We start from the raw sequence: 71,574 nt of genomic DNA, 5'->3' as shown, positions 1-71,574 counted from the left end.
GAGCACCTTAGCTCTCTGTGCCTATAAATTGGGTTAAAATTCAGGTTATTAGAAACTGTGTTACTGAGAACATACCATGCTCTCTCTGTGTTGGTTTAGTGAATAAAACAGAACTATTTCTATAAGACTCGTTGAATCTGTTACAGATCCTGCAGTGAATCCATTGTTATATTTTTCTTAACTGTATCTTTATTTATGAGTACCTGTGTAGTTTGGGAAGATACCCATAGGACTCTTCTTTTTATTTTCCCAGATCTCTGGTTCTCTTAGCCATTAAAGCTACCCAGTGCCCCTTTCTTGTCTAGATATTTTAATCATTGTCTTTTTGTAGTATTTAGTAGAGGTTAGCTTTTCAGCCTAGCTTGCCCCCTCTACAAAATCACATTTTATAGTCATTCACATCTAACTGGCCTAAGTGGTTGACAATTGAGAATTTCAGCTTTGCTTCATTCGTGCTCACTGAAGAAACAGTATCTGTCCCAATGATGGAGTAAAAATTAGCTGTTTTGAACTTATTGAGAGGTGGTATGGTATATACAAAATCATGTTCATTTACTTAGGGTCATTTAAAGGATTTGCAAAGCTAATTTTGATTACACAGAAATTTTTAAGGGTTGACTTGAGAAACTCACCTCCATTAAAGATGCCAGGCCCTGTAAAAGTAAAAGGAGTTATGAAATGATAGTGTCAGATCACAAAAGTTAAGCAAAGTATTTCTTTCTCTAATAAAGAGAGAGTTTTAGTATCTGTATTGAAAGATTTTTTTTATTTCTTCAATCTTGAATGGAAATTTTCTCCTGAAGTCACATAAACATACTTTTTCTTTATGCGTTTATACTAATTATTTGTCCTTAACTTTAATCAATTCCCTTATCCACACGGGCTTGTGTCTCAGGACTTCCTGTGAAATTTTTTTCTCAGAACAGCAAGAGCCTCTAAAGTGAAAAGAGGAGTTACACTTGCTGAAGGCATATCTTCTACAATTCTTCTCCCTCCCCTTCTGGCCACCCTTTGAAAGGTTGTGGTTGATAATGGTCTCACCTAGGCTATGTCATTCAGCTTCATGTGTCTGAGTAATGGCATAAAACTAAAGCTGGGTGGCAAACTGGCAGCCTATGGGCTTTATATAGCCTATAGACTTGTTTTGTTTGGCCTACAAAGTGTTTTGTTTCTTAAATTTGTGCCAACACTTAAAGATCGGGAAATTTCACTTTGACATCCAGATTTCTAACTTCTTTTGAAGATCTGGCAATAGAGATCCTCAACTCCTACATGGCATAAAATCTCCTGTCACTGATGGTGATTTCCACTTTTAAACAGAGTATCCCATTCACACACCCTATGCCTACCCACCCTTAGCCATCCCACTTCTCTCATTCAGGTTATCAGCTTAGGCCAGTAGGCAATTGTGTTTATGAACCCTGAAATCAAGCTGTTAGATGGTCAGTTGAATTTTAGACTGAACTGTCTGAATGACTTTTCATTGTGTAGTTGTAGCTTTAGAAACACTTTACATTCCTCTCACTATAAAAAGTGAAGTAGCAAAATTTTGGAAAGTTCCCAAGGACAGACTACAAAGTAGGGTAGAATTAAGCAAAACACTGTCTAGACTTCCCTGTCGTCTTGTATGATAAAATAATAGCTAAACATGCGTTGAACATTTACTATGCGACAGGTATTGGTAGTATTTTTATGTGTTGTTTAATAAGTGTTGAATACGCACGACAAACTCCTGAAGTAAATAGGATTTATTTACATGATACTCTGCTGCTTATAATTTTATACTAATTGGGCCCTTAAAGAGACCTTTAAGTTTGAGGATTGATAAAATACATTGTCTCCTGTCTGCATATAAACTTTTTAATTTAAAAAAGAAAATATATCTCTAGGAAGAAACAACTAGTTTTACCGAATATTCTGGATCAATTAAAATGAAAATAATAAGTGAGTGTAAAGAACAGTGTAGCATCACAGGATCAAAGCTCTGAACTCTTTCCACAATAATATCAATTCATCTTTATCTTTAAGTGAACCCTCAAGCTTTTTAGATTCTCTAGGAGGCCTGTTGCCTGCAGTTAGGGTGGTAATTAAGAGCATGCGTTTTGAGTCAGACCGAGGTCTAAATCAAGTTATTTTACTTCTCTAAGTGTTCTCATCTCTAAAAGTGATATTAATAATAACACTTCATTGGGCTGTACAGAGTAAGTGAGATCATAAAAGTAAAACACTTAGCACAGCTCCTGGCACATAGTGAACACTCAGTAAATATTGCTCATCATATCATCATTATTACTTTTATCATAACTTTTTTGCTTCTAACTTTCCATGGAAGTGGCATATCAAGAAGGTTTAAAGCAAAACACAAAAGAGATGAGCAGTGTTTTTCAACCTTTGTTGGCTATCACCCATGATAGGAAATATATTTTACACATAACCCAGCTTAAAACACACACATGTATAAAACTGAAATAAAAGTTTTATAAGACAGTATCTTTATGCAATGTACTCTATGATATTTTCTATTGTAGTTATTCTGTTTTTTTAAAATACTAGACATTAATGGGTCACAATCTGCAATTCGAAAAAACAATTTTAGAGAATACATTTCTGACTACATTTCAAAGCTAATTATATTGTTTTATTTAATAAATGCCTTTTATTCCTTATAATTGAAAGTTGGCAGCGTTTTATGTATCAATCAAACAGCATATGCTAGAAAAACTGCCAATATCTGCCAGTCTTCTTAGTGGTTCTTAATCTTATAGACCCCATTGACAATCTGTTGAAAGCTATTCACTTACTAGAAAAGTGCATAGACACATAACGTTCTTTACATAGTTTCAAGGGATTTATTGATTTCTTGAAGCCAGGCCAAGAACCTCTGCCACAATCTCATAATTAAACAGGCAGTATACTAAGAAAGACAAAGAACACTCAACAAAGATAACTGTCATCCCTGCTGTTATAGAAAGTATGGAGCCATACCGAAGTGAAGTTTACAGCATGGTTCTAGAAATTCACCAGGAGATGTTAATAGCCTGAGCCAGGGTTGGGCTGTGAGGCCTGCAGGAAGTAGACAGAGTTGAGAGGATTTAGGAGTGTCACAGGTAGGACTTGATGGCTTGGATGTGGATGTTGAGGGAGAATGAGTCAAGGATGATGGATAGGTTTTTAGTTTGGGCGTTTCTTTCCGTTCTTTTATATCTTATATGTGATCCCCTGTTGACTACCAAATGTAATTTTGCTTTTTGCAGTAACCTTTCTATTTTTCATCCCCCCCCCCCCTTTATTTAATTTGGTCGGTATGCCTGAGGCTATTTTGTTTTGTTTTGTCTCTTTGGAAGGCTGCCCTCAAGCTACCAGAACCCACTTTGCCTGTAAAGTGCCTGGAAATACACATCTTCCGTAGGGACCTTAAGCAATGAATTAAGGGCACAAGAATATTAAAGCCCAGCTCCTTTGCCTTGTGCTGGGACAACACAAATTGTTGGGACTGTGAAGCCTACCTTATATTTCAGAGTTCCCCTGAAGATTGGGCTAATGCTAGATACTGTTATAATTTGTCAAATTTATAATTGTATAATTTATCAAAATAATGCATATTTTTTTAAGTGAAAAAATGCCAGAAAAGAGGATATCAACAAAAAATAAAGTCCTATATCCCCCCCACCATCCTGCTCTGCAGAAATTACCTTTTTAGCTCTTTTACTATTTCTTCTGATATTGACCTCAATTTCTAAGCAATACTATACTGTTACCTCTTGAATCATGTGTTAAGTTTAGTTCTGTTATTCTCCTCCTACCCCTCCCATCACTCTCCCAATGTAATTATATCAAAATATTTTATTAAATTAATATGCAATGTTTCATTATTATGATTATATAAATATGGTGAGCCAAGTAGTTAAATTTTTGTGAAATTTTTCTTTCTGAAATTAATAATGACCTCATATTTCATTTCTTTAATTTTCTTTGAGCTAAAGGCTAAGGCTTCTCACACTCTTAACAGCTCTGTAAAATTTCTCTCAACGCAGTTTTCCGAACAGTTGAACTTGCCATAAAATGCCGTCAGTTGTACTTTTTCCTACGTATTTTCTTCATGGAGACCTTCGTTACCTGATGTAATATGAACTAGTAACTGCCCAGCAATTGTTATGGAACTTTCCTTTACTGTCATCCTGGGGATTCCTCTTGCTTCTTACTTGTATTAGATTAACTGTTTACTGGACACTACATTTTCCTTTTTCTTGGTTTACTCTCTTGTTTTGGTGGAGCTCAAATTCTAATACCCTCTTTGGAAAAAAAGGTGCACATAAAGTACATTTTTTTCTTTAGTCCACATGTCTAAAGATAACTTTATTCAAACATCATCATCATTATCATGATATCAGTTATGTTTGGTCATTTGGTTAGATATAGAATTCTAGACTGAAAAAGATTTTCACTCACAATTTGAAGGCATTCCTCTATTGTCTTCTAGTTTCCAGTACTGCTGTTCACAAGCCATTTTAAGATCTTTTTGCTCCTAGTAACCTGAAGCTTCTACAATATCATGCCTTTGGTAGGTTTTTCCCTTCATTCATTATACTGAACAATTCATGGGGTTTTTTACTCTGAAAACTTAGTTCTGAGAAGTTTTAATTATTATAACATGTTTAATGATTCCCCCCCCACCCCCCAAAAAAAACACACACACAGTTCTCTGTTCTCTTTTTGGAACTATCAATCTGCTACAGGGTCACTAGATTGATTCTCTAATTTTTTTTCCTTTTTTCTCTCATATTGTCTATTTTTTTCTTCTTTCTAGAAGAGAAACTCAGCTTTGTCTCTAAACCTTTTTGCTGAATTTTTTTTTATTTTGGCACATTTTTAATATTTAAGAGGACTTTCTTGTTTTCTGTTTCATTTAATAATATCCTTTTCTTATATATATTTGAAGATCTTAACAAATTATCATCTTCATCTTTCTTTGTCTCTGTTTCCTCTGAGTTTGTTTTTTCTGCTCGATACAGGTTTTCTCTTTAATGTGAGAAGTTTCCCCACATCTGGCAATCTCTAGCTGTCTGTCCAACATAAGAGTAAGCTATTAAGCTGATTGAAAGCTCTGTGATCATGAGTGAGACTTACTGACTTGTGGCCTTCACTGTACAGCAATTAGGTACAGTCGCTTTTTGGGGTTGTGGAGCTAGCAAATGTCAGTATCTTTGTGTCTTTTTGCTGCAACTGTTCATTTTCTCCAGAAAAGTCTCTCCTGACTCCTGACTGAAGGGCATGGGTATAAAAATCATCTATCAGCATTTTGGAGCTAGATGAGGGGAGAGATTTCATTATACAGAATAATTTCCCTATTTTTATTTCCATACCTCGCTCTGCCTTTCTTTATGCCCAGTGTCCCTAAATCTAGAATTTCTCTGGTTTAAATTGTCCAGTCTCTTGTTGAGTTGGGGAAGGGGTAGTTGCCTGATTGTATTGAGGGGCTATCATTCAGTAACCATTTTCTGTCCCCACCTCATCCCTGCTTCTCTGTTATATCCTATTAGTCTTTCAGGGTCCCACAGAAATCTGCTTGTTTCTAGTCTCTGAAGGCTTTTAGGTTTGGCATTCTTTCCCTCTGTGAAACCTTGCTTCCATCTGCTTTCTGTATTCACATATTGTGATGTCTCTCCATTTCAGTGAAGATGGCGTTTTTGTATCTGTTTCTTATTGGATTGGAGTGGTTTTGAGATAAATAGGGACAAGATATCTTTCCACTGTCATCTTAAAATCAAGTCTAGTAGTAGCTCTTGATGAGCCTATATCCTGGGTGAATCTGAAAAAACAATTCTCTTCAAAAAAAACTTTTATCAGGTAGGGTTTCCCGGGCATTGAATACATATATATGTATATATATTTGAGTAGACATGGGCCTAAAGGTTGCCTTCTTGTGCTCATAGCTATCTTAGAGGTCAGTTCTGAGTATAGGCTAACCTCAAGCCACCAGACATTCCCTAGTCTTGGAGTTTGAGGGAGCTAATGACACTCCTCTTTTCCCTGCCCGAGTTTGAAACCAATTAAAAGGAATCAGACAGATAGAGATAACAATGTCAGCTTTATTCCTAAGAAACGCTAAGTAGGTGGATGTGGCTTGGGTGTGTAGCAGTGGGCTTCTTAATGCAAAACTACATTCTTCCATCACAAGACCACTATCCCAGTTCTAACCACAGCTCCTTTGGTATCCTCCTGGGACTGCTACTGGACAGTTTAAAATTTGCCCTCCTCCAAAGGCTCTGAAATGAGTCAGAACAGCACATTAATTAAATCAACTTCTGGACAACACTGAGCTGAGCACAAGGCTGAAAATTAATTCCCTATTCTATTTCCCATCCCAAAGTATTTCCAGCCATCCCAGCCAATACACATAATGCATTCTGTAATCAGATTAAATAACAATATTAACATGCTTTCAATAACGTCAACTTCAGAGATTTACTTCAAAAATTGAGTATACTTGGGCCGGTCCAGTGGCGCAGCGGTTAAGTGTGCACGTTCTGCTTCGGTGGCCTGGGGTTTGTCGGTTTGCATCCTGGGTGCAGACATGGCACCGCCCTGGCACGTCATGCTGTGGTAGGCGTCCCACATATAAAGTAGAGGAAGATGGGCACGGATGTTAGCTTAGGGCCAGTTTTCCTCAGCAAAAAGAGGAGGATTGGCAGTAGTTAGCTCAGGGCTAATCTTCCTCAAAAAAAAAACAACAAAACAAAAATTGACTATACTCTCCCCATTTTAACGGTCCTGTGAAAAAATTAAAGTCTTAACAGTAAATCCTTTTGTAAGTTAAACTCCAAAGAAAGTTTATTACTTACTCTTAAGTAATAAACTCCTCCCCATTTTTTTTTGTCTGGTTCATCTCAGCCAGTCTTCCATGCCTGGCTGGAATCAGGATTCCCCCAGCAGCTTCAGCCTAAGCAGGCTGTCCTTGGAATGCGTGTGGTTTTTTTCAGTGCCTCAGAAGTTAGATTAGTTCTATGCCAAGTCCCTCATGAGCTTCACTGTTTAAAAAAAGAATCCAAAGAGTTAATGTAACATGCAAGATTATCACAGCACTGGCCCCACACCCAGTATAAAAAAAAAAGGTACCTAGAAAGCTTATTCCAGGCAAAATTATGTTCCCAGAATTTGTTATTTATTGATGCCAAGGACCATAGCAGATAATATGTGGCATCAGAGTGAAGGAAGGTGAATAGAGAAAACCTTCATTTCTGGTTCAACAAGATAGTTATTTATTGTCAAATTATAATCAGACATTTGCTTGGTAAGCCTAGAGTCAGACCAAAGGGAATTCATTTTAGATAAACATGTTCCAGTCATCAAGCTGCAAACATATCTACCAAAAGCTATGTCTACTAGGTCAGATACTTGAGTCAGTTTGACAAGGTCCGTTCTTCTGGGAGCATCTGTTTTATTTGACTGGAATTGGTAGATGTTTGGGAGGATCCTTTCTCACCTTGAGATTCTGTGAATCTGATGGGGTTTTTATCAACATTACTGGGTTCTTTGTCTCTTCTATGAAATTTCACAGTTCTTTCTGCAATGGAAGAAGGAAGGGAATTGCCACCACTACATCCACTAGTGCATATGTGCTCTTTCAGAGCCTGGAGCCCTCGGGGACTTGATGAAGCACAGCTGCTAAGCATGTCACAGCAGCAGTTTTGCCATCTGGCTTCTCTGATATCAGGCAACGCCCTGGTTCGGGGAAGCTAGTCAATCTTTGGGTAGGTGTAACTTCATAGTTCTGGTGTCATGGACTGCTGCCTAGAAATTCATTTCCTTGTATATGATAGAAAGAGAACTGCATATGAACAACATGAGAAAAGGGTATGTCTTGCTTAAGCAGTTTGGTTTTGGTCTTTCTTCAGGGAAAGTAATAATAAAAGTCAAGTTGGAGGGCTATACGAATGAGTACCAAGCACTGACCTGTCATGGACTTTCTTCCTGCAGGATTCCCAACAAGTAACAGAAATATCTTTGACAACTGTTGTGACCTTTGTGGACATTACCCAGAAGCCAGAGCCTCCAAGGGGCCAACCCAGAATGGACTGGAAATTGCCATTCGACTTCTTCCTTCCCTTCAAAGTGGCATTCAGCAGAGGAGTCGACTCTCAAAAAGGCTCAGTCTCTCCCATCCTTCTCCTGTGTCTCTTCCTACTTGGAGTTCTCAACCTAGAGACTAAGTGAAAAAAGGAGAAGAATCAGACTTCACTTTTCCCTATGGGAAGTTCTGAGGCAGCCTACTTACCTTGGCTAAATAGGTCCTTACCTGCTCATGACCGAAGAAGAGCACTTAAGATAACAGAGGACCTAACTAAAGGAATCTTTGTATATGAAAGAAGGAATCTTAGAAAGCAGTAAAAATATCTTATTCAAAATAGCTCTCTGCTTAGGACTCTGCAGACCACCAGGTACACATTAGGTTCTCTACTTCTCAAGCAAGGAAGAACATAAAGAGCCCTTCCTCCAGCCCTTCAGGTTGTGTTATGCCTGACTAAAGGATGGCAAGATCTTCATCCACCTGCTCACAGGCACACTTGGGCTCAACATCAAAAGGAACATGCTCCTGCTGTCCCCCCAGTGAACTCGGGAATAGCTGCCCTCTGGACTTGAGAGGAGCTGACTGTTCAGAAGAGAAAACTGCTGGCTATATATTTTGTCTGGCTCCTCCCCACTCCCTTGGGCCACACTCTGCCCAGGCATGTTGGAGAAAGCTATTCTTCCTACTCAGTTTCCAAAATGAATGTGGAATCCCAGCCCCCTTTTCTACTAGCATATGACCCTACCACCCATTTCTGTTCTTTCCTTCTCTCCATTGTGGTGAGGAGAAATAAAATTGATTGAGAGCTTTGCTGTTCGAATTCCAGCAGCACAAAGAAGTTAACTGACATGTGATCTGCCTGATGACTATTTTTCTATGTGTGTGAGGTTAAAAACAAAAAAAAAAACCTTTGATACATAGCACAGTAGCATTCAAATTAAGATAGTGGAGTTCTCTTCCTGGGAGATAAGACTCTCTGAAGACCCCAATTGTCTGGCACTGACATTAGTAATGAGTTCAGCATGAAATCTGTTTTTTAGCATAAGGCAATGTCAGCTTACAAAGGGCTGTGTATGTGGGCATGGTTGGTCTCTACATGCATGACCAACTCAGAGATTCTGGCTTGCAGAGAAAACTCCTTAAAAAGGTAATTTCTTATTATCATTCTTGGGTGGAGAGGAATTGCTTGGGAATTATGATAGAAAACTTGGAAAGCAGGAAGTATAAAAAGGTTTAGGCCTACAGCAGAATTATGCTATCCTTATAATTACGGCAAAATTTTGATGGAAGATTCATTGTATCTAATTGTCTTAAACTTTTAAATCCCTTTTATAAAAAATAGGATGTAATAATTAATTCCATTGAAAATAGTATTGAGCACCTACTCTGAAACACAGAATTGTAAGATAACACCCCCTCAGTGAGCTGACAGTTTAGTGGAGGAAGATTGACATGTGACATAGACAGATTTGTGCAGAGAAACAATCAGTGTGGCCTAGACTAGTGAGGGACAAGCTTTGAGGAGGTGGTGGGATTGGATGGGTAGGATTGGGAGAGTGAGTGAGATAGAGAAAGTGATCCCAGGAGCCAAGAACAACCTGAGCGTAGGCCCAGAGGCTCCTGTGGACCAGAGAGTTGGGAGACTAAAGTGACTGTAGCAGAAACACTGAATGAGCAAAATAGGTGCTAAGATGGGCGCTCAATATATGGACACTTGAAAGCCAGGCAGAGAGAATTGGAAGATAGTCTATTTTTTTCCACATTAATGATCTGAATCTAAAATTGCCATTTAATAAAGCTTATACTTAGTTATAATAAACCCTGCTTCATGAGCAGAAAATGCCAATTGTAAATACCGTATCTGACAGGTTTATCATTTTGCCCCATTCCAAAGTACCTCGAAAGTAACCTACTTCCCTGGGAGAAAGTGGCAAAGTTCTTGTGGCAGTTATTACTAAACAAGGAGGAAGTGCTTCTGTGCACAAGGGAGGTTTCTGCACAAGGGGAGTCGGGAGCTGAGACACTGCTGGCATGGTTCCCACCAGAGTCTGTAATTCAGCAACCCTGCTTCCAGGGAGATCTATACTAAAACAGACCACAAAGCTGTTAGAGTAGTCAGGTTCTCCAGTTTGGGCTTCTTAAAGGGAAATAAACTTACATGACAACTCATCCTAAATTATGGGGTAGGAGACATCTAATCCATTCCCAACAGCCTATGAGTCCTTTTCAAAATGTAGTCCTTCTACTCCTTTATTCAAATGCTTATCCCTACGCCCAAGTGCTATGAAACCATTTTATGCGTTTAAACAGAAATTGTATCTGAAATGTAATTCATGTACCATAAAATTCACCCTTTTAAAGTATACAATTCAGTGGTTTTTAGTATATTCAGTTATCATCACCACTAATTCCAAGACATTTTCATCACCCTAAAAAGAAACTGTGTACTGATTAGCAGTCACTTCCATTTCCCCACTCCCCCTAGTTCCTAGCAGTCACTAATCCACTTTGTGTCTCTATAGATTTTCCTATTCTGGACATCTCATGTCAATGGAATCATTGTATGTGGCCTTTTGTGTCTGGCTTCTTAGCATAATGTTTTCAAGGTTCATCCATGCTATAGCATGTATCAGTACTTCATTCCTTTTTATGGCTGAATAATATTCCATTGTGTGAGTATGCCACATCTCATTTATCTGTTCATCAGTTGACGGATGTTTGAGTTCCTACTTCTTTGGCTATTATGAATAATGCTGCTATAAACATTAATGTACAAGTTTTTGTGTGGACTTTTCTTATTTATCTTGAATATGTACCTAAGAGTGGAATTGCTGGGTAATATGTAAGTCTAACTTATTGAGAAACTGCCGGACTATTCTCCAAAGCAGCTACACCATTTTACAATCCCACCAGCAGTGTATAAGGGTTCCAGTTTCTCCACGTTCTTACCAACATTTGTTACTGTCTGTTTTATTTTAGCCATCCTAGTAGGTATGAAATAGTATCTAATTGTGACCTATTGTGCCTTTTTAGACTGTAGCATATTGAGATCTTACACCAGAAATCAGCACACCTGCTCTTCCAAGGCAGGAATACCTCGTGTTCTTTTCCCCTCTACCCTCTGCTAATTTGATTAGCTTATAAACCTTAGTTTCCAATTACAAGGCTGCTTAACATACCTTAGATAAGATTTTATGGTCATCTTATCTCCAGCCACTCTCCCTGTAACAGACGTTCAAAAACATTTTTTAAACTATCCATAGAACAATGCAGTCTTCTTAGTTCCTCCCCCCATACATGTAAATTATCAGCCGTTTGACTTACTGCATGGAAGTTCTCTACTGTAATCATGTATTCAATTTAAGGAGCAAGTTTTACTGTAAAGGAATATGTACAGTTTGGGTAGAATCAAATTGAAATCGCAGCCAGCTTGTTATAGGTGTGGAGAAACAGGTACTCTCAAATATTATTAATGGGAATATAACTTGGTAGAAGGGCAGATAGCTCTTTAATAATATGTATCAAAAGCCTTAAAAATGTTCGTAAACTTTGACCCAACAATTCCACTTATTAGACATTATCCAGAGTGAAACATGTCCAACAACGGGATAATTATATATCCCGAGATTGGAATGTTGTACAACCACTGAAAATTGAGTAGACCTGCTTTTATTGCCCCAGGAAGACATTCATGATCTATTTTTAAGTGAACAAAACAGGGCATATATTCTGTGGTCCTATTTTTGTAAAAACAAAAAATATTTATATATGTCTACTCAGGCAAACAGTCTGGAAAGCTGACTTATCAAAAATGGAGATTTTTTGAAAAAGCATTTCTGATTTTTGTAATAAGAGAAAAAACCCCTATATTTTGAAGAAAATATTTGCTCTCCAAAAAGAACCTCCCTGTTTATTGGATGTAGGAATGTTCTACATTTATGAGTAACTTCCTTTTTCTACTGATTTGTTTATTTAGCATTCTGGGCCTGTCTTAAAGCAAGAGTTCTGAAATGCCAGTCACATCGTGGCACTTTATAAAAATGCTGATTCCTGGGTCTTACCCCTGGAGATTCTGATTCACTGGTGGGAAGTGGGAGCTCTAAGAATCTGTATTTTTTAAAAGCTCTCCTGGTGCTTCTGATGTGCAGCCTGGTTTGGGAAACTACAAAGTGATGTTGCATAGTGTGGCTGAAACTGGTTTCATTTAAGTGTCTGTTCTGTCACCGGCAACTTGTTTGTAATCTGTATACCAGCCTAGCCTTCTCCCTTTTCTCTGAGAATTCCTGTCACTCACGGCTCTGCTGAAGGGGTGGGCCCAGCCTCCATGTTCACATTACCTGCATGACCCCGCCTCTCCCTGCCACAGCTGACTAGACCAGAAGTGGAGTCCTGAACCAAGTTAGGCCGGGATGATTTTCCCCCCTAGGAATTTGGAACTGGGACCAAGACTAGAAGTCAGTCGGGAGTAGGCACCAACTAAGGATATTTTAGGCCTGAGGAAGCCATTTTCCACCAAATGTTCACTAATGAAGAGTCTAACTTAAGGGGGAGGGGGGTGTAAAAAGAAGCAGATGTGCAGACAGAAGTGTAAATAAGAGACCCAGAGGTGGAAGAGAGTCTTGGTTCCTAACTTCCAGTTCCTTGTACCCACCTCTTATGAGATCCGATCTTACCTCCTGCTCTTGGAGACTATAAGTTACTCCCAGTAAATTGCTTTGTTTGGATGAGTTTCTGTTATGCACAATTATAGAACCTGAGACTAAGAGAACTTAACCCTAGTACCCTATAGCATATAAAGAAACAGTCCTCAAACCTGCATTCTTATAGTCCAATTCTAAATAGTCCACGTCCCACGTGACTTTCTGGTCACACCCAGGCCTGTTTCTATTTCCTGAGACAAAAGTTAAATCCCTCCAATCAAAAAAGAATCACAATTTTTTTTTTAATCATGCAGGAAAGATACCATGACTGAATTATTTCCTTGATTTCTGTGGTAGGGCAAACTAGCTTATATTTCTGGTATTTGCTTTTTCCCAATCCATAGTCACAAATCCCACTCCTTTCTCCTTATTGGTGGAATAGAATATTAAAAGTAAAATAGTAATAAAAATAACAGTAATAAAATAGAAAATGTACAATGTTAAAGGATTTTCATTTTGATCTTCTTAACCCTATGAATACACAAGGATGGTGTTATCAGCCCATTCCTTGTTTGAGAAAACTAAGCCCAAAGAAATTAAATTCATTTATCAAATATTTATTGAGTGTCTGTTATGTGCAAGGAATATACTTCCCTGCTCTCAGGAGCTTATGTTCTAGCAGGGAAGGCAGACGAGCAGTCACCATAAGGTGATGTGCGGGTCGAGACCACATTAAGAACAGAAGAAGACTTGAGTAGAGAAGACCTCTATCCCTTGTGGCTTTAGCTATACCCACAGTTACCTAATTTGTCCTAAGTTCATGGTGAGAATCTTAAAAGAAAAGCTGAGGTACCAGGTGAAACTCCTGGAGGGCAGTCTTATTTCTTTTGTACCCCCACCCTACTTCAAACCCAAAGGGCTCAAAACTTAACACATTCTCAATGTTCTCATCCTTCACCCAAAAGAACTGCTCCTCTCATCTATTTTCTAACTCACTGTATTGTAGCACCACCAGATTTGCAAGTACCCCTCCTCTTCTCTCACCCTCCCACTTTCAAGTACTAAGTGCTGTCAGCTCTCCCTCCTTTATGCTCCCCATGCCCCCTGCTGGTGCCTGTTTTCCAGCCATCATTTCTTACTTGGGCCTTGGTGATAGGCTAACCAACCTCCCAGCTTCTACTCATCTTTACTGATTTCTAACACACAAATCTGATCATGCCATTCCAGCACTTTAAAAGTCATGATTCTCTATCTTTGAGGATGGTAAATTTCAAAATCTTTAGCATGGCACAGAAACCCTTCTGCAAGGTGGTCGCCCAACCAAACACCTCTTCTGTCTTGTCCCACATGCAGCCTTTTCTCATAGGGTGTCTCATGTCTCTGCATTTTCCATTCCCTCTTCCTCATATGATCCTGCTCCCCTCTTCTAGGTGAACTACTTACTCTCTGTCCTTCAAAGCACAATTCAAATGTCTACTCTCTTTTCAAAGCCTTGCCTGGGACTTACGAATTAAGATGGCGGCATAAGCAGACTCTGAACTCATCTCCTCCCACGAACACAACCAGGTTACAACTATTTTTGGAAAAATTACCCTGGAGAGAAAACTGAAAACTGGATAAAAAGAACCCCCACAACAAGGGACAGTCCTGACTAAGGTGGAAGAGGCAGAAATTCCTACTGGAGAGGATAAAAGCCATCTTTGGGAGCAGCGGAGCTTCTCAGCTGGCCAGGCAGGAGCCACCCTAAGGTATGCAGCCCTCCCTGGAGGAGTGAGGTCCTGAGCAGGGTCCAATACTGCTATAAGCATCCTTCAGACTCAGCCCAACTGAAATAGGGGGTCTTACTGTCTGGCTTTCCTGGCTATTAACTGCAGCAAGGATACCCCCAGAAAAGCTATCGGCCAAAAGCCCAAAAGACCCAGGTCTTAAAGGGCCCACATACAAACTCACTCATCGCAGCAAACTAAAATCACCAGAGGGAAGGCTGACTGTCCTTTGGTGAAACGAGACTCACCTGGTGGGCTCTGGGGGCGTCTTGGTGAGAGGAAGGACCTCTCCTGAGACTGAGACATTGGTGGGGCCATTGTTCTGAACTGGTCCAGGCGTGCTGACACAGACCCCGGTGGGTGCCATTGAGGTTTATCCCTGGGCCTGTTAGCCCAGGGGTCTGCCACGCCCACTAGAGCACAGATTTAATCCAGTTCAGCCAGGGCAGGCAACCCAGCCTAGGGACTGGCCCCACCTAACAGCAAGCCCTCAGGCTACTTTTCAGCCTGCATTGACTTGGTGCCTTGGTCCTCTATAGGCAAGCAAGGGTGTCTGCCTCTGTGGGGCAGGGCCTGTGTGAGGACCAGGTGAACTGTGGGGGACATTGGTGGAGAGGTGGGGGCCTCTGCAGTGTGGCGTCGGGGTATGCTTCAGGGGGTTGAGAAGTTTGCATGGAACAGGACTGTGTTGACAGTGTGTGTGATCCTGTTGGGGGTGAGGCTTATCAGTGGCAGAAGACCTGTGCTTCACAAATAGCCATAAAAAGGATCAGCCCCACGTTCCAAAACCTGAAACAATTGAGTGTTCCTGTGCCTAGGGCCAGCCCCACTCAGCTGCACTCCTAAGAGAACTGACAACAGCCTTGTAGGCCTGAGGCCTATAGCAACTGTAAACCCCTGAGCCTAGCAACCAGCAACACTGGGTACCCACCCAATTAAGAGGAAAACTGCAATAGGAGTGTGCTGATAGACATTGTAGCCAACAGTGCTGAGGCTCCCCAAACCGGATTTAAAAACAGCTGGCCAGGGAAGGAAAGACCAGACTCCCTGGGTACCTGCAGTGGGAGCAACCCTGCCACAGCGGAAGGACACAAGTAGCCCACAAAGGGGTCACTGCTGGATCTCCTGGACTGGTGACAAGAGGGAAGCACACTGCTGGGCCTCATAAGGCATCTCATACATAAGGCCACTTCTCCAAGATCAGGAGACAGAGCCAACTCACCTAATACATAGAAATAAGCACAAGGAAAGCAGCATAATGAGGAGACAAAGGAATACTTTCCAAGCAAGGGAACAGGACAAAACCGCAGAAAAAGGACTAAATGAAACAGAAATAAGTCACCTACTCAACAGAGTTCAAACAAAATATCATGAGGACACTCACAGATATGGGGAGAAGACTGGATGAATACAGTGAACACATCAGTAAAGAACTGGAAGGTATAAAAAAATCAGGAATGAAGAATACAATACGGGAAATGAGAAATTCACTAGAGGGACTCAATACCAGAGTAGATGATGCAGAAGAACGGATCAGCAAGCTAGACGAAAGACTAGAGGAAATCACCCAAGCAGAACAGAAAAAAGAATTAGACAGAATGGGAACAGTCTAAGGGAACTCTGGGACAATATCAAGCATGCTAACATTTGGATTCTAGGTGTCCCAGAAGGAGAAGAGAGAGACAAAAGCACAGAAAATTTATTTGATGAAATAATAGATGAAAATTTTCCTAATCTGAGGAAGGAAACAGACATCCAACTTCAGGAAGCACAGAGAGCTCCAAACAAGATAAGCCCAAAGAGGCCCACACCAAAACATATTGTGATTAAAATGTCCAAAATTAAGGATAAAGAAAGAATCCTAAAAGCAGCAAGAGAAAGGCCACAAGTGACAAATAAAGGGAAGCCCATCAGGCTATCAGAGGACTTCTCAGCCGAGACCCTACAGGCGAGAACAGAATGGCACAATGTATTTAAAGTGCTAAAAGGAAAAAACCTACAGCCAAGAAGATTCTATCCATCAAGGCTGTCATTCAGATCGGAAGGAGAGATAAAGAGCTTCCCAGACAAGCAAAAATTAAAGGAGTTTATTACCAAGAAACCAGCTCTATAAGAAATGCTGAAGGGACTTATTTAAGTGGAAAAGCAATGACCACAAATAGAGATTTTAAAAAATTATCAAAAAAACAAAACAACAACAACAACAAAAAACAGGCAATAAAATCACTTGGAAAGGTAAAAATATAGTAAAGCTAGCAGATTAACTACCTGTGAAGATGATATGAAGATTAAAAGACAAATGTAGTAAAATCACCTCTTTCAATGATAAGAGAGTAACGGATGGACACACACTAAACAAGAGACAATATATGATTTGAAAAACATAAAATGTGGGAGGAGGGGAGTGAAAAAGTAGAGCTTTTAGAAAGAGCTCAAGCTAAAGAGTCTATCAACTCAATATAGACTGTGATATACATAGAGTATTAAATAGGATCCTCATGGTAATCACAAATCAGAAATATATAATAAGCAAAGAAAAAAGTAAGACAAAAGAAATCAAGTGTATTACTAAAGATAGCTATCAAATCACAAGGAAAGAGAGCAAGAGAAAAAGACAGGAACAGAGAAGAACTACTAAAACACCCAGAAAAAAAAAAAGTAACAAAATGGCAATAAACACATATTTATCAATAGCTACTTTAAACGTCAATGGACTAAATGCTCCAATCAAATGCCATAGGGTGGCCAATTGGATAAAAAAAACAAGACTCATGTATATGCTGCATACAAGAGACACACTTCAGAGCTAAAGACACAAACTCAAAGTGAAAGGATGGAAAAAGATATTCCATGCAAATGGCAGAGAAAAGAAAGCAGGAGTAGCAATACTTATATCAGACAAAATAGACTTTAAAACAAAAACTGTAACAAGAGACAAAGATGGGCACTACATAATGATAAAGGGAACAATCCAACAAGAAAATATAACACTTGTAAATATCTATGCACCCAACATATGAGCACCTAAATATATAAAGCAATTATTAACAGACATAAAAGGAGAAATAGTCAGTAACACAATAATAGTAGGGGACTTGAACACTCCACTTACACCAATGGATAGACCATCCAAACAGAAGATCAATGAGGAAACACTGGCCTTAAAGGACACATTAGACCAGAAGGACTTAGTAGATATATACAGAACATTCCATCCAAAAACCATAGAATACACATTCTTTTCAAATGCACATGGAACATTCTCCAGGATCACATATTAGGACACAAAACAAGTCTCAACAAATTTAAGAAGATCGAAGTAATACGATGCATCTTTTCTGACCACAAAGGTATTAAAATAGAAATCAACTACAGGAAGAAAACCAGAAAAGCCACAAAAATGTGGAGATTAAACAAAATGCTACTGAACAACGATTGGGTCAATGAAGAAATCAAAGGAGAAATAAAAAAATTCCTGGAGACAAATGAAAATACAACATGCCAAAATCTGTGGGATACAGCAAAAGCGGTTCTAAGAGGGAAGTTTATAGCAGTTCAGGCCTACCTCAACAAAGAAGAAAAATCCCAAATAGAGAATCTAAAAGCACATCTAAAGGTACTGGAGAAAGAACAATAAACAAAGCCCAAAATCAGCAGAAGGAAGGAAATAATAAAAATCAGAGCAGAAATAAATGAAATGGAGAGTAAAAAAAAATAGAAAAAATTAATGAAACCAAGAGCTGGTTCTTTGAAAAGATAAACAAAATTGACAAATCCTTAGCTAGACTCACCAAGAAAAAAAGAATGCTCAAATAAATAAAATCAGAAATGAAAGAGGAGAGATTACAACGGACACTTCAGAAATACAAACGATAATAAGAGAATACTATGAAAAGCTATATGCCAAAAACTGGATAATCTAGAAGAAATGGATAAATTCTTAGAAACATACAACCTTCCAAAATTGGACCAAGAAGATGTAGAAAATTTGAATAGACTGATCACCAGTAAGGAGATTGAAACAGCAATCAAAACCTCCCAAAAAATAAAAGTCCAGGACCAGATGGCTTCCCTGGTGAATTCTACCAAACATTCAAAGAAGACTTAATACCTATCCTTCTCAAACTCTTCCAAAAAATCAAAGAGGAGGGGAGGCTTCCTAACTCATTCTACGAAGCCAACATTATCCTGATACCAAAACCAGACAAGGACAACACAAAAAAAGAAAATTACAGGCCAATATCACTGATGAACATCAATGCAAAAATCCTCAACAAAATACTAGCAAATTGAATACAACAATACGTTAAAAAGATCATACATCATGATCAAGTGGGTTTCATTCCAGGGATGCAGGGATGGTTCAACATCTGCAAATCTATCAATGTGATACACCATGTTAACAAAATGAAGAATAAAAATCACATGATCATCTCAATAGATGCAGAGAAAGCATTTGACAAGATACAGCATCCATTTATGATAAAAACTCTGAATAAAATGGGTAGAGAAGGAAAATACCTCAACATAATAAAGACCATATATGACAAACCCACAGCAAATATCATTTTCAATGGAGAAAAACTGAAAGCTATCCCTCTAAGAACAGGAACCAGACAAGGATGCCCACTGTCACCACTCTTATTTAACATAGTATTGGAAGTCCTAGGCAGAGCTATCAGGCAAGAAAAAGAAATAAAAGGGATCCACATTGGAAAAGAAGAAGTGAAACTGTCACTCTTTGCAGATCACATGATTTTATATGTAGAAAACCCTAAAGAATCCACTGAAAAACTTTTAGAAACAATAAAGGAATACAGTCAAGTTGCGGGATACAAAATCAACATACAAAAATCGATTGCATTTCTATACACTAACACCGATGTAGCAGAAAGAGAAACTACAAATACAATCCAATTTACAATTGCAACAAAAAGAATAAAATACCTAGGAATAAACTTAACCAAAGAGGTGAAAGATCTGTACACCGAAAACTATAAAACATTGTTGAAAGAAATCAAAGAAGATGCAAAGAAATGTGAAGATATTCCGTGCTGTTGGATTGGAAGAATTAACATTATTAAAATGTCCATACTTCCTAAAGCAATCTATAGATTCAATACAATCCCTATCAAAGTTCCAACAAGATTTTTCACAGAAATAGAACAAAGAATCCTCAAATTTATATGGAACAACAAAAGACCCCAAATAGCCAAAGGATTCCTGAGAAAAAAGAACAAAGCTGGAGGTATCACACTCCCTGATTTCAAAATATACTACAAAGCCATAGTAACTAAAACAGCATGGTACTGGCACAAAAGCAGACACAGAGATCAATGGAGCAGAATCGAGAGCCCAGAAATAAACCCAGATTTATGGACAGGTAATAGTTGGCAAGGGAGTCAAGAGCATAGGATGGAGAAAGGAGAGTCTCTTCAATAAATGGTGCTGGGAAAACTGGACAGCCACATGCAAAAGAATGAAAGTAGACCATTCCCTTACACCATGCACAAAAATCAACTCAAAATGGATTAAAGACTTGAATGTAAGACCCGAAACCATGAAACTTCTAGAAGAAAACATAGGTAGTATGCTCTTTGACATTGGTCTTAGCAGCATATTTTCAAGTCCCACGTCTGACCGGGCAAAGGAAACAAAAGAAAAAATGAACAAATGGGACTACATCAAACTAAAAACCTTCTGCACAGCAAAGGAAACCATCAACAAAACAAAAAGACAACCTAACAATTGGGAGAAGATATTTGCAAACCATATATCAGATAAGGGGTTAATATCCAAAATATACAAAGAACTCATACAGCTCAACAACCAAAAAACCAACAACCCAATTAAAAAATGAGCAAAAGATCTGAACAGAGATCTCTCCAAAGAAGATATACGGATGGCCAACAGGCATATGAAAAGATGCTCAACATCATTAGCTATCAGGGAAATGCAAATCAAAACTACAATGAGGTATCACCTCACTCCGGTCAGAATGGCTATAATTAACAAGACAGGAAACAACAAATGTTGGAGAGGATTGGAGAGAAGGGAACCCTTGTTCACCGCTGGTGGCAGTGCAAACTGGTGCAGCCTTATGGAAAGCAGTATGGAGTTTCCTCAGAAAATTAAGACTAGCTCTACCATATGATCCAGCTATCCCACTGCTGGGTATTTATCCAAAGAACTTGATAACACAAAGGCATAAAGATACCTGCACCCCTGTGTTCATTGCAGCATTATATACCATAGCCAAGACTTGGAAGAAACCTAGGTACCCATCAAGGGACGAATGGATAAAGAAGTTGTGGTATTTATACATGATGGAATACTACTCAGCCATAAGAAATGACAAAATCCGGCCATTTGTGACAACATGGATGGACCTTGAGGGTATTATGCTGAGTGAAATAAGTCAGAGGGAGAAAGTCAAATACTGTATGATCTCACTCATAAGTAGAAGATAAAAACAACGACAAACAAACACATAGGAATGGAGAATGGATTGGTGGTTACCATGGGGGAAGTAGGGGTAAGCACAAAAGGGTGATGAGGCTCATATGAGAGGGGATGGACTATAATTAGTTTCTCGGTGGTGAACATGATGTAATCTACACAGAATTCGGAATATATTATGGTGTGCATTTTAAATATAAACAATTTTTATTTGTCAATTATATCTCAATAAAGCTGGGGGAAAAAAGAAAAAAAAAACTGAAGAGTTTCATTTATGGGATTTTATAGACTTTGCGTAAAGAAATATTAGTTGATGGAGAAGCTAGACAGAACAGCAATCTTGGCACAGAAACTTAGTATGAAATAGAATATGGACTCTTTGAAATGGGCAAAATTTTTCAAAGTTCAAAGAAAAGTCCAATTCCAGAAACTTGGCAGCTGGAAAACAGCTTATTGAACTCTGAATGAAGACATTATTATAAATCTCATTACATGATTTGATAATTTTGACATTTGTGAAAGCCCACTGACATAAGTCTTGAATTGCACAAAGTCAAAATTCTCCACACAAAATAAGCTGGATGGAAAATTTTATCCTAATTTTGCTCTGATTGCCATTCTTTAGTTTTAAGTGACAGCAGTTGTTTTAAAAGTATAAGTGGAACACTGAAAATGCATTTAAAATTTTCCTTTATGATTAAGAATTAAAGTCTGTGTCACATAGCTTTACACACACACAAAATAAAAATAAAGCCTTGCCTGAATCCCCAGGCACCCCGTCCTCTAGCATTATTCACATTATGTTGTAATCATTTGCTCACATATCTGTCTAGGAGAGGACAATTTCTTCCTCCACACCTAGAGAATGCCTGGCACATAAAGTAGCCAATCTTTAATGAGTGAAGGAATGAATAAGTAGGCTCAGCAGTGTTCTCAGGGACTACCACAGAAGGGGCAAGACTGCCTTCCTGACACGACTTCCACTCGAGTGCTGTAGCCCCCTCCTCCCATGTGCCCAGCACTATGTTTGTGCTTATGCAGGGACGTGCCCTTTGAGGAAAACACAGCAAGTAGGAAAGAGGGAGAGCGTCTGAGCTCTAATTTTAAGGGTGGATCTGCATTCACCTTCGGAATAGTTCCAATTGTCAGGGAGTAAATACAACTATTCTTAAACGCGATATTCTCACCAATGCCCTTGCTGAATGACAGCTGGGCTAGAACACTTGGGGAAACCTCCAGACGACTAGGGGGTAAATAATTTTATCACAGTGCCAAAATTTTCCCATTTAAACAGCTGAAGTTTGCCAGGAGTGAGGGCTCTGTAAATATGTGTAAATCGATCCAACCTATTTCCGAGGGGGGCCTGGGATATATAATCAACACTGACAAACACCTTATGGAATCTACCAGCAGCTGAGGGCTCCAAGCATCTTTACTGCCTCCCTGGAAGGCCAGACCGAGCGGCTCTTGGACACTTTCTTTGGCCCCCGTCCCCTCCCGGGACGTGGACGTTATCCCGTAGAGATCCAGCCCGGCCTCCGGCGCCTGCCCGGGCCTGGGCGGGCGGGGCCCGCCACGTGGAGCGCAGACGGGATTCTCGGAAGGCGCCTACGCAGTTGCCGCGGCGCAGCTCCGGGCCGACTCCTCGCCCCACGTCAACAGCGGTGGCCCCGCGGCCTGGGTTACTCCAACGCCGCTGACGTAACGTCATCTTGCGGGACGTGGACGGAAGAAAAAGGCGAGCAAGCCGGCGCTAGAATCAGCCGGCGTGGAGTGTGGGCAAGGCGGCTGCACCGAGCAGTGGCTGGACCGGGCGGCGGCGGTGAAGCAGGTACGCGGCTAGCGGCGGGGATGGCGGGGATGGCGGCAGGCATGGCGGGGATGGGGAGGCGCTGGTGCCTCTGCAGGGGCTGATACGGCGCCCGGGCCGACGCGAGGGAAGGTGTGCACGCCGGGCCGTGGGCGACCGAGGGAGCTGCGGGGGTGCCGCCCCAGCAGGAGCCGGGGGTCGGGGGGCCGGCCGGCGAGTGAGTGTGGGCGCGCGCCGGGGGATGGCTGCGGGCTAGGCCGCCCCGGGCACGCTGCAAGGCCCCGGCGCGGTCCCATATGCCCGGGCGTGGAGGCCCGAGGGTCTGCGGAGGCTTCGGGCGCCCGACCTCTCTGGCCGCCCTGTGGTACACCCAAATGGAGGAACTGGTCCAGGTGGAGGCTTGAAGACTTGGCGGACCCCTTCTCGGTCCGGGAGTCAGGAACCAGCTTCCAGTGCACCTGCATCGGTGGTAGTGTTTTACCCCGGTTTGTAACTGGCCACACGCCGACTCTCGGGGACATATGGGTGCCGTCCCCCCGCGGCCCGCCTGGGCATTCATGATCCTGTCCCCCAAACCAGGCCCCACGCAGCCGGGGGATTCACTAACGATGCAGTGTGGCATACGGTCTGTGAATTCTAGTTCCTCTCTGGCACATCAGGGCGTACCAAGATCCGTCGCCCCGTGCCCCGCCCCCACCCCCCCCCCCCCAGTCATTCTTCCCTGCTCTCGCAGCTAGGAGTCGGTGAGATTCACATCGCGGCTTTGTTTTTAAGTGGTGAACCATATACGGAGTCCGTGTTCGGGGTGAAGTTTCTTGGGACTAAAGTTCAGTTCTCTGTTCAAATCAGTAAGATAAGGACTTTCTGTTTAGAACCTATGAAGAGATACTTGACATCCTGAGTCAAAACAGGGAAAGGTTTTTCTACTGATGACATTGAGCCTAGACTCAGACACACAGACCCTTTGCTCCCTGGAATCAGCTGTCTGCTTTTTTGAGGGCACTATAAACTCTGGCAGGATGAACCATCCATTGCAGTGAAGGAGGAGTCAGTCAAGGCAGCGTGGTACAGGGGAGAGGCCAGGAGGCTTGGTTTCTAGGTCATTCTTCAACCTAATAATAACTTAGTGACATTAAACATTCAGAGTTTTCAGTTACTCTTAGATAAGAAGGGGGTAAACTGTCAATAAGTATAATTTGTGATTATACCATCAGAGAATATTTATTGAATTCTTTGTGCCTGTGACAGGTCCTGAAAAGAAAGAAAGAAACGGTTGTAAGACACCATCAGTGGCTAAAAGACAGGAGGAGGAAAACTGACATTTACTGAGCGTCTGTTGTACCCAGGCATTCCATGTGTTGTCTCATTTAATTCTCACAGTGATCCCCTGAGGTCCTCTTACTGTCATTGTCCCTGATGTACAAATAAGGAAACTGAGGCTTAGAAAGATTAAGTAACCTTTCAAAAGGCAAACAGCTAGCAAATGCAGAGCTCAAATGCAAATCTGTCCAACCAGAACCCATTTTCCAATTTACCGTGCTGCCAGTGGGAAGTTTATAATCCAACTGGGAAAAGCAGCAGTAACACAACCAGTTAAAAGCTAACCTGTAGGATTACGTCCAACTTTGAATGCAAGAGTTGCTGAGGAACATTGTGAAGGAGATGGAACTAGAATTTTAGTGTCACTATTTGAGTATTTTATCCTTTTGGCTCTTCTGTGGGTATTTTGGAGAATTCACATGTAAATAATTGTTTAACAACAATTTCTGAAGAATTTAGGTAAGCAACAAACGTAGACTATGGGCTCATATGGGCTTCCTTGTTATGCAAACAGTTTTCTCTTGGGACCTTCCAGACTGGCAAACACTGAAGTCAACAAAGACAGCACTTAACACTTTGTATTGCCTGTTAGATGCCATATCTTTTACAACAGATGTATCCTGCCAGTCTCTTCTCTTCCCTTTCGGTGCATTTTGCAGTATAAATTGAAGAGCAGTACATGCCACTTCTTGTTCTTTACTATGGGGCTAAATGCTAGTCTTTTGAGGCACATATAAGAGGTTTGGAATATGTCCACCAATCCGTAGAGCAAAAGTTCAAAGGAAGCCTGTAGGGAAAGAAGGGGCAGTGTTTTTCTTGTCTTTCGAAAACAGCAATTTCCCTGTAGCATAAAAGGTGCAATAATGAGGGGTCGGCCTGGTGGCATAGTGGTTAAGTTCATTCCCTCTGCTTCAGCAGCTCTGGGTTGACAGGTTTGGATCCCTGGCACAGATCTGCACACTGCTCGTTAAGCCATGCTGCGGCGACATCCCGCATAGAAAATAGAGGAAGATGGGCACAGATGTTAGCTCAGGGCCAGTCTTCCTCACCAAAAGAAAAAAAAGTTACAATAATGAATGGCTTATACTCTGTCTCTGTATATGAAGGAGCCCCCTACATTTTTGTGAAATAAACTATTCTATGTCTAAAGCCTCAAGTTTGACCTAGGTGGGGAAAATGCCCACAACCACCATGTTCTCACCTCCACGTACTCCATGGGATGTGCCGACTTGCACTCCTTCCCAAGGATACAAGGGTGTGCTTTTGATTCCTGCGGATGGCAGGAAGAAAGACACGGCAGCAGCCTCTGGCCTTCCCTCCCTCTTCTCGTATCAGCAAGGATCAAGCTGACATTTCACATATGTGGTTTTCAGAGTTCTGTTGGGAGGTGATAGCAGGAAGGTGGAGATGGCTGCTTATTGGATGTTGGATCTGTTTGTGGTCTGTCGGAGACTCTTTAATGGTGTCAGAATTGTAGTGAAGATTCAGTATCCATACGTAAACATTATACCGTAAAGATTTTTTTGTCACTCAAAATATTCATAATCCTTAATTGCCATTTGCTTTCGTAAAAACTAAGACGGTCCTAGGAAAGGAAGGGTAGAGTTGGAGCCTGGGAAGGAGAGATTTGTTTTTCTCTCTTTTCTATATTCAGAGGAGGTGGGAGTTTCCCCAAAACAGAGGAGTGTGGTGCAGGAAGGTCAAGTTTTTAGACTTGAGTGTGGGGAAGTGGAGGGAAATAAAATAAATTGTCTAGTATTTTTCATCATTCATTTTTAAAAAACACATTCTGCAGATACTTTGCTCAGTCACCGCATCGCAGCATGTTGAGTCAAGTCTACCGCTCTGGGTTCCAGCCCTTCGGCCAGCGTCTCCTGCCTTGGGTCCAATCTCCAGGTCTCTCCAGATCACGTATGTACCATAGGAAACTTATAAGGATGTGGGAAGTTTGGTAGAAGTGTGTTTCAAACAATGTTCTAAAGGAGGAAAAAAATGTAATTTGGTAGAATTGGACAAAGACAGTAAGCAAGGAAGCAGCCTACTGGTGAAGTGTTCTAAGTGTTTGTATTTATCAATAAAGTGGAACTTTTGGAGGTGATAGATAGGTTTATGACATACATTGTGATGGTGGGTTCACATGTGTATACTTATCTCCAAACTTATCAAATAGTATACATTAATTTTGTACAGCTTTTTGAATGTCAAATAACAAAATTTAAAAATTTTTTTAAAAATAAAGTGTTACCTGGGACTGGCCCCGTGGCCGAGTGGTTAAGTTTGCGCGCTCCGCTGCAGGCAGCCCAGTGTTTCGTTAGTTCGAATCCTGGGCGCGGACATGGCACTGCTCATCAGACCACGCTGAGGCAGCGTCCCACATGCCACAACTAGAAGAACCCACAACGAAGAATACACAACTATGTACCGGGGGGCTTTGGGGAGAAAAAGGAAAAAATAAAATCTTTAAAAAAAAAAAATAAAATAAAAAAATAAAGTGTTACCTGTGTTCATTTCTGCCAAATTTTTTACAGACTATTTTTGTTCATTACTTTTTTTGTAATTAAGTGTTTAATTTTTAGATAATTGTAGTTTCACTTGGAGTTCTAAGAACTAATATAGAGAGATCCATTATACCTTTTTCCCAGTTCTCCCAGTATCTCAGCCAGGATATTGACATTGATAGAGTCAAGATAAGAGCATGTCCGTCACTACAGGATCCTTCAAGTTACTGTTTTCCAGCTATGCCCCTCCTCCCTATCCCTAAGCCCTGCCAACCGCTAACGTGTTCTCCATTTTTATAATTTTGTCATTTCAAAAATGTTATATAAGTGAAATCATACAGTATGTGACCTTTGGGGGTGACATTTTTTACTCAGCATAATTCTCTGGAGATTCATCTAAGTTGTGTGTATCAGTTGGTTCCTTTTTATTATGGAACAGTATTTAGTGGTATGTACCACAGTTAGTGTAGCCATTCACCCGTTGAAGGATATCTGGTTGGTTCCGTTTTTTGACTGTTGTGATCAAGGCTGCTGTGAACATTCGTGTACGGGATTTTGTGTGAACGTAGTTTTCATTTGTATGAGATAAATGCCCATGAGTTCAGTTGCTGGATCATATGGTAGGTAGTTTTATAAGAAACTGCCAAACTGTTTTTGCAGACTGGCTGTACCATTTTACATTCACACCAGCAATGTATGAATGATCCACTTTCTCTTCATCCTCACCAGCATTTGATGTTGTCACTTTTTGGTTTTATCCGTTCTGCTAGGTGTGTAATGATATCTCGTGGTTTTCACTTGCTTTTCCCTAATGGCTAATAATGTTGAACATCTTTGCATGTGCTTATTTGCCATCTGTATATCCCCTTCAGTGAAATGTCATTTGCTCGTTTTTAATTGGGTTGTTTGTTTTTTTACTGTTGAATTTTGAGAGTTCTTTATCTCTTCCAGGTACTAGTTCTTGGTCAGATGGGCGATGTGAAAGTATTTTCTTCCAGTTTGTAGCTTGTCATTTCATGCTCTTAACAGGGTCTTTTACAGAGGAAAGTTATTTTTTTTATTTTGATGAGATCCAGTTTATCAATTTTTCCTTTTATGGATTGTACTGTTTGGGTGAAATCTAAGAACTCTGTATAGCCCTCGAGCCTGAAGATTTTCTCCTTTGTGTTTTTCTAAAAGTTTTACAGTTTTACATTAAGTCCATGGTCCATTTTCAGTTAATTTTTGTATAAAGTGTGATGGTTAAGTCAAGATTCATTTTTTTGCCTCTGGATGTCTAGTTGTTCCAGCGCCATTTGTTGAAAGGCTGTTTATGATGTTTTGAGTTGGCTTTCTCCATGATAACACCTAAATCATATCAACAGTCTTATCTCCAATCCTTACTGCAAGAGGACTTGCTTAGCAACTAATCATCTGGAAAAATCTCTGTTTTGCATTCATGTAAAGAGGGTTAAAAGTTCAGGGCTTAGAACTAGGCTCCCTGGGTTTGAAAACTAGCTCTCCTACTTACTAGTAAGTAACTTAGTGACGACAGCTAAGGATTTAGGTCACAATTCTGTGAGTTGGCATTTGGACCAGGCCCAGCTGCACAGTGGTTCTATGTCTGTGTCAGCTCTTACATTGGCTCAGGGCTGATTGTTGAGGGCCAGGGGACCTCTGCTGGGCTGATAGATCGTCTGTATTCCACATGATCTCTCATCCTCTAGGTTATCCGTGGCTTCTTCGTATGATGCTTGCAGGATTCCCAAGAACGGTAAGCATGGAAGCTGCAAGGCCCCTTGGCACCTAAGCTCAGAATTTATACAGTGTTACTTCTGCTATCTTATATTGGTCAAAGCAAGTCATAGGGCCAACCTAGATTCAAGGAGTGGGAAAATAGATTCCACCTGTTGCTAGGAGAGGCTTCAAGTATTGTGGCCATTTTTGCAGTTTGGTAATGTTGGTGAGTTACTCAACTTCTCTAGGCCTCCTTATTTCCTTATTTATTTATAAAATGAGGGTAATAATAATAAAAACTAATTCATAATAACACCCGACTCATGTGGCTTAACTCATGAGGATTCAGTAAGATGACGATGATGGTAGCTGTAGCTAACAGTTTTTTATAATACCAGCTAATATTTATTGAATGTTTACTTTGTGCCTATCCCGGCTCATGCATTAAATCCTTTCATGCCCCAGCAACCTTGTGAGATCAGTAAGGTAACAGCAAGTAAGCAGGGGGATTGAGATCCCAACCCAGGCAGTCTGGCTCTAGTTGTCCTTTTGTATATCCTCTGCCTCTGTGTTAGGTGTGTGAATAGTTAACACAGCTCCTGGTATATAGTAAATATTCACTTCAGTATTCTTTTTGTCGATAGTGTTTATTCTCATTAGCCTCATTCACAAAAGGAGGCACTTTCTGATCTTGTCCCTCGATTTTTCTATTCTTGTATCCAGATTTGTCTGGAGCCTGGGGCCCTGTGTTCACTGACTATGATAAGCAGAAGAGCAGGATAGAAATCGAAAGGCAAAATGACAAAGCATACAGGTAGAAGCATAGAGGGAAGTGGAAGGCCAGGAAGGGAGATGGAAGTCATGTCAGGGCCTCTTCTTGCTCAAGCCTGGAGCTCAGCCTCATTGATTGCTGAGTATAAGGACTGACACTGAAAGGTGAAGGGCTTCTCCTTCCTTGGAGTATGATCCGTGGCACTTTTGAGGACTGTGGACGACCCTCCCCCACCCCCACCCCTAACACGTGTGCACACAATCGCACCTTGGTATCCCCTCATACTCACTAGGAGGAGATGGCTTCTCCCTGGGACTTAGAGCCTAAAGATTCCTTAGAAGATGAGAAGAGATTACCTATCCAGAAGCCTTGGATTTTTCCTAACTAATCAAGGCCTTCTCAGTCCCTAAAAAGTATAACACACTGCAGAACATAAAAAATGTCCCCAGGAAAGGTAGGGTCAATCTGGGAGGGTGAAAGCATTGTTGAACAGGAAACCCAAAAACCCCTGGATCCCATTGAGCTTTCTTTGGTGCTAGAACCCGCTGGACACTGGGTTTTTACCTCCGTGAAACCTTGTTCACAGTTGTTACCTCCTCTTGAACCTTGTCAGCCCTGACCTGCTGTGACCCAGTTGTCTGCAGCCAGAATGACCCTTGACTGCCAGGCACCAAGCCCTGCCACCCTCCTCTGCTGATACAGACTATGGATCAGGAGTCTCATTCATGCTCACCTGGCCTGCTGGAATCTGATTGGTTTCTGCCATTTGATCACCTGCACTGACACGCTTGCCACCACCTGTGTCCCTAAGGTGGCCTCTTATGCTGCCCCACCCATGCTCAGCACCTTTCCAGGACAGGACAAGCTCTGCAGCGCACAGGAGAGATAAACAGCCAGCAGGCTTAGTCCAAAGGTATAAGTGATACTGGGGTGTAGCTCTGAGCTCTGCAAACAGCCACGAGTGATCCCAGTTCCAGACCCTAGAGGAGTAAGTCTCGCCCTCACCACCCCTCTCTCTGTCAGGTCTGTGGCCAGAACTATTATGTAGATAACTTCTAAGCTTAGACTTGGGTGTATGTATGGCTTAGGATAACGTCCCTGAAGACTGAGCCAGGGTACCTATATTGACGAAATGAAGAACGGGAGCTTTCTATGAAACTTAGCCCCAATAACAGACTGGTCCTTTAGTCCGTGAAACTCCCCCAGCAGGAAGAGACAAGCCACCTGTGGGTCTAACAAAGGTAGCAAGCCGCACTTTGATCCCAGATGATGGACTTACTGAGCAGCTTTCTGCCAGGAACTGGCTTGTAAGCCTACTGTAAAAAAAGACTATATCATCTTTCTTGTCTCTCCACAACCTGAAGCATGGCCACTTAAAGGATGGTTATTTAGAGGATGAAAGAAAGAACTCTTTACTACTTCATTAAAAATGTTCTTTCTAAGATTTGTGTGTGAAGGAGGCAGAGAAGGAGGAGAACACGTAGTGATCTTCTGGTCAACGAGAATACAATCCTGCCTGCTTCCCCACCATTGTTACAGCATACAGAAAAGGATAGAAGCAAGACTGTAGTTAGAAAGGGAGTTAATGGTCAGTGGTCAGAGATGAGTCAGTGGGTCTAGAGAAACTCTGAGAAATCTGTCTGTAAACATAAAGGGAGATGATAATGGTTGATTGCAGAGGAGGAAGCTACTCTGTAACTGTAGTTATAAAAGAATGGTCCAAAAGGTGGCTTGGAATGATTACTTTAGTAATTCATTCCAATATTTATTAATTGCCTGTAATGACGCATAGAGACTCTTGAAGGGGAAGGGCCTAAAGTTTGGTCCTGCTGAGAACCCGCGTTATCCATCTTGTCTCACTTCCTGGAGTCGGGGAATCCCACCAACCAAAGGTCCGTTTGATATGAGTGAGACCACCGTGAACAACTGACGTCCAAGTCAGCTTCTCCTCTCCTGTCCAGGCCTCGCCTGCCCCTTTGCCCGTGCACTCCTTCTCCTTCAGTATCAGTTACAGTTAGGTCAGGTGACTGTCACAGAAAACCCGAAATAGTAATGGCTCAAACAAGATAGAAATCTATTTCTCTCTTTCTTCTGAAAGAAGCCTGAGGTCCTAAAAGAAGAGAGGCAGCCCAGGGCTTCCCGGGCAGCTCTGTGAAACCATTGGGCTTCCACGCTCCTGCTTTCTTGTTGCTTCACGGTTCTTAACATCCTTTCCTGTCATCTAAGATGAATGTTTGAGCTCCATGTTCCAAGCAACAGGATGCGTGAACGGGGGAAGGAAGCACTTTTTAAGGAAATTCCTGGAAGTCCCACATAACATTTTCACATGTATCTCGTTAACCAGAATTTAGTCACATGGCCATGTCTAGCTGAGCAAGAAGGTCTTAGAAGTGTAGTCTTTTGACTGGCGGTGGTGTACTCAGCTAAAACAGGGAGGTCTGTTCATCTGTGAGAGAAAGGTCAAATGGGGGATTGGGAAGCAGCCAGCAGAAGAGTTGGACCCATGAGAAGTGGTGAAGGGGTTCAGTGCCTGCCCTTCAGCTCTTACTGCTTACTTTTGGCTTTATGCAGATGTATGTTTCAGCTTTTTAATTAAGATTTTTTTTGCCTCGTTAGAAATCTTGCACAGCATTGCAAGAAAAAAGAATCAGGAAAGGACTGCTTAGGGGCAGATGTCCAAAGGGGTAGAAGGAAAGTATCTGAATCCCGTGTTACTTTTCTTTCAGAAAGCTATCCAGTTTCTTTTATAATTGTTATAGGCATCTGGATTTGTGCTGCCATATTAGAGAGAAAATTTGTAGGTCGATTAGTTACGATTTTTTATTATTCATACCAATTACTTTGCTCTTTATTGTCTTTGCTGATCAGACTTCCTCTCTTTTTATAGTGATGTGCTTTCTTTAAAAAGCACACATTTTTTTTTATTATGAAAGCAGAGCGTTTTTACTGCATAATTTGGAAAACATACACAAAAATAAAGAAGAAAATTAAAATCACCCATAATCTCATCAAGGTAAAATATTAACATTTGGATTTATTTTCTTCATCTTTTTCTGTGCATTTAGACATGTATTTCAAACTAACGTGTGAGCATTTTCCTGTTATTAAAAATTCTAAAAATGTTGATTAATTCTTATGCCTTTTTGGGGACATTATAAATAACACTGATGAACAGCCTTCTGATAAATCTTTTTCCCTCCATCTCTGATTAAGTCCTGAGAATAAATTTCTGAACATGGAATTGCTGGATCAAAAGATGTGAACATTTTTAAGGCTTTTGATATATTTTGCCAACATGTCTTCAGGAAAGATTATTTTGTTTAAACTCTTCACCGGCAGTGTTTGAGTGTACCTGTGTCCTGTGTACTGGGTGTAAACTCCAGATAACAATAGAATAAGAACATGCTGGACATGACTTTTGATATATTACTTCTACTCAGTTAAAAATGAGAAAGCTATTTTTTGGCGGCTAAACTGGTTAATATTGTGCATACAACTTCTTATATTGAGAAATTATATTGTGTATTTCTTTTTTTTCCTTGCATTTGACTTTGGGGGCTACAGATCGTGTGCAGCCTTCTGCCATTAGACATGTTCGTTCTTGGAGCAACATCCCCTTTATCACTGTACCCCTCAGTCGTACACACGGCAAGTCTTTCGCGCACCGCAGTGAGCTGAAGCACGCCAAGAGGATCGTGGTGAAACTTGGAAGTGCTGTGGTGACCCGAGGGGACGAATGTGGCCTGGCACTGGGGCGCCTGGCATCCATTGTCGAGCAGGTAATTGCCAGGATGGAAAATTCTGCTGAACTAAAATAAAAGAGGGTTTTTAAGCTGTCAGTTCAGATTTATCAGCTTGTAAAAATAGTCTTGATTTGAGTGAGTGATTTAACCCAGTCTGAAAACTCCCTTTTTCAGTGTAGGTGCCAGTGGGAGGCAGCATCCCATGGCAAGCAAAGGGGGTGTCAAGGAGTAGAGTTGATTTCGTGCAGTTCATCCCTCAGGCTTCTCAGCGTATGTCAGTAATTCTTAATCCTGGCTGCACGTTAGCATCATCTGAAGGGCCTAGAGATCATTGGGCTTCACACTCAACCATTTAATGAGTATCTCTGGGATGAGGCTCAAGCGTCTGTGTTTTAAAGTTCCCAGGTAACTCTAATACGTAATCAGGCTTGATTACCCAAATGGATGTGTGTAAATATTGAGGTGGTTTTTTTTTTTCTGTTTTGCTGGGCTTTTTCTTTTTTAATTAGCCCAGTAACCTTGAAATAAATATAAGCTGTCATTGCAGAGATTTCTCAAGTTCACATCTTTCAAAGGACTCACCAGACTTCACAGAGACTACCCATGTAAGGCTTTCATTGAAAGGCAAAGGGTACAAGGCAGCAAGAGAGAGAGTAAGCAAGCATTGGGCGTCTGAGAGAGATCCGGTGCACAAGCTCCCCTGGGTCTTTATTTGCACAGGAACCATTTGCAACTCTCTGCAGACTGAATCACCAGGAGATGTGTGCAAGGAATCCTGGTTTTGGAAGGGCTCAAAGCAGAAGTTTCCAGTGGGGATTTTATGTCACACTGGCCATGCAGTCAAGCCGGGCTGACTGCAAACTCAGTAAGGAAACTGACCTTGAAGATCGACACAGGAGTTTGGACTTTAAACATACATCACAAATCCCACTATACTTATCTTTGCCAAGAGCAGGGATGAGCAGACTTTTTCTGTAAAAGGCCATATAGTAAATATTTTAGGCTTTGTAGTCCATATGGTCTCTTGTCTCATCTACTCAGCTCTGCCGTTGTAGCACAAGTGCAACCATAGGCAATACGTAAGCGAATTAGCATGGCTGTGTTCCAGTAAAACTTATTTACAAAAACAGGTGCTGGCCAGATTTGACCTGCAGCCCATATTTTGCCAGCCCCTGACCAAGAGTCAAAAACCAGACTTCCAAGGTATCCTGGAGATAAAGCCAGAGCTTTTCCATTCTAGCCATAACTTAGCTCTACCCTCCGTAACCTTAATTTCAGTTTTTAAAAAACAACTTTAGGGGCCAGCCCCATGGCGTAGTGGTTAAGTTTGGTGCCCTCTGCTTTGGTGGCCCAGGTTTGTGGTTTCAGATCCTGGGCGGGGACCTGCACCACTCATCAGTCATGCTGTGGCAGTGTCCCACGTACAAAATACAGGATGATTGGCACAGATGTTAGCTCAGAGCCAGTCTTCCTCAAGCAGGAAAAGAGGAAGACTGGCAACAGATGTTAGCTCAGGGCGAATATTCCTCAGGAAAATAAAAACAACTAAGGAGTTGGCATTAGGAAACTGCTAACCTGAAACTTGATAAGATTTTCTTTTTATATTTTCTTTTTTTTTTGAGGAAGCTTAGCCCTGAGCTAACATCCGTGCCCGTCTTCCTCTACTTTATATGTGGGACACCTGCCACAGCATGGCTTGCCAAGTGGTGCGTAGGTCTGTAGCCAGGATCTGAACCAGTGAACCCCGGGCCACTGAAGCAGAACGTGTGAACTTAACCTCTGTGCCATGAGGCCAGCCCCCCCAATATATTTTCTATACTAAGCAATTAATATTAGATCTTCCTCCAAGATTGAGTCCATCAGATCAATTTAGTTTAAAAAATATTTGTCAAAAGACTACAACTGACTATTGTCTCTGCCCCTGGGGAGCCAGAACTGATACTCCCAAAACACTTAGATGATTGTTCAAGGCAGTGAATATCCAAATGAGCCCAAATGACAGTGCCTGATTTGGTTTGGCATCCACAGGACTTGAAGGTCTTGAGGTGGGGTCCAGAGATGGGAGAGTCAGATGAGAGTGTGGTTATTCTTGGGGTATCCTAGGAGAGCTGCGGCTCACCCTGGGCCTTCATGACTGGTAGGATTTGTACCAACAAAGGGGAAATGTTCCACACTGCTAAATGCACAGGGTGAATGGTGGTCCTTGAGTTTGCATCCATTGGTTCTGGGGAAAGGGAGGTACTATGAGTGGATTCCAGGTGGAGGACAAAGGCAAGAATGAGTATGGCATGCTGGTGGGCCAGGGAGGAGGTGAACTTAAAAGCAGTGGTGGTGGTCTCCTCGGGGAGAATGGATTAAAGTGGATTATTCCATTAGGCAGGGCTTTGAAGCCAGGCAGAGGAATTTAGGTTCAGTCTCAAAGCCAGGTTGAAGATTTTGAGCCAAGGAGAAACTTGATGAAAACAGTGGGGAGAGCCTGGTACTGGTTTTCTTAGGTCACCAGCTTCCCTGCAAGGGACACCTGTGGACGTCCTGGAAGGGCTTTGTCGACCAGGGCAGTTCTAATGCATAGAGTCAGCTGTCTTGTCCAAGCCATCTGATCATGTTAGATGGACTCAGCAGCCAACTTAAAATGGCTTCCACTGGCCAAAGATGGGAAGATCTGCACATCAATAAAGATAATTACTGCAGTGAATTTAAACACATGAAATATGTTTAAATCCCTGAATTCAGAATGATACTTTCAAAGAACTCATTGATCATCTTTGGAGGATACTAGAGAACCTGCTCATTATTTTGAAACCTGGCAAATGAAGGCAAAGAGACACACATCTGTCCTGCCTTTCGTATACAAACTATACCTCAAAGTAACCAAATAGTTAATGAAGAAAAGTTTTCCTTTATGGAAGTATTCCAGCCTGTAAATAAAGAAGGTATGAATGAATTAGAGTATCAGCATTTTGTAGCCCTTAAGGAATGCTACTAACATCACAGAAAGAAAGACAGCCAAGCTTTAGGTATCCTCCTGATAGACACCATGACCTACAAAGAATTCTTGACAAGAAAATCAAGTCTCCATACCTAACACCAGTTTACAGGAAGTATGGAGTACAGCATTAAAACTACACCACAGGGACTCAAGCAGGAAAACTGAGGCTCGGAAACCCTAAAGGGCAAACAGCCCAGTTTCCTTAACAAAAAATTGCAAGGGAGGGGCTGGCCCAGTGGTGTAGTGGTTGGGTTCCTGCACTCCGCTTCGGCAGCCTGGGGTTCACAGGTTCGGATCCCACATGCGGACCTAGGACCGCTCGTCAAGCCGTGTTGTGGCAGCATCCTACATAAAATAGAGGAAGATTGGCATAGATGTTAGCTCAGCAACAATCTTCCTCAAACAAAAAGGGAAAATTGGCACAGATGTTAGCTCAGGGACAGTCTTTCTCAAGCAAAAAGAGGCAACAGATGTTAGCTCTGGGCCAATCTTTCTCACACACACACACAAAATAATTTCAAGGAAAAAAAAGTGATAGAGGGGGAACCTATGGATTAAAGGAGACTTGAGACATTTCAATTAATTGCAGTGTATGGGGTTAATTTGCACCTCAATTTGAGCAAGCTAGAAAAATTTAGGGAAATGTGAACACTGCCTAGGTATTTGATATTAAGGAATTATTGGAATGTTTTAGATGGCAATGGTTTTGTGGACGTATGCGTATATATTCCCTGTCTTTTAGCAATTACTAAAAGTAATTGCTGAAATCTTTACAGATGCAATAACATGTCTGGAGCCTGGGATTTGTATTAAAATAATGTTGGGGCTAGAAAAGTAATATTGGAGAGTGAGAAATTGGCCATGAGAAATAGTTGTAGAAGCTGGGTGATGAGCACATGGGGATTTATAATATGATTCTTACTGCTTTGGTTAAGTATGAAATTTTCTATGATAAAAAGTTATTTTTGTAAATCATGGTCTATCACAGCTGTTTGTGAGTTCCTGAGCCAGGTTGTAGGGTTCAAGCATCAGGAGGAATGGACAGGTTAGGAGTACTGACTCTATTCACATCTTGAATCTTCAGCATCTGTCCCTCATCTAGCCTGGTCTAGGGATCAGACATGCCCCAGAAATAGCCTCATCTCCCCAGGACATGCCTTAGAATTTGAGAAGCCATCTGCTAAGTTTATGTTGCAATTCCTAGCTCCAGACTTCTGTTTTGGGCTTTATTTCCTGAAACAGCTGTGCCTTCTGCATTGTAGGCTCCTCCAGATACCTTCAAGTCCTGTGGACATCAGACCTGGCTACACACCAGAATCCTCTTCTTGAAAACTTCTGATTTCTGTCTGCCACCTGTTTATCAGATTTGAGGAAGCATGTAGGAATCTGTATTTTCACCATACAATCTGGGCGATTCTTCCAGAGCCAGCCCAGTGCTGGTCTCTAAACCAGCATTTGGGATTCACTGATAAGTCCACCTACTTGAGTCTCTTGTGACAAGAGAAAAGAGATGTTACAGTGATTTGTGGTGCCTTTTCCTTCCTTGATGTCAGGTGTCAGTGCTGCAGAATCAAGGCCGAGAGATGATGCTGGTGACCAGTGGAGCTGTGGCCTTTGGGAAGCAACGCTTGCGCCATGAGATCCTTCTGTCTCAGAGCGTGCGGCAGGCCCTGCACTCGGGGCAGAACCAGCTGAAAGAGATGGTGAGTGCTGCTTCCCCACCCCTGTAACAGGGGTCCTCAGTCTCCCTCCGTCACTCCCAACCACACCTTGTCTATTGGTGTGTTACAGGCAATACCGGTCTTAGAAGCCCGAGCCTGCGCAGCTGCTGGACAGAGTGGCCTGATGGCCTTGTATGAAGCCATGTTTACCCAGTACAGCATCTGTGCTGCCCAGGTGAGAGGCTGGCCTTTGCAAGGGGATGTGGGACCCATGAGGGTAATTCCCATGGAGCACAGGGATTGTGAGCCAGGCTCTGGAGCCAGACTGGCAGGATACAGTCTCATCTTCACCACTTACTAGTTGAGAGATCTGGAGAAAGTCTTCAAGTCTAACCTTCTTGAGCCTCAATCTCTTCATCTGAAAAATGAGGATATCAGTGACTACTTTAGAGGGTTTTTGAAGTGGTTCAGTTAGAAAATATATGGTTTTTGGGTGGTGAACATGATGTAATCTACACAGAATTCAAAATATATTACAGTGTACATCTGAAAGCTGTATAATGTTATAATCCAATGTTACTGCAATAAAAAAATAAATAAAAATAAAAATTAAAAAAGAAACTATATGAAAAGCATTTAATATAGTGCCTGGTACACAGTACATTGTCAATAATTAGCTCTTGTTGTATACTGATAGCTCTTAGGACTACTACAAGTGCTAACACCTCTGAAGATAGAAAGGTTAGAGATATCTCTTTCATTGGCTTCTTTGACTTTGGGTGGCTTGCTTCTCTTTGCACGTGGTTGCCTTATACAATAGGTATCTGTTAAGCATTAAAGGGAAACAGGAATGCTGGGGTTGGTTAGTGTTTCATTCATTCAGCAAATATTTATTGAGCACCTGTGGTGTACCGAGGAGTCTGTCAGGCGCTGGGGACAGTGTGGTGAACAAATCAGCCTTGATCCCAGTTCTCATGGAACTTATAAATTTTGAATGGTTACCCGGAATGTTCTAGAACCTTCTTTCTACATTATTCTTTCTTAGCTAAATTTCCAGAATTTTTTTCAGTTGTATTTTTGATCAACTATACAACGGCACACCAAATAGAAATCTAAATATCATAAAACAACCGAACAGTCACTTCACAAAACAACTGAAAAAATCTTACTCATTATTATTTTCAAACTTCTTTGCTGCCTCAGATTCATTTATGCAGATGTTGCTTTACACAGGTAGTGTTTTATATACATCCTTTCAGGTTTTACCCTTCGATTTCCTGTCACTCTCTTTCTCCATCATCTTCACAGTTGTTATTCACCATGATGTTCTGGTATTATACCAGAGTATCCTTTAGTAAATGAGCTGAAACAGAGAGGCATGGGCTTGTCCACCTGTTGCCCTTGGCTTGGGACTCCACTCTCTGTAATCTTAGTTTTTTTCTGTTAGCATAAATAGAATAGAAATCTCAATTTCTGTCACCGTTTACTATCAGCTCTCCTCTCCACAATCCAATGAGAATTTTAGTCTCTAATTTCTTAAAAGAGCCTGGAGCCAGTTATGAACACTTAGGTACAGGAACTATGTTTTTATTTATGTATTTTTTTTTTTCCCAGGGATGATGCATTTTGAGGTTTTTTGGTTGGTTGGTTGATTAGGTTTAATGAAAGTAGCAGTAGGGGGCTCGTCCCATGGCTGAGTGGTTAAGTTTGCAAGCTCTGCTTTGACAGCCCAGGGTTTTGTAGGTTCAGATCCTGGGTGTGGACATGGCACCTCTCATCAAGCCATGCTGAGGCGGCATCCCACGTAGCACACCCGGAAGGACCTACAGCTAGAATATACAACTATGTACTGTGGGGCTTTGGGGAGAAGAAGAAATAAAGATTGGTAACAGATGTTAGCTCAGGTGCCAATCTTAAAAAAAAAAGCATTAAAGGTTACTGCACTTCAGCCAATGTTTCCATTAATACTGATGTGCAAGAGCTCTGCTCCCTCCAGTTTCCAATAGCGTCCCTCCATGGACCCCCTTTTCTCCCATACCTTTGCCTTCCCCTGTGATCTTATCTACCAGAAGTTTTTGCCCTTTGCTCTTTATCCTGTGGTTCCTTGTTTTCTTTAGTAATCCTGTTTTAAAGACCATTATCAGTGGCTTTGGGCAATCTCCTGTAAGTCGTCTGTCAGATTAAAGATTTAAACAAGTGCAGCAGCTTACTTTTTCTTTGTAGAAATGAAACTGGTTTGCATCTTAACAGATCGCCCTTCTCCAAGCGCATGCTCTTCTCTCGTAGGGCCCTTGTCTCCTCCCTTTTATTTGTTAAACTATTTGAGCAACAGGTGTTTTCCCTGGACCTTTCTACCTCCGCTTGCCTCTCGTACACACACGTGTTTACTTTTACTGTTGGACCTTTATCCTCTGGGGCTAGAATCTGTACATCTATAGGATTAAACTTTTCTGAGAAGGAGTTCATCGTCTACCCTTACAAAAATGCACCCCATTTCATCTTCCCCAAACCAGCAACATTTTTATTCTCCACCCCAGAAGCTAGTACAGGCATTTCAGAGGGGCTCAGTAAATTTTTTATCAAATGAATTAGTGAATTATTTGCCTTAGTCATGTTACCATCTTGTCTTCTTCACCCACATTTTATATATCCTTAAGGCTGCTGTTGTCTTCTCGGTTACCATAGCCAGACTCTGGTTCAGGACTTAACCATTCCCACTTTGACTGTTTTGGTATCTTCTTGACCGTCTTCCTTCACCCTTCCCTGCTTCAGCCTGCCCTATGTCACAAGAACCCCCTTCTTAAACATCAGAGGTATTTCATTGAAGCGTTTATTCATGAGCTTCAGGGTTTGTTACCATTTCATTTCTTGCTGTCATCTCCATTTACCTTCTCTCCTGCTAAACATTGCCTGATACTCTGATTCAAGCAAGGAGGCAGAGCGGTTCACCAGCCCCACACCCAGCTCTCCCCTCTGCCTTTGAGCAGCTTGTGCTCGTCCCCTCCCCTGAACTAAGTTATATCCAGCCTTTCTTTCAGTTTGTGACTAAAGACTCACCTCCGTAACCTCTCAGACTAACCCCACATGCTCACAGTCTTTGTTAACTCCCATAGTGGTCGGCTGCAGAGCAAGAACAGTGACAACACCGCCCTGTTCCATTTTGTCTCATATAGCAAGCAGGGTAAACCATTCATTCACTCACTCACCAGATGTTTCAGTACCTACTGTGGCCAGACGCTGAATCAGATGCTGGGATATAGAGATATTTTAGAAATTAATGGCAGTCATTACTTCCCCCAATATCCCTCTAAAGTAGATACATTAAGTTTCTTAATTTTGTAAATGGATGAGATTTGGTAGCTCTCTGAGGATTAAAGTACGTTTGCAAGAAGTCTTGAGCATCCTTAAATATATCTTCCAAGTGATTCTAACTTTTTTCGCATCTTTAGAAGAATTGGATAAGCATCCAGAGATGTATGTTCCATTCCAATCTATATGGGATCTCAGAAGCCTAAAGTTTAGCTCCTCTACTCTTAGCATCTTTTGTATGCTGTTCCTGCGAAGTTCATCATTTCCCTCCCTCCTGTGTTTTCCATCTATTTAATCCTTTTAGATTTTGGTGACCAATTTGGATTTCCACGATGAGCAGAAGCGCCGGAACCTTAATGGGACACTTCATGAGCTCCTCCGGATGAACATCGTCCCCATTGTCAACACAAATGATGCTGTTGTCCCCCCAGCTGAGCCCAATAGTGATCTCCAGGGGGTAAATGTGGGTAAAGTATTCCTAAGGTTGAGCATGCTGGAGACACTAATGGCACGCTATGCTGCATGTACTAACACTGGAAGTTTGGCATAAACAGCATGGAGAGATTGGGAGAGAAGCTGGCATTGTGGAGCAGCATCTGCGTAAGCTCTTCTGAAGTCAGGGGGTTCATTCAACAGGGTGAGGTGCTGTAGTGATTTAAGATGGTGCTGTGAGCATGGCTTGTGTGTGTCAGTGGATAGAAGGGTGCATGTTTGGAAAGGGGGTTGCTGTTAGGCATGGTGTTTTTTAGACGGAAGGGGCCTGTAAGAGCTGTCATCCACATGTGCGGGGTCATTAATTTTGCCTGCCAGAGCCTAGCTGAGTGCTTCCGTGAACTTCATTTTGAACTTCATAGCCCACTCACTTATGCCTTTTTACCTGCATTCCAGGTTATTAGTGTTAAAGATAATGATAGCCTGGCTGCCCGTCTGGCCGTGGAGATGAAAACTGACCTCTTGATTGTTCTTTCAGATGTCGAAGGTACAAAGTAATGCCTTTTCCTTTTAGCCAGCCTTTGTTTTAAATACTACATGTGTGAGCACGAGTTCTCCTCTTTGAGTCCTTCTGATCTTTTTTTACTATGGACCATTATTTTCTGAGCCATTTGGTCTGACAAAGAGTTTTTATGACTCAAAAGAAAGTGGGTGAGTCTGGAAGATGGGGTTTGAATGTGGAAGTGTCATTTCTAGGTGCTTTAGTTTTGTTTTTTATAACAGCTTTATGGAGATATAATTCACATACCATACAATTCACCTATTTAAAGTTTAAAATTCAATGATTTTTCATATATTCATACAGTTGTTCAACCCTCACCACAATTTTAGAACATTTTTATCATCCCAACAAGCAACCCCATACCCCTTAGCAGTCACTCCTTACTTCCCTCTAAACTCTCCAGCCCTGGGCAACCTCTAATCTGTTTTCTGTCTCTATTGATTTGCCTGTTCCGGACATTTTATATAAATAGAATCATATAATATGTGATTTGTGACTGGCTTCTCTCACTTAGCATAATGTCTTCAAGGTTCATCGATGTTATAGTATGTATCAGTACTTCCTTTCTTTTTATTGACAAATAATATTCCACTGTATAGATAAAGTACATTTTACTTATCTGTTCATCAGCTGATAGACATTTCAGCTATTATGACTAAGGCTGCTATAAACGTTGGTGTACAAGTTTTTGTGTAAACATGTTTTTTATTTTACCTAGGAGTAGAATTGCTGGATCATATGGTAACTCTATACATGTTTAGCTTTTTGAAGAAGTGCTAGAAGTGAAATGGTACCAAGCAGCTGCACTATTTTACATTCCCATAACAGTGTATGAGGGGTCTGGTTTCTCCTCATCCTCACCAACACTTCCCTCTTGTTATCTGCCTTTTTTGATTATAGCTATCCTAGTGCATGTGAAGAGAGAGCTCATTGTGGTTTTGATCACTTTCAGTTTTTAACGTAAATCATGAGATCGATTATTTTAAATTGGAGCCACTCCAGAAAGTCCAGGCTGTATGGACCATGTTCATATGTGTTACTATGTTCCTCTCTGCTTTCCTCTTCCTCATGGGGGGCACCTCTTGGCTCCAGTTTGGCTCTCCATTTATTCTTCTCACTTTTTCTTAAGCTGTTCCCATTTTACATTTTGACCCATAAGGAATATGGTAGCTGTGTCTAAAATAAGCCAAACCTACAGGATCCCAAAGTCCCCCATTACATTCCCAGGAGGTGAGAAAAACCTGTTTAATTCCCAGCCCACACCAAAGGCGGGTTATCATGTCAGGACTTGTTCTCCAGTTTACACTCCCATGGTATAAAGTAAGGACAGGGGGCTGTCTAGTGGAGGTAGCGGCAGGTATAGATGAATTGATCTGTCTTCTGCCCGTGTAGAAAGTCAGAGATATTGTTCTTGCATGTCACTATCTTTACCCGTAAGAAGTTTTGGTACCATGTTTATTCACTGTAAATTTGAAATCTCAGAACAGAAACAGCTAAGTTGGGATAAGAGTGAGCCACCCTGGAGAAGAAGGCATTTCGGTTAATCAACAGGTTTTTATTAAATTTCTCCTATGTGCAAATACTGTGCTAGGTGCTTTATAAATGTCAGTTTATTCATTCCTTGTAGCAACCCTGCAAAGTAGGTAAGTTAGCCCAGTTATTCAGATGAAGAAATTAAAAATTAAGTTCAGATCAGTTGAATGGTATATCCAAAGTCACATAGCTAATACTTGGCAGAGGTTGTTTTCAAATCTAAATATGTTTAATTTAGAAATCTACACTCTTCTCTCTTTCCTGCACTGCCTGGCAAGGTAAAGGATGTCAGTTTGACAGATCAATATATAAAACCTAATTTGAGCTAGACTCTAGTAAACAGTTCTAACGCTGCCTCAAACACCAAAATTGGTTATCGACAGGCTTTTGCTCTTAATTCTGATTAATTATCCACTGAATGTTGATTTTTAGAAAAATATCAGAATTTTAAATGTGCTCTTGGTGGGTCTGAGAGGCTGCTGTCGGGGAGAAAGAGGAGTAGGCAGGATATCAGAATGTTAGGAGTCCCTCAGCGTCTCTGGAGAAGATTTGGCTTAGAGTTGTCCAAACGTGCCTGTACTATTTATTGTGTGAAACCAAAACAGCCTCCCAATCCAAGCCTGTGATCTCATGGCACAGTGTCTTCTGAGAAGCAGCCAGCCCTGAATCCTGGGAGCTGTGGCGTGCTGGGCTGAGGTGGACAGAGGTCACGAGAGGGGATTTCTCTCTCCCTGTAATTGCTGCTTGTGGTTTGTTCTACACTGGCCATGATTTCCTCACCCCTCTGATTCACTTATTCTCCTGGAGAGGGTGTGGATAGCAGGGTTATGTTAAAGACTTGGAAAAATGGAGCAGAGAAGTGTATTGTAGCACAAGAACAGCAGCCACTTGAAACCTTAAAAGGCCACTGAAACTTAAACATCGCTACCCAGTTGTCCTTCCGCCAGTCCCCACCCGTGGCAGTTCCTCCGCGTCTGTGTCCCCACCCATGGCAGTTCCTCCGCGTCTGTGTCCCACTGAGGCCTTGATGTGACTTCATTGTCTCAGTCCTCTCTTTTCCCCTTTCAAGTCTCTGACTCACTCTTTTTCAAAGTGGAATTGTGAGGATTTGTGTGTGTGTGTGTCAGGAAGATTCACCCTGAGCTAACACCCGTGTGTGTGTGTGAGGAAGATTCACCCTGAGCTAACACCCATGCCAGTCTTCCTCTGCTTTGTATGTGGGATGCCTCCACAGCGTGCCTGACAAGTGGAGCAGGTCCACACCCAGGATCTGAACCCTTGAACCCAGGCTGCCAAATGGAGCCTGGGGAACTTGAACCCCTTGGCCACAGGGCCAGCCGTGAAATTGTGAGGATTTTAATCTTAGATTGTATGCATATAACATTGCCTGTAACTCTTTATTTTATGCCACTCCGCACAGTTATAAAAAGGACATAGGCTGACAACTCTGAGCAGGTGGTGCATTATGGCTGACATGCAAAATCTGGTAGAAAGATTAGAGAGGGCGGTGGGCCGCCTGGAGGCAGTATCTCAGTCCTCTGACATGCACTGTGGACATGGAGACAGTGCCCCAAAAGCAGGAACAGCTCCATATGTGCAAGTATTTGACTCACTGCTGGCCGGTCCTGTGGCAGAGTACCTGAAGATCAGTAAAGAGATTGGGGGAGATGTGGAGAAACATGCAGAGATGGTCCACACAGGTCTGAAGTTGGAGCGAGCTCTCTTGGTTACAGCCTCTCAGTGCCAGCAGCCTGCAGGCAATAAGCTTTCTGATTTGTTGGCACCCATCTCAGAGCAGATCCAAGAAGTGATAACGTTTCCAGAGAAGAACCAAGGCAGCAAGTTGTTCAATCACCTGTCGGCCGTCAGCGAAAGTATCCAGGCCCTGGGTTGCGTGGCTGTGGCTCCCAAGCCTGGTCCCTATGTGAAAGAAATGAATGATGCTGCCATGTTTTATACAAACCAAGTCCTGAAGGAGTACAAAGACATGGATAAGAAGCATGTGGACTGGGTCAAAGCTTACTTGAGTATATGGACAGAGCTGCAGGCTTACATTAAACAGTTCCATACCACCGGACTGGCCTGGAGCAAAACGGGACCTGTGGCAAAAGAACTGAGTGGACTGCCATCTGGACCCTCTGCTGGATCCGGTCCTCCTCCCCCCCCACCAGGCCCACCTCCTCCCCCAGTCCCCACCCGTTCAGGCTCTGATGAGTCTGCTTCACGCTCAGCACTGTTTGCTCAGATTAATCAGGGGGAGAGCATCACACATGCCCTGAAACATGTATCTGATAACATGAAGACGCACAAGAACCCCGCCCTGAAGGCTCAGAGTGGGCCAGTGCGAAGTGGCCCCAAACCATTCTCTGCACCTAAACCAGGAGGCAGCCCATCCCCCAAACCAGCCACAAAGAAGGAGCCACCTCTACTTGAACTGGAGGGCAAAAAGTGGAGAGTGGAAAATCAGGAGAATGTTTCCAACCTGGTAATTGATGACACGGAGCTGAAACAGGTGGCTTACATATACAAGTGTGTCAACACAACATTGCAAATCGAGGGCAAAATTAACTCCATTACAGTAGATAACTGTAAGAAACTCGGCCTGGTGTTCGATGACGTGGTGGGCATTGTGGAGATAATCAATAGTAGGGATGTCAAAGTTCAGGTAATGGGTAAAGTGCCACCCATTTCCATCAACAAAACAGATGGCTGCCACGTTTCCCTAGCAAGAATTCCCTGGATTGTGAGATAGTCAGTGCCAAATCTTCTGAAATGAATGTCCTCATTCCTACAGAAGGCGGTGACTTTAATGAGTTCCCAGTCCCTGAGCAGTTCAAGACCCTATGGAATGGGCAGAAGTTGGTCACCACAGTGACAGAAATTGCCGGATAAGCGAAGTGCCACTGGGTTCTTTGCCCTCTCCCTCACACCATGGGATAAATCTTTATCGAGACGATTCTTTTCTAGATTTCCTCTACCTTTCTGCTCTTAAACTGCTTCTCTGCTTTGAGAAGCACAGCTACCTGCCTTCACTGAAATATACCTCAGGCTGAGATTTGGGGTGGGATAGCAGGTCAGTTGATCTTCTGCAGGAAGGTGCAGCTTTCCATGTCAGCTCAACCACACCGCCAGTCCATTCTTAAGGAACTGCAGGCCAGGACTGGTGTGTTTTCGCTTTCAGCCTTTGGGAGTTATTTGGCCAACAGTCTTTTGGGAAGAATAAAGCAGTCCCCAGGAATTAACAGATCAGAATGTTCGCACAAATTAGTATTTTCTAACAATAAGCACGAAGGTAGCAGAAGCTAGTGTGATTCCAGTTGGTTCTTCTAACCAAACTAATTTTTCAGTGTTGACAAGTGAGGCAAGTATTGCACTGGACCAAAGGCTGAAGCTTGGCCTTCTAGCATTCCAAGCAAAATTGTTTCCTATAAGCATTCCTTTTATTCTGCATTCCATCCTGGGTCTGCTGGAACCTGAGATAGTAGGTTCTTCTGTACCAGCAGCTGTGGCAGTGCCCTGCACCCAGGCCAATTAAAGGAGTCTTGGACCCTTTCTTTCTCTGGGATCCCTGCCCAGCACCTTCCTACAGAGATGACTTGAAAGAAAAAAAAAAAAAAAGGAAAAACAACCTACCATTCCAAGGAATCTGGCATTCCTTCCTCCTTCCATGCTAGGTGCTTGTCATCCATCCTCACTGCCTCCTTGCCCTGTCATGCTCAACCGCTTTTGGCCTCTGTCCAGGCACCTGAACAGAGGACTAAAATCTCCATGCAGGCTGGTTTTAGGTCTTATGTAAAAATCTTGCACAGCATTGCTAATGTAAATTTCAGTTTTTCCCTCTAGGACACTTACCAAAATATGCAACTTTTTTTGGTGGAAAGAGAGATTGTCCTGTGACTTCTACCCATTTCCTGAGGCCTGTGGAAATAAACCTTTATGTACTTAAAGTTATACAGAAAATAGAATAAAATTAATACCAAAAAAAAAAAAAAATGGACATAGGCTTTGTGGTGATAAATCTAGACTGAATGCCAAGAGTCGTACGCTCTTCTGCTGACCCAGCCTAACCTTCACAACAGCTTCCCCATAATAACGTGGGGCATATAATCAGTGACTCTTTCAAAGGGTACTGTGAGAGTTAATGTGAAGCTGTTTCGCATTTCATCCCGCTTGGAAATAGTCACATTAAACAGTATACGGCTGCCACACTATTTCTGTAACAGCCACTCGTCTTTTTCAGTTACGTCCTTAAGGTTCAGCATCATAAATTGCGATGGCAGAAGTGAGGACAGCTTCCCGCTAGTCTGTGGGCAGGGTTGATAAATTTTGTTCTAAGGATATGGCCATGCTCTGATGCTGGCAAACGTTCGTTAATTAAGCCTTTTAAGGTTATAAAAGTATGTAAGGTGAGTCCTGGAGCTGTTTTTCATTGTGACTAGACTCCGCAGATCCCTCGTGCCCTTTTCTGGTTAGATCTTGTGGAACAGCAGAATTCATCTGGATGAGTCAAGTACACAGTGCTTGGCAGGGGCCTGGAGAGGTCTGTCCTGGGGACACTCCCTTCCATTAAAGAAGTATTACGCACTCTTGTCTGCTTTTTAGGCCTGTTTGACAGCCCCCCAGGATCAGATGATGCAAAGCTCATTGATATATTTTATCCTGGAGATCAGCAGTCTGTGACGTTCGGAACCAAGTCGAGAGTAGGGATGGGTGGCATGGAAGCCAAGGTAAGAATCTGATGCCTTTATCGCATGTATCAACTATAAAACCCAAACAATATTTTATCCTTTTTACGTTTGTAACTGGGGGCTAATGGTTCAGATACTAGGCACATACATACCTAAACATACACATATCTAAATACAGGCATACCTCATTTTGTTGCGCTTTGTAGATATTGCATTTTTTACAAGACCCTCCACCAGCAAAAAGATTACAACTCACTGAAGGCTCAGATGATGGTTAACATTTTTAACAATAAAGTACTTTTTAATTAAGGTATGTACGTTTTCTAGACATAATTCTATTGTACACTTAATAGCCTGCATAACTTTTATATGTACTGGGAAACAAAAAAGTCGTGTGACTCACTTTATTGTGATATTCACTTGATTGTGGTGGTTGAAACCGAACCTGCCATATTTCCAAGGTATGCCTGTACCTTGGTTTAGGTTTAATGCATATTGTGTACCTATATTTAGTCTTGTCTGTGTATGAATTCTTTTTATTAATATTATATAAAGAGTGTGTTCATATTGTAAACTCGTCAAGGGCAGCGTCTATATATTTTTCATAATTCATAAATCCTCTAATGTTATCAGCTCAAATATTTCCTGATAAAATCTTTCAAAAATTTTTCTTTCCCATTAATTTTTCTTAGAAGTTATACCCTTAAGATACATCATCATATGTAGCAATGGCAGAGATGAGGACAAGAGCCCCATTTACAAAAGCTGAAAGTCCTCAGGATCAGACTCTGGTCAAACACCAGGCTGGACACTAAGTTGAGGTGCAATAAGTCAAATGCAGAAGTTATGAGTCCCAGTACTAGAGTCTTAGAGAGAACTCGCCGAGCACAAAGGGTAGGTGGTTCATCTTTAGGCAACACACGCCAGGGTTGGGCTTGGAAGAGTGCATGGGCTGAGGGTGTTTTCCAGAACATTCCTGCAAATACTTACATTGCTCAATATCACATTATTTTATATCTTTTGGCAAGTTTAAAGTATGAGTGACTAGAATCTGCAAGGTCTGAATCTCATCTTTGGATCTAACCTCCCCCATTAGGTGAAAGCAGCCCTCTGGGCTTTGCAAGGTGGCACTTCTGTGGTTATTGCCAACGGAACCCACCCAAAGGTGTCTGGGCACGTCATCACAGACATCGTGGAGGGGAAGAAAGTTGGCACCTTCTTTTCCGAAGTAAAGCCTGCAGGTAAGTAGCTCTTCATAGGGTCCCATGGTCTGTGGATAGCATAGCTGGTGATGCCATGGCCTCAATGGGACTGAAAACTGAGCTTTCACTCTGGAATAGAGGTCACAAAATTGATTGCTGACATTATGAAATATGGTATTATTTTTAAGGCTATTTCCAAAATTGGATTTTGCTTGCTTTTGTAAAATTTATCTAATCTACCTAACTAGGCCTTCTGTTTTCTCTAAAATCACTAAGTTAAAGGACATATGCATCGGGGTCAGCCCCGTGGCCTAGTGGTTAAGTTTGGCATGCTCCAGGTTCTGTTCCCAGGTATGGACCTATACCACTTGTCAGCAGCCATGCTGTGGCGGCGACTCACATACAATAGAGGAAGATTGGCACAGATGTTAGCTCAGGGTGAATCTTCCTCAGGGGGAAAAAAAAAAAGAATGTAATCGTCCATTTTCTCAAGAAACATTTTCTAGGCCCATGCTGGATGGCAGGTACTAATAAACACTAGAGATGCAAAGATGCATAAGATATGGTACGTACTCTCAAGTGTTCACAAAGATCGAATTGCCTTATCATTTACATCAGAATTGCAAACTCATTAGAAAATATGAGCCAAGTGAAATGGAAAAGAACTCTAGAAGACATCAATTATATTGTCTACTCAAGAAATACAGACGAGTTTCTTCCGTTTATGCCTGAGTTAACCTGGTATATCGTTTTGCTGTTGTATTGGTCAGAGTGATCTCTGTGTGAGAAGCAAGCACACCAAGACACTGAGCGTTCGTTCTGTGCATGTGGTGAGCCTGAGCACAGGCTGGGATAGTGAGAGGGAACTAAGCTGACCATGGTCTGATGTTTGCAAATGTTCTCGCAGGCCCTACTGTTGAGCAACAGGGAGAAATGGCTCGATCAGGAGGACGGATGTTGGCCACTTTGGAACCTGAGCAGGTAATAACCCTGGCTGATAGTTTTGTTAGTTTTCAGAGTGAGTCATGCTGTGAGGTTTACTGTACAGTCACGCCTGCTGTCTCCCTCTTTATTCCTCCTGTCCCACAGAGTTAGCAGAGTTACGAGTCTGATTCAGATCTGCTCTGCCTTTTTTCTTTTTCTAAGTTTTGTTTTCCCTTTTGTCTTTTGTAGGCTGAGGCCTGAGGCAGCTTTTCATCGCTATGATTTTTTATCAAAAACATAAAAATGATGAGACCAGGGAGGCTCCCTAATTCTGCCACATACTAGGCATGGAGATGTAGGAAAATTAGTTATCCCAGCCCATCTGAAGCATCTAACTTCCCTATACAGTGGAAGCTCGAGAGCCTGCTCCGTAGTCACAGCCCTGCCCTGTGCACAATGAATCAGTCGGTTGAAGTAGCAGACACGATGAGTCTGGAAATGCAAGGAGGTCAGGTGGAAGCTGGGGGCTGGCTTCCCAAGGGTTGTGTTGTCAGGGATGTATTTGAGAGTGATGAGTACAGGTTTCTTCTAGGGAAAACTTTGGCCTCGGAAAGGAGAAGGGAATTTAAAATAACTACAAGTAGAGAAAGGAAAGCAAGGAGGAGCCTAGCTTGCCTCTGTTGAACCACTTCCTTTTACTCCTTCAGTGGTTACCATGCAGATTTGCCCCATTTCCTCCTCTATGTGGGTAAGGATTGGGGTCTCCTCAAGCATCCTGGACTGGGTTTTTCTCCTTTGACTGAATTCATTAAATAAATAATTGTCAGAAAAGAAAAACTAGGTGCAAAAACTGACCTGGGAAGTAAACTACACAGCTAGTGATACTCAATATGTGGAGATGTGTGTATCATACCGAGTGAGAGTGCTGGTCCTTGTCTCATGGACAGATTGTTAATTCATCACACCCTTTCCCCACCACTGACTGGGCTGTGGTTTGCTAATCATAATAATCAGGAGTGGTACAAGAGGAAGAAAAGTAAGAAGAAATAGGGGGAGATTAGTGCAGAGGAGGGAAAAAATGAGAGGAGCAGTGATGGGAAATGAATGATATGAGGTAAAGAGGTTTCAGTCAGTGGTGACCTTGGGTTTAGGAGCAAGGCCTGGCACAGTCAGAAGAGTAGGTTTAAAAGTGTGGTGTGGGGGCCAACCTGGTGGTGCAGTGGTTAAGTTCGCACATTCCACTTCAGTGGCCCAGAGTCCACCGGTTCGGATCCCTGATGCGGACATGGCAGTGCTTGGCAAGCCATACTGTGGTAGGCATCCCACATATAAAGTAGAGGAAGATGGGGCATGTATGTTAGCTCAGGGCCAGTCTTCCTCAGCAAAAAGAGGAGGATTGGCAGCAGATGTTAGCTCAGGGCTAATCTTCCTCAAAAACAAAAAAAGTGTGATGTGCATTCTTGGATTGATATATTTGCTTGTTGCTTGTTTGTGTAATGTTTTACCTTTTTTCCCAGAGAGCAGAAATTATCCATCATCTGGCTGATCTGTTGACAGACCAGCGTGACGAGATCCTGTTAGCCAACAAAAAAGACTTGGAGGAGGCAGAAGGTAAAGACCAGGCGATTTAGAGTCAATGTTAGGGAGGGTTTTGCTTTGATTTTTGTTCCCTGTTTTACTAATAATTCTTATGTCATAGTCTGCCTAAAGACAATTGTTATAAAATAAATTGTATATTATGCATCATTTTTATTGAGGGTAGGTGGCTAGTATTCAGTGGGCTTTTTCAAACTATACATACTGTCTCCACCCACTTTCCGTCCAGCTAATCTAGTACAACCGTCCGAAGGGGCTTTTTACCATTCCCCACAGGTCATGAGCCATAGCTTCTTTGGCAATTTAGGAACAAAAAGAAAAAGATTGAGGGCCCCACTATTTTAGACATTCAGCTGATAGCAGCTAGCATTATTGAGGCCTTCCTGTGTCGCCAGGTATTGTGCGAAGGGCGTCACAGACAGAATCTCATTTTATCCTTACAACCTAGTGCCTTTGAGGTACCTACTATTTATTATCCCTATTTTATAGAGGAGGAAACTGAAGCACAGAGAAGTTGTCACGTGCCTAAAATCATATGGCCGGTGACAGATTTGGGATTCAAACCCATATGGGCTGTGCATATAAAATAGTTGTAGAAACAGTTTGTGCGGCCTGTGATGAAATACAGCTTATCTCTCCTAGTTAATTAAGCAGTGCGTAGTCTGCCCAGAGTTAGCAACAGGTACCACCCAGAAATGCCCTGGAGATGCTAATGGTAGAGTGAGTGAACTGGCTGAACTCACATTGCGGACAACTAAGTACGTAGAGTCGGGGAGGCCCTCAGTCTTTTCTCCCTTTTCCTAATTCTCTGTCTTTTCCACCCCAAAAGATGGGTGTTGATTTTGTGGGGTTTTGAATTTCCTTTTTTCTTGAATAAATGTGCTTTAAATTAAACATTCAAATTAGTGGTGTTCCCTTAAAGAAACTTTGCAAGGCTCATCAACATTACTTTCACTCCTTAAAACGTTTTTGAGCCGTTGCTTTGGAACTTCCTTTAAAGTTTACATCTGGTCTTTTGAATTTGTGCAGTATTGAAAAATCATAAAATAGATCTTCAGAATGGAAGAAATCTTTGATGATATCTTTTCCAATTCTTTAAAGTCAAAGAGTTAAGACCCACAGAGGTTCAAGCTGTTGTTCAACGGCACACAGCTGTTGTTGGCAGAACTCTGACTTCAGATCCCAGTTCTGTCCCTCTGGAAATTCACAAGGACACGCAGTGGCTTAAGACCAAAGTCCTGGGTACACACGATCCCCTTTGACCTGGTAAGCCCATTTCAGGAGATTTAAGAAAATATTTCAAGAAGAGAAAACAGCTTTGTATGTAAAGATTCTTAGAGCAGGATTATTTATCACACTGAAAACTGGAAACAGCCTGAGTGTCTAATAGCATAGGTGTGGTTAAGTGCATTAAGCTGTATCAACTCAGTGGAATATTTAGTAGTAAATAAAATAATTTTTGCAGTATGGAAAATGTACATGCATTGTGAGGTGAAAACTAGAATGTAATATTTAACTTGCACTATAGTTAAACCTTGATTTTTATTTAACACATGAAGAAAATTAATTGCTATAATTGGTTGGTAGAACAATGATTTAATTTTTTTCTTAATATAAGGTTGGTTCCTTCCCTCAGAAGTAGAAATCTTTTTATTATTTTGTCTTGGTGGGTGTGACTATTTTAAAAAAGGGAAAATTTTCATTTTCATCATCTCATCTCAACACGAACCATAGTAAAGGATTATCATTCCAAATAGTTTTCCTGAGTGTATAGACATGTATGTATATGAATATGTGTGTGTGTATAGAGAGAGAATCACACCATGTGTACTACTGTGTTTAAATCTAAAGAAAATTCTATATATGAACTTACCATAACTCTGTTTAAGTTTTTATTTCAAAAGAAAACATCTTTATTGCTTCTGAATATAAAAATAATTCACTCAGTATAAAAAGTTAAAATTGTGGAGAAAGAGATCATCCCTGTTCTTGATGCCTCCCAGACATCTCCCTGTGTGCGTCTCTGTGCAGTATTTGATCAATAGGCTCACATCATACACGTGTTTTATAGTTTGCCTTTTTCGCAAACTGTATCCTATGCAGATTTCCATATCAGTACATATACATATGTTATTTGTAATAACTGCTTTGTAGCCCGTTGTCTGAATTTTTAGGTAGAATCTAATTTCTCACTGTTACAAAAATGCTGTGGCAAATATCCTCATTACATGCAAGTTTGCTCACGCAAACGATAAATTTCTGGAACTGAAATTGTGGCACAAAGGGTGTTGGTGTGCACACCTTTACATGATGACATATACTGCTAAACAGCCCCCCAGAAAAGCTGTGTAAATGGCTTGTCGTCGTCTTCCTGAGACCCCCTAAGTTCCGTTCCTGACACGGTGCCACATGTTCAGGAACACAGCTGTAGCCTGCTCAGACCTCCTGCCTCATCCTGCATTCTTCACACCCCCTCAGGCAGACTTGCAGCCCCTCTGCTGAAACGGTTGAGCCTCTCCACATCTAAGTTGAACAGCCTGGCCATCGGTCTGCGGCAGATCGCGGCCTCCTCACAGGACAGCGTGGGACGTGTTTTGCGCCGGACCCGAATTGCCAAAAACTTGGAACTAGAACAAGTGACTGTCCCAATTGGAGTTCTCCTGGTCATCTTTGAATCTCGCCCTGACTGTCTACCCCAGGTCTGTGACTGACGCCTGCCGTTGGAGCCGTGATTGGAGGAGGAGTGTGTTCTCAGGACTCGAAATAGATCTCCCAAAGATATTTTCCTTTCTTTCTTCTTTTGGTGGGAAAGTCTTATCTTTTTTTTTTTTCCTTAAAGATAATTTTTGAGACTTGATTCTTAGGTTGTTCTTAAGGTAATTTATGTTATTGATTCTTCCCGTAATTCTAAAGTAGATATTCATATGTCCATTTTACTGTTGAAGAACCTGAGGCTTATGGAAGTGAATATTCCTGTCACACTTGTAAGGGTGGAGCTGGGCCTTGAGCCCAAATGACCCTCCGGTACCACGATGCAGGAGCACATTTCCCTATAGTTTAGCTCACAGGGGCGCTTTGTCCTCTGACCACAGCGTCCCTGCTAGCCAACTGCGGGGTCATTCATCTAATAGCTGGTTTTGCCCATGTGAAAAAGACCCCTTTTTTTTTTTTTTATCAGTGTCACAGATGGTAGGTACGTCTCTCGGAAAAGAACTTTCCATAGTTAATGGAAACTAGAACGCGACCCTCTTTAAGGACTTTGTCATATCACAGGCTGATGTTGAGAACCGTGTGTTAAAGGTCTCGTCAAGCAGCCAGGCCCTGATACACAAGGTGGCGCTAGAGGGTGGACTCACTTGCCCTACACACTCTCTCAGAAGTTTGGCACCATTTCCGCACTGGACTGTCCGGTGGGATGATGTCAACTCTTTCTTTGCACTAGCCCCAAAGTCTCAAGGAGAAATTCTATTTAAAGACAAAAAACAAACAAAACCCAGCACCTCATTACTGTAAATAAGGCATAGGGGAGCATGGGAGCCCAGAATGCTTTGTGGAGGATACTCCCTGGATGACCTAAAATCAGCTTGTTCACCAAGGGACTCCCACACCATCAGGGTCTGTCCTCATCCCTGGCTGGTGCTGGCTCACTCTCCACTTCTGGCCACATACCTGTTTGCAGAAATGCCCCAGTGGAAACTGCAGAACTCTAACCTGCTAGTAGGAATGAGTCCATGAAGTCTCTCTACTTCCTTTCATCCACACCAGCTGATACTTCACAAGGAGAAAGGTTTTGTCTTTAGCCAACTACAGCTAAGGTTCCTCACCTGGGATCTTAACCTGAATGGTGTCACAGAATCCATGAATCCTAAAATTTCTATGCAGAATTCTGTGTGTGTGTGTGTATGTATCTGGAGAACATTTACATAACTTTTATAAGGGCTCTGTGAGCAATAAAAACAAACAAAAAAGGATTAAGAACCACTAAACTGGAGATTAACATGTTCAGGCAAGATTTTTTAGTAAAGTATCTTTCTCTACATTATATAATGGGAAGATTTGCATTCTACATTATATAATGGGAAGATTTGCATTCATCCCAAGAACAATCAGAAAGTTAAGCTTCAGGCCCTGGGTGATTGGGTCTGTGTCTTTGGCTCTTTGCTGTAAGTGGGTAGCTAACCCACTTCCTGGGTAGCCTACTCTTTCCTCCCCAGACAATCTTGTGCTCCTTTCTCAGTGGTCTCTGCCACAGCTGTCTAAGGGCTGGCAGGAGCTCTAGTCTTCTCCAGGTTGTCAGCACCAGGCATTTTGAGCTCTTGGAACAACTACAGGGCCAGAGGAGGACATGGCCAGAGATGCCTCCCAGCCTCAACCTGAGTCAGAGAAGCAAGCACTTGAGTCAGGAGGCAGCTGGGCACCCTATCCTCCACTGTGGCCAGAGTAGGGAGGGGGCACTTACCTCAGGTTACTTTGCTACTGGTTCTAAGGAAACCACATAGATTAGTTCTTAATATCCAGGTGGTTTCGCTCTGGAGTCAAGGCTCCCAGCCCTGCCACTTAGAAGCACTGTGACCTTGGGAAGTCACCACTTCTCGGGGCTTCGGTGTCTTTATCTATAAAGTGGGGGATAAAAAAATATTTAATTCCCTGGAGCATGTTGAAGATTCAGTGTATTAGGCATTTTAAAGTGATGAACAGAGTGCTTGGCACAGAGGTAGTATTCAGTGAGTGCTGGCTCACTGTTAGCATTACTGCTTTTCCCTTTGGTTCACTATTTTCCCCTTTGATTGGCAGGTGGCAGCCTTGGCTATTGCAAGTGGTAATGGCTTGTTACTCAAAGGAGGGAAGGAGGCCACCCACAGCAACCGGATTCTCCACCTCCTAACCCAGGAGGCCCTCTCGATCCATGGAGTGAAGGAGGCCGTACAACTAGTAAGTCCTTGGGAATGAGCCAAGTCAGGCCTAGAGGGGCTGGGTCAGGTCTTTGGGTGTTTGAAGCAAAGCTGAGGCCGCCTAAGGCTGAGCTACTTTCAGGGGCAGGCTTGATTGGAGCAGTGGCAGGTCCTGTGTCCCTGCTGACGGTGGACAGTGCCAGGACTTCCTTGGCCCAGATAAGTCTTCAGTGGCTCAAGAAGGCCAGTCTCATTCAGCTGTGTCCTGGCACTATTGATTTACAAGAATGCCTGTTAACTTTTCATTCTTTGGGTCACAGGGCAGCAGGAATATCAGACTGAGAGTGTGAGGCCTGGTTCTGCTCACTGGCAGAGCGATTTAGGGAGAGTCAGATGAGACAAATTTTATGAAAGTTTGTTGTAAGCCATCCAGCAGCATGTAAGTATGAGGTCATGACATTATCACTATTATCATTATGGTCATTATTTTAACCATTGTCTCACTCTCCTCAACTATGAAATGAAGTTTTTGAACTAGATAGCAATAGCTACAATTTATTGAGCACCTACTACAGGAAAGGAAGTTTTCATCCCATTATCTCTTTTAAGCCTCACAACAAGCCTTTGAGGAAAATACCATTAATTATTAGCCCCATTTTATAGATGGAAATAAACAGGCTCAGAGGTAAAATAACTCACCTAAAATCACACAGTCTGTGGTAGAGTTTAGATGTGGACTCAGGTTGACTCCAGATCCTCCTCTTTCCCATTGAGGCCACTCACTCCAACATTCCAGGATTTTCTTGGCTGCTGGGATAGTGTCTGCAAACCTGCTGCATTACATGCTCACTGACGAGAATCGGGTTTTTTTTAGGACAGCATAGTGGGTGGAAAGAGCAGGTTTTAGGGATTCAGATCCCAGCTGTGCCATGTGCTCGCTTAGTTAGACAGGTTTCCTCCCATCCCTTCTTCCTATTGATGTATAACTTTCATACAGTAAAGTCTACAAATCTTATGTGAACAACTCTGCCACTTTGTCCATATGTATACACACATATATAACCAGCAGCCGTATCAAGATACAGAACATTTCCAACACCCGGGCAGGCACCCTCTGCCCTTCCTAATCAGTAAAACCACTTGTTTTACTTCTTTCACATTCAGTTTCTTTTGCTTATTCTTGAACTTCATATAAATGCAGTTATACTCAATGCCCTCTTTCGTGTTGTATTTCTTCTGTTCATTGTATGTCCGTGCAATTCATCTACATTGTTGCATCCAGCAGTAGTTTTCTCTTTTTTATCACCATGTAGTATTCCATGTAGTATCACATGCATATAATACAGTTTATCCTTTCTTCTCTTGATGAACATTTGGGTTGTCTCCAGTTTTTGGCTATTCAGAATAAAGTTGCTGTGAACATTCTTGAACATGTATGTCTGTATTTCTGTTGTAAGTCACATGACCGTATGGGAGAAAATTAAAAATCAAGAGGAGAAAAAAAGTGCCCATAATCTCAGTGTCCTAACGCAAGCCCGTTAGTCAGTCCACCCGGCATCCCAGGGTAGAGGCTGTCAGTGGAAGTCGTGGAGAACCGTGACCCAGCAGGATGCGTGCTGTGATGAGAGAACCAACAGAGCAGCCACTGAGATCCTTCCTCAGGGCCTGGCATCATCTCTGCCTCCTCTCGCTTCCATGGATAGCACTTCGTACTCTTCTGGCGTGTTTTAAATTATCTGCAGTGTGTTGTGGCTGGGAGTGTCCTAACCCTGTCTTCCCTGCTGGACTCTGAGCTCTTCGAGGGCGGGGCCTCTGTCCTGCATGTTTTGTAATGCAGAGCACAGCACCTGATGTGTAGTGTTTGATAAGCATTTCCTGGATGACTTTTCGATCCCCAAGATCAGGAACTTAATCTCATTTCTGGAGTAAGTTTTCAGTGTCTGACTGAGTTGTCAGGAGATACAGACGTTTATCTGTAAAAGGGATGCTGCTTCCTCTATATTTGGTGTGGTCAGAAGATGTCATTCTCTTGGTCTGAGGAACCTCACTTCACTGGAATGTCGTGAGGATCTCGGAAGAATTCCTGTGGAGTGGATTCAGTTCCTGAGAAAAACAGAGCTCCCTGATTATTGAGCGTGCTTCTCCCAGACTAGGAGGCCATGCTGCTTAGTCACAAAGGAGATAACCCTTCAGGGCAGGCAGGCAGGGCTCTGTTCCCTTCCATTTCTGAAAGGCAAAGGAGGCTTTTCCTCCTCTGAGGATTCATTTCGTTAGTTAGTTCACTCACTCACTCATTCACTGATTCAGTGTCTGCTCCATGCCAGGCATTACGCTGGGCTCAGGGCTACAAAAGGGAGTCAAACCTGGGTTTGACTCCTGAGAGGCTTACAGTCCTTTCCGGATGTATTTTGGACCTGGAAGCTGGGATAGTAGAAATTGGGTCTCTGTGTATCATCTCTGTATTTTTGTGTTTACAGGCTCACGTGATCAGTCTTTTGAGGGTTTTTTTGACTAATAATGTTAATTCCTTAGATAATTTGAAAACATGTCCTGTATTTTCATCATTTAGAATGGTATAATTTTGTCATGACCTGATCTTCCCAAGATTTCGTATTAAAAGGAGTCAGACACCCCTCACCAAAAAAACAAAGATGTCATCTTTATCTTTTCATTCTCTGCCTCTTCAGGTGAATACCAGAGAAGAAGTGGAAGATCTTTGCCGCCTAGACAAAATGATAGATCTTATTATTCCACGTGGCTCTTCCCAGCTGGTCAGAGACATCCAGAAAGCTGCTAAGGGCATTCCAGTGATGGGGCACAGTGAAGGGATCTGTCACATGTATGTGGACTCAGAGGCCAGTGTGGATAAAGTCACTAGACTAGGTGAGCTGAATGGGGTCCCCTGTTTTATGTGGGCGAAATATTTGTCAAGTCCTCTGTGGCTCTGGATCATTAGAAGGAATTCTTTGTCGTCCTTCTTTCAGTCAGAGACTCGAAATGTGAGTATCCAGCTGCCTGTAATGCTTTAGAGACTTTGTTGATCCATCGAGATCTGCTGAGAACACCATTGTTTGACCAGATCATTGATATGCTGAGAGTGGAACAGGTAAGACAAGTCCACAGGACTCGTACATCACTTGCCCTCATCCGTCCTGAGATTTAGAAGCCTGTGGGATTAGACCAGGAGCACCTGCCACACTATTTAAGGCAATTTAAGAATCAGTATTTTGGAGCATCAGTATTTTGGAGCATCTGCTATGTACAAAGTTCTGTGCTAAATACACAGAGATGCGTAAGACATGCCCCTGCCTTCTGACAGTCTAGTAGATGGAGGAAACCCATACACAAACAGCGTCATTACAAAGTGGAATGTGCTAAGTGCTAAGAGCCTCCAAAGATAAGACAGATTACGTGGCAGCCCACTGAATGGGCTATTTCTGGCAACCTTTTATTCAGGTGGCATAGTTTAAAGGTTATTTTTCTGAACACATTCCTGTTTGGATTCGATTTGAAAAGATAGTACAGCAGTGTTTTCAAACCAAAAATTTATATGCATCCATTCCTCCACAAATGTCTTAAATTACCAGTATTAATGTACTTAATACAGTGACATTCGGGAGTCAACAATTTGTGTAATGTCCTCTCTGGATTATTTTCTTACCATGTCATTAAGTTTATAAACAACCAAAGCCAGGAAGTTTCAAACACAAGTGTATGTTCCATCCTAAATTTCTAATTGCTAGAAAATAGATGCTCTCTGGGCAAAAACAGACGATCTTAAATTTTCTGTCAGGATGCATTTTAAGCTCTAATATCTCATGTCGTGGTGCCCTTTCAGAATTACATAAACTAGCCCAGCAGTAGAGAAAGTGACTGGTGGCCTTGCTTCCTTTGACCCTAAGCATGTGTCTTTTCCCTTCCATCCTTTTGCTGGAAAGAAAGGTTCTAATCATCTTATAAATGTGGCATGGTCCCAGTGAGAACCTGAGAAGATTGTTTTGAAAATGGAAATGTACTCTACAAGTTAAAAGGGAGTCAGAGCACATGATCACTCATGTTTGGGGCCCTGCTTTACGTTAGTGGCCTGTTTAATTGGGCAGCTATGTATGCCAAGCACCACACCAGACCGGACAGGAAGCAAGCTGTCTTTTAGCCAGGAATAAAACCCCCAGTCCTGATTCAGACAAACCCGTGGTATCCTCAGTCATCCTCAGGATTGCCTTGATGTTTCTCAAGTCAAAATGAGTCAATATGTACTTCATGCAGCACCTTTGTGTTGCAGGAAGTAAACCAGCGGGGCGACTTGCACAGAGCTGCCGCTGTGGGAGGGGATTCCAGGCCCTGCGGAACGTGGTTGGACCGAGGCCTGGAGGACATGGGGTCCCCAGTAGGAAACCATGCAGGGTCTCAGGAGCAGTGACAGGACGAGCACTGATTGTTGTAACTTGTGCCAAGGCAAGAGCTTGGTCCCAAAGAATCAAGGTGTGAACCCTGCCCTGGGGAAGTCTCAGAGAATGAGGCCGAAGTGGGATTTTTTGACTTGTGACCGGGGCCGTCAGTCACCAGCATCAGGATCCTTAAAGTTCTCCAGCCAGGAACAGGATTAGCCCCAGAGTCTGGAGCTGAGCCGAACATAGAGGTGGGGCCAGATTGACAGAGTCAGAAATCTGACAGCCGCGTTTTGAGGTGGTTACTAACCAAGTACTGTTTTCCTCTAAAGCACACCTAAGAATTCTCCGGGGTGAAGGGAGTAGAACTGTATACGTGGCATCTCCATCTTTCCATGAGTCCATTGCTCAGGTCTCATATGCAGAGAATGGGATTTGTGTCTGTGTGTGTGAGGAAGATCAGCCATGAGCTAACGTCTGTGCTAATCTTCCTCTATTTTGTATGTGGGATGCCTGCCACAGCATGGCTTGATGAGCGGTGTGTAGGTCCACACCCAGGATCCAAGCCTGCGAACCCCAGGCCGCCAAAGTGGAGTGCACGAACTTAACCACTATGCCATTGAGCCAGCCCTGAGAATGGGACTTTTTTTTTTTGAGGAAGATTAACCCTGAGCTAACTGCTGCCAATCCTCTTCTTTTTGCTGAGGAAGACTGGCCCTGAGCTAACATCCATGCCCATCTTCCTCTGCTTTATATGTGGGATGCCTACCACAGCATGGTGTGCCAAGCAGTGCCATGTCTGCACCCGGGATCCAAACCGGCGAACCCCAGGCCATCGAAGTGAAACATGCAAACTTAACTGCTGCGCCACCGGGTCGGCCCCTGAGAATGGGATTTTTATAGTCAGATGTTCATTTAAGTAAAATGCAGTCAAGGGCTTATGTTGATAGCCCCATGAATGCCTTGCTCATTCTTAACATTCAGAGGCTTTCTGCTTAAATCCCTGCCCCAGTTTTACTGAGGGCCACTGCTGGCAAGTGGCCAGTCAGCCTTTTCGAAAGCAGAGCATCCTGGAGGATGGGAAGCTGCCTCTAAAAGGAAGGCAGGGACTAGGTTAGTTGTCCAGGCTACAGGAGCCACAGGCTCATCATCTTCAGGCCCATCTTGCTGTGTGATCCTAGAGGAAGAAGTGTGAGCGTGCTTGTTTCTGTTGCGTTCATGTTGTTGCCCCGGACTTCCTCTGTTCCAGGTGAAGATTCACGCAGGCCCCAAGTTCGCCTCCTATTTGACCTTCAGCCCCTCCGAAGTGAAGTCCCTCCGAACTGAGTATGGGGACCTGGAATTGTGCATTGAAGTGGTGGACAACGTCCAGGAGGCCATCGACCACATCCACAAGTACGGCAGCTCCCATACAGATGTCATCGTCACAGAGAATGGTCAGTGTCCAGATGCTTCAAGCATATGGTGTCTGCTTTTTCTGCTTTGATCTCCAAGGTGGTCCTGCTCCTCTCAGCCCCTCTTGGCCTGCAGGAAAACATAATCCAAATAGACTAAAGAAAGCCTGGTCTTGGTTGCATTTGATGATTTGCCGAGTGCTTTCACATCCCTTCCCTCATTATATTGTCACAGCGGGCCATGTGGGAGCAGGCGGGGAAGAGATGTTTAGCTCCACTCAAAGATGACTCGCTCTGTCTCAGAGGTTTTATCATTTCATCGTTAAAATAATATTTCCAGTTGTTGGAATAAATCCATTTTACAACTGAGGAAACCAAGGCCCAGAACCATCTTGTTAAGGGCAGAACCAGCTCTCCACATTCCTTCATCCCGCAGATATGTATTGAGAGAGACACCTCGGTATCAGGCACTGGAGGCCCGGTGGTGAAGGAAGCCCATGTGGCCCCCTCAGGGAATTTACAGTCAGTTTATTGGGGAATCAGAACACCACCAATAGTAATAGCTAACATTTACTGAATACTCACCACGTGCTAGGCTCTGGGATGAGTGCTCTATGGATGTCAACTCATTTTATCTTCTCCACAACCCTGTGGACTGGGTAATATTGTCACTTCCCATCTTACTCAGGCTCAGAGAGGTCACCCAGCTAGTGGGTGTGGAGTTGGAGTTCAGACTGAGGCCTATAAACAAATAGGCTCTGAGTTCACTCCAGAGCCTATAAACAGATAGTGTAGACAAGCCATTGCAGCATTGAGGGTGTGTCTCCAGTAGGAGATCTGGATTCCAAAGCGGTCTTTCCCAGACAAGTACTCTTCCCACAACAGTGACTGATGAAGTGGGTTTGCCACCTTCTTCAGATTTCTCACAGGTCTGCGTGTTCAATATGTGGGGAAACTCCTTGGGGCCTGGGCCCTGCCCCAGTCAGCCACCAGTGACTGGCTGGAAGCAGGGATGTTCTCCGTGTGTCATCCTAACTTGATTTCTTCTCTCACTTCATGCTGCAGAGAAAACAGCAGAGTTCTTCCTCCAGCACGTGGATAGCGCCTGCGTGTTCTGGAACGCCAGCACTCGCTTCTCTGATGGCTACCGCTTCGGACTAGGTAAGAAAGACTCTGGACAGGGGAAAAAGGAGTCCCTTGTGTACCACTGTGTGGTCCAAGGAGTGTGGTGAGGGTGGTTTTAATCTTAATCTCTCCATAATCCATGCTTGATCAAGATAATAGAGACAGAATTGTGGGAGGGTGGGTTTATGAGGGAGGACAATAATAGCTGCCGTGAGTTGCTGGAAGTCCTATGCTGTAGGCATGTCACGTGTTAAGAAGGTAGGTACTGGTATTTCGTTTTTCACAGATAGGGAAACTGAGATTCAAAGAAGTGAAGTAACTTGCCCAAAGTCACACAGCTGGCATTCAGGCCCAAACTTATGCAAGTCCAAAGCCCAGATCACTCCCACCTCAGTTTGGGCAGACCACAGCGTGTCTTCATGCACAGGTTGTGACAGGTGTACATGCCGAGGTCCCTCGAGAGCACTGCCCTTGCAGACTTACTTCTTCAGAGAGACACAGCCAGGTTGCCTCAGAGCTAGGAATTCCCCATGAGAACAGGACAAAAGAAGGTGTTAGTACTGATGCTGGGCTTAAGTGTCAGCATCAGAAACAAACAGGTAAGCCCGGAAGTGCAAGATTTACCTGTAAAGCAGACTGAAATAAAAAGCTTCAGAAAGATACCCTTCTCTCCCCTTGTGAGGGGTTTCTCAGTCTTTGGTTTTCCAGGGTACCACTCTGCAGAGCTCCGATAAGGCATTTATGACACATCGGAGAATTATTTCAACCACTTAAAACATTTTAATCCCTCTGAACCTTTGACTAGATGATCTGCCTGGAGAAATAGTTCTCACTGAATTGTTAAAGGTTATTAAAGGGAATTTTACCCGGTTATTCTTAGTCATTAGGCTCTTTTTTCTCAGTTCCCTGCTCCTGTGATGTTGGGGTTTTGATTTAATTATCGCATTGCTTGCACAGATCTCTGTATTCCATGTTCTTGAAGAAGAAATAGCAGCGTGCTTTTAAGGGCTGAGGTGCCAGCTTTCAAGTGAAAGTCCAAGAATGGGGGAGAGCGGAAGACCCCTCCGCTGTCTTTCCATCACCAGCTCAGAGCAAAAGCTCCAACTCTAATTGAGTTAAATTCCTGGGAAATGCGTTGATAGCAGTGACAGATAATGCACGTTGAGCGTTCACTACATTCCCAGTGCTGTGCTAAGTGCATCACAGCCATTATCTCACTGAGTGCTTCAAAATGGATTCCATGTTTTCTGCACTTTCCAGAGGAAACAGTGGGAGTGTGAGGAAGGGTTAGGTAATGTGCCCAGAGTCCTGTGGTCTCTTCACTGCTCAACCAGGCTTGCCCCAGGGGTCTCCCTCCCCATGCCAACTCTACCCTGGGCACATCCCCGCTCAGGCCTTTGCCCTCCGCTTCTCTCTGCCTGCAGCCCCTCTCCGCCTGCTGTGCCCCTGGCTGGCTCCTTCGCCTTGTTCAGGTTGCAGCGGAAAGGTACCGCCTCAGGGAGGCTCTCTCTGGCTACCCTCTCGAGTGTGTCCCCACCCGACCCACGCAGTCTGTCCCAGCTCCCTCCACTGCACTCAGTCACCATGTGAAGTTATGTGCTGAACTGTTCTTCAGCCCCTTGCCCACACGAAAACAGGACCTTGTATCAATTATTCACCCTTATCCCTAGGGCTCACCCAGCACAGTGCCTGTACATAGTACATGCTCAGTAAAGTTGTGGTGAACCAGGAAGGCCTGCCTGTCCTGTGTGCAGTGCAGAACCCGGGGCCAGACCCAGGAAGACCCCCGATGTCCCAGCAAACATGGTCCCGAAGCCTGGAGCAAGAGGGAAAAGACATGAATAGCACCCCTCCATGTACTCAGCAACTGTCTAATGCGTACCTGTGTGCTAAGAATTCTGAGGGACACTAAGAACTTGTCCCTTACATTCTAGGATTTAAAGAATATTTGGGGAGATAAGACCTCTATACTAATTATTGTTGTATACCTCAGAAGATGCCCAAATGTTGAATTATGATAGACAATCCAGATACTAAACAGATAGCAGAGACAGCACCTCTGGTATTAGCAAAATGCATTGGGGATGAAGTACAAAAGAGAGGCCCACACATTGTGTTTGCAGAAGAAGGGGGCTTTTCATGATGTCTAGTGACCAGAGAACAGGTTTACAGAGACAGTGGAACTCTGGCTGGCCTGGGGAGGAGGGGTCAAGAGTGGGCAGGGAGACAGGGTGCCACATAAGGAGAAGGAAGAGACGTGGGTCTGGAGGGCGGACAGGAAGTGGAGGCTAGGGAAAGCCACGTCCTCATCCATGCTTTTTCGCAGGAGCTGAAGTGGGCATCAGTACATCACGAATCCACGCCCGGGGACCAGTAGGACTGGAGGGACTCCTTACCACCAAGTGGCTGCTGCGAGGGCAAGACCACGTGGTCTCAGATTTCTCAGAGCATGGAAGTTTAAAATATCTTCACGAGACCCTCCCTGTTCCTCAGAGAAACACCAACTGAAAGCGTTCAGAGAAGAGCCGGAGTGTACCAAGAGGTCTTCACAGTTCACCTTGTCTTAGGAATCTCAGGGGATGAGCCAGGTCTTGTCTCCCACTTGCTGGAAGGGTCTGCCTGTTGGGAAGCTCACCTAGATGCTTCTGGGCTCAGTTTGGTAACATCAGTCTCGGCTAATGCGTGTTCCAGGTCACTCTACTCTCTCTCTTTTTTTTAAGCTAGAAAATAATTGCTATGGATAGGGACTTTGCTTAATTGCTACAGGTTTGGACTTTGCTTCACCCGGTCCAGTTCCTTGCAGTGACAGAAACAGAAAGATGCAGTTCGCCCACATAAAAGGCAATGGAAAAATTGTGGCTGCTTTTTACCTTTTATCGCCTCAATGAGGTAAAGTCTCCCTTGGCATTTGGTTGGTACTGGAGCCACTCATACCTAGTAAGTCCTCCTGCATTTCATTTCTTTCACACTCATAGTCATCCTCGAAAAGGAGAGATGTGAGATTGTAGAAAAAAGGGGCAGCTCTTCTTTCTGGCATTCTTATTTGAAACAATCACAAAAATGAACTGAATCATTTTCACTGGGAAGATTGACCTTTTGTATTTATTTGCTGAGTAAATGTAAATAAGCATTCCAGATGCTTGCAGCGTCCCCAGATGCAGGAGAGTCGGCATTACCCTTGCTGCAGCTGCAACCTGGAGCTGCAGGCAGGAGGTGTGAGTCTCAGGATGAAGTATGTGCTGCAGCAATTACGCTTGAGACTTTTATATAAATTATTTTGTCATCCTATCCTTTCTCTCCAAAACGAAAATTAGAGGATTATTTTAGTACTTTGGATTCTTCCCCCCTTTTTGAGAAATAAAGTTCTTATGAAAAGCCCTTGTGCACGAGTAAAATTTTCTCCTCCTTTGTCGTTACCCTCTTCCTCTTTCCTCCCTTGTGGCTCTCACACCCCACTGTTACACATCGTCTCTTCTCTGGAAGTTGGTGGGGAGACGCCCAGCCATCTGCCTCAACAGCGTCAGTGGAAGCAGTTCAGGCAGACCCCAGGCATGGACTCATCCTCAGGGAGGTGTTGGGAGAGAGGAGAGGAAAACAGGAGATTAAGCCCCAGGAGCTGAAGGACCGAAAGCCTGGTGATGGTCTGAAGTCAGGCTGTGTACACCGCCAGCGTGCTGCCATTGTGCCAGGTCCACACAGCGTCCACCCAGACGCCAATAGCCCCGGCTGACATCCTTAGTTCACTCTGGAAGATCCTCCCTGCCAGTCCCATTGCAGAGACAGGATGCCTGTTTCACTGACAGCTCTACCGCCCCAACCCCGCCATCTAGCTCCTGTTCTTAGGGTCCCTGGTGCCTGACAGTCTGCAGTGAAAGATTTCGTGTCTCGTGGGGCTCCTCTGAAAGAAATAAGCCCTCACTTACATGCCTCTTATCTTCTGAGGATGTTTTATGAGCACAAGAATTGTGTCGGGTGAAACAAGTTCCCAGGCTGGCTCCAAACTCTCCTTCTCATCCAGACCCTTACATGGTCTGGCCAGTTACCCTCTTGCCTGCCCTCTGGATGGGGGATTCTGGCAGAGCTTGCCTGAAAAGGCAATAAACAAAGTCCTGCCTGAAACTGTGTGGCAAATACCACAATCAGCTCCCAACCAGACAACAAGTGCCCCTGGAGTCTAAAATAGAAAGCGACTCCGGAAGGCCGGGGCCCTTGGGGAAGACGCCACTGAGCAGGCAGGCCTGGATCTGGGCCCTGAGAAAGACGAGTCGTAGGAGTAGGGAGCAGGCAGAGCATTCAGGCAGGGCACTGGTGCGAGTGAAAGTCCAGAGGGGGATGAAACTCAAGTTGGAGAGCAGTGAGTATGCCAGTTTGGGGCAGAAGTGCATGTGGGTAAACAGAAGGTATTACATCCCAAACAGCTGACGTCGGTATAATCTTGACGGAGCCAACCCTTCTTAGGGCATGGAATGGGGGTGGGGTTTGGTCTGGAATACACAGGTAAAGCTCAGTTATCCAACCAGGCCATTTCCCCTCTGCAGCAACCTCAGCCTTAGTCCATTTCTGTAGAAACCGTGGGCCATCAGCATTCTCCCTTTGCCACCCAAAGTGAAGAGATTCCCTAAAAGAGGGCCAGGAGGCAGCCATAGCCTCACAAGGACCGCCCCCCAGGTGAGCTTCTAGGACTTCCTGCCTTGTCCAGGCTAAGGGAAGGGGGCTTTTTCTTCTGAAATCCCTCCTGTGGTCCAGCCCTACTACTTCCTTTCCTGGCTTGACAGCTCATGCCACTGAACCAACCGATTCGGAAGCTGCCCCTCCCAACAAAGAGGAATAAGAGCCCTCCTGGGAGACGTAAAATAACATAGGTTCTTATTTGTCAAGCCAAGTTTACTTGGGTTTAGGTTTTCTGTTACTTACAGCCAAAAGTCTCTCAACAATACAGTATATACGTACATGATGGGGGCGTTTACAAAATTATTCCTATAGGAAGAAAGGTGGGCAGCCAAGGACTAGATTATCATAGGTGTTGTCTGCTCTATATCCCGTGTCTTAGAGAACCCTCTCTCCCCAATTTTGTGGTGATCTTGCTCAGTCTCTGATTCAGGGGAGGGATGCTGACCTCCCCCTGCGTCGCTGTTTTTAGTGGTAGTCACGTGACTTGGGCCTGACCACTCTGAGTCCTCTGCTGCCCTGCTGACAGTGCTCGCTTCAGGACTGGGCATAGGATTGAAACTTGGCCAAACAGCGTCCTGGTACAAGTGAATTTTTGCTGCAGTTATTAGGAAAAACAAACTCTCCTCCTCTGGGGTTATAAACTCCACGTCTCAAGGAGGTCTAAAGCTGATAGTATCCATCCTTCCTGCCACGTAGAGAGACCTGTGTGAGAAGCATCCAACACAGAGGAAAGGGAGCCAGGGGATATAGACTTTGCCCACCTGGTTTCATCCATGCCTGACTTCCACCACTGGACTCAATTCAATAATTCCCCCTTTTTTGCTTAAGCTGGTTTGAGTTGGGTTTCTATCTCTTTCATCTTAGATGACTCTGGATAATATACCTGGGTTCAAATTGCTACCGTTTGTTAAACGAGTGACTTTGGGCAAGTTACTTAAGTTCTGTGAGCCTCCGTTTCCTGGTGGGAATATTGACATCTCTGTCATAGGTGGTAAAGTAAATACTCGGCACGACACGGGCACGTAGCAAGCCCTCCATAAGCAGGAGATGGTCACTTGCTGTGGTTTTCAGGTGCCCAGCTGTGCGCTTAGCTTTGCACTCCACAAGAAACTACAAGTTTCTTCCGTTACTCTTGAGGCAGTATTCACGAGCCAGATTTTCCCATCCCAGCATCGTCTGGTCACCAGAATCCCAGCCTTGCCCTCCACACGAGCGGGAGGAGCAGAGCACTGGACTCTGATCAGACATTTAAGCACCTAGAGTGGGTGGGCAGCTGCTACTGAGAAGGGCATGAGCAGTAGGGACCCTATCTTGGGTCTGGGGAAGAGAAGTGAACCCAGGTGACGTCATCTTCTGTTTGAAAGAAGATAGGTGATCCCGTTTCGGCTGAGGGGAGCAGGGCTTCTGTATGCAGGCGGCGGGAGCAAAGCAAGAGCCATTGGTTTCCAGATACTTAGACGTGAGCGCTGCAGTACAGTATAAAATACATGCAGTGTGTGTGCCCTTCTGAATTAAACATTCATTTGTAAATCTCTGGGCAAACACAAAGATTCTGCATATTTAGATGAATCCTCTGGAAATCTTGCCTGGCTAAGGCTTTCTATCTGCTAATCAAGGCTCTTTTTTGATTCAAGGGCAGGTGTTATTGATGTCATTACTACTCGCATCTGTCTCTCAAATCTACATGGGACAAAATATTTCTGGGAGTATTTTGTGCCCTGTATGGATAGTGTCCACGAAGCAGCAACTGTGAGAATGTTTTCAGGTTCAAGTAACAGATACCCCAGGTCAAACTAGTTTTACAGAAGGAAAAGGTATTTAGTTGCTTACATAACTGAGGAAGTCCAGAGGCGTAGTTCAGGCATGATTTCATCAGGGCTTGGCTCTTTTTCTCTGTAGATCTCTGTAAATCAGTGGTTTTCAAACTTTAACATCTCAGAATCACCTGCAGGGTTGTTAAAACAGATTGCTGATTCAGTAGATCTGGGATAGGGGCTAAGAATTTGCATTTCTAATAAGTTTCCAGCTGCTGTTGCTGCTGTTGGCCACCAATCCAGTAACCACACTTTGAGAACCACAGCTCGAGATACCTGCCAACCCATCCACTATTGTGGGTTGGGTGATGGAGTGGGGTCAGAAAACTACGTTTCCTCCCACCACTGTCCAGTGAAAGTCCTAAGCTTTACTCTTACTAAATTGGCCTGAATCAATCACTAAATGTAGAAATTGAGTTGCCTGTCACAGGAAATCCGAACAACTAGAGCTAGAACGTGATAGGGGTTCAGTTTTGTCTCGTGTAAAAAGAGGTCTGGAGGTAGGCATCTCAGGGCTGAGGTGATGGCTCCATGATGTCATCAGGCTCTTGGGCTCCTTTTGATTTCTGCTCTTCCATCCTAGGGTGAGGCCCTTGTCTAGATGCTAGTGGAATTCCAACCATCAGGACTGTGTTCCAGGTAACAGGAAGGAGGAAGAACCATGGGTAAGAGCACATGCCAGCCACCCCTTCTAAGCGCCTTTCCAGGAAGGCCCATCCACTGCTTTGGCCAGAACTGGCTCAGGCCACACCCCCCACCTTGTGCCCCACCCTCTTGTCTACAAGGGATCTGAGAAGTGTTGTTTTTTCATCTGGGCATATTGCAACTGTAAGAAGTAGGAATCTATTGGTAAAGGAGAAGGGAAATTGGGTAGGGGAAGAAAATTATCCTCATTGATTCATGGAGCTGGGAGTAGGATCCATTCAGCTAAACAACATGGCTGTTAGGGAGGAACTATTTCATGTGGCCACATGGACAACTCTAGCTGCAAGGGAAGCTAGGAAATGTAGCTTTACAGCTGGGTACATTCCTGCCAAACAGAAAGGATCCTCTTTTTGTAAGGAAACAAAGAGGATAAAGATCTGTGGGGTAAACTGCTAGCACTGTTTGCCACAATTACCCTAAGGCCTCTCTAAAGAGTGGATTTTCTTAGACAGCTCCTTTGTTCCCTTGAGTTCACTGATGGGTTTAGAATTCAGGTTTTGTGGTAGGTTGGGGGAAAGCTGAATTGCTCTGTAAGAGATGGAGAAAAAGTGAAACTCCAGGGCCGTCTGTTCTGAGAGGAGGAAGGGAGTTGAGACTTGCCCTGAGCAGAGGGTACCACCCAAGGAGCAGCAGGCAATTAGGCTGGAGAAAGCTAGACCACCAAAGTGTAAGAAAAGCCATCTGTTTGTACACTGACGGCTCGATGGGGGTGATTCTCTTGGAGGATCTTGCATTTTAGGAAAATGCCACAGTAACAGGGGCCCTGTTATTCCAAAGAATTAGCCAGAGTGACATGGTGGAAAGAGCATGCGTTTGGGAGTCATATTGACCTGCTCTGCCATCTATAAATTGTATGAACTTAGCAGAGTTACGGAAATGAGCCTTAGTTTCCTTATT

General features: G+C 43.0%; 3 protein-coding genes across 4 annotated transcripts in view; all 3 read left to right on the top strand.

The window, feature by feature from the left end:
* Positions 1–8,963, top strand: part of TCTN3 (tectonic family member 3) — a 24,873-nt gene extending 15,910 nt beyond the window's left edge. The window contains exon 14 of the mRNA XM_046655098.1: positions 7,978–8,963. Coding sequence (XP_046511054.1) covers positions 7,978–8,214 — 237 coding nt within the window. The 3' untranslated portion in view covers positions 8,215–8,963. The remainder of the gene's footprint in view (positions 1–7,977) is intronic.
* A 13,632-nt stretch (positions 8,964–22,595) lies between these two features.
* ALDH18A1 (aldehyde dehydrogenase 18 family member A1) lies at positions 22,596–66,862 on the top strand. Of its 2 annotated transcripts, none has more exons than XM_046653277.1 (18): positions 22,596–22,764; positions 25,859–25,974; positions 32,614–32,828; positions 37,335–37,484; positions 37,573–37,677; positions 41,056–41,208; positions 41,640–41,730; positions 47,881–48,005; positions 49,063–49,207; positions 50,076–50,149; positions 51,610–51,703; positions 54,167–54,387; positions 56,483–56,620; positions 59,268–59,463; positions 59,565–59,686; positions 62,218–62,404; positions 63,428–63,523; positions 65,814–66,862. In XM_046653277.1, exons 2-18 carry the CDS (start codon positions 25,887–25,889, stop codon positions 65,993–65,995), a joined length of 2,382 nt encoding a protein of 793 aa, XP_046509233.1. In that variant the 5' UTR covers positions 22,596–22,764; positions 25,859–25,886; the 3' UTR covers positions 65,996–66,862. The 2 variants fall into 2 exon arrangements, with proteins under 2 accessions (XP_046509233.1, XP_046509232.1); XM_046653276.1 differs by having other exon boundaries at positions 22,597–22,764; positions 41,056–41,214.
* On the top strand, positions 44,525–47,271 carry LOC124235392 (adenylyl cyclase-associated protein 1-like). The gene is given in 2 exon segments (XM_046653278.1): positions 44,525–45,992; positions 45,995–47,271. Coding segments are annotated over 2 exon segments (1,425 nt in total). The 5' UTR covers positions 44,525–44,743; the 3' UTR covers positions 46,171–47,271.
* Positions 66,863–71,574: the final 4,712 nt, after the last annotated feature.

The sequence above is a fragment of the Equus quagga genome, chromosome 2 (genome assembly GCF_021613505.1).
Source record: "Equus quagga isolate Etosha38 chromosome 2, UCLA_HA_Equagga_1.0, whole genome shotgun sequence".
Classification (NCBI taxonomy): Eukaryota; Metazoa; Chordata; class Mammalia; order Perissodactyla; family Equidae; genus Equus; species Equus quagga.
Note: the sequence above shows the minus strand (reverse complement) of the source record. Positions and strands in the feature narration are given on the sequence as shown.

Bases quoted from the DNA above. Each gene is read 5' to 3' on its own strand.
- ALDH18A1 (XM_046653276.1), top strand. From the start codon at position 25,887: ATGTTGAGTCAAGTCTACCGCTCTGGGTTCCAGCCCTTCGGCCAGCGT. The intron at 56,621-59,267 runs GTAAGTCCTTGG...CTGCCTCTTCAG, and splicing joins TGAAGGAGGCCGTACAACTA to GTGAATACCAGAGAAGAAGT. The intron at 59,687-62,217 runs GTAAGACAAGTC...CCTCTGTTCCAG, and splicing joins ATATGCTGAGAGTGGAACAG to GTGAAGATTCACGCAGGCCC.